The sequence below is a fragment of the Hevea brasiliensis genome, chromosome 7 (genome assembly GCF_030052815.1).
Source record: "Hevea brasiliensis isolate MT/VB/25A 57/8 chromosome 7, ASM3005281v1, whole genome shotgun sequence".
Taxonomy (NCBI): domain Eukaryota; kingdom Viridiplantae; phylum Streptophyta; class Magnoliopsida; order Malpighiales; family Euphorbiaceae; genus Hevea; species Hevea brasiliensis.
In genome coordinates this window covers 100,955,373-101,014,678 of record NC_079499.1, presented here as the reverse complement: position 1 = coordinate 101,014,678, position 59,306 = coordinate 100,955,373, and the positions used below count along the sequence as shown (strand labels likewise).

Here is a 59,306-nt window from a genome sequence, read left to right as displayed (position 1 = left end):
GAAAAAATAAAAAAATCCCACCCACCCACAACTCAATTATCTCCATGTAGCATTGACCATCCAATCGCCAACTTCGATTGTTTGCCCTGCGCTTGGATTGATCTCATTGTAGTGCTGAGAATGATGAATGCCATTACACAATAATCGCTATTATTTCGCATGAATTTCTTGTTTTCTTGTGCTTGATTTAATAAAATTATGCTCTCATGCTCTGTTTTAGTCGAATGATGCCCTTCTGCTCTTATTTTTTTTTATTATTTTTTAATCTTTTACTAGTTATGTTTGCATTGTGCTTAGTGATCACATATGAAATTAATCCTATATAAATAATAATATTTTATTTTCCCAAATAGAAATTATTAGAAAACTTATAATTTGAATAAAAATTTAAATTAGAAGGTTGGTTTGCAATATTCTTCTCTTATTATTATTATTATTATTATTATTTGGAGTTTGTTATTGCCATAAATGGCAATTTAGCATTTGATCAGTAGACAGTGGGTTATTATTATTAATATTGTTATTATTACTTTTTTTTTTTTTTTTGTTTTAATGAACAACAAAGAACACTTGTATCTGTCTACGTAATTTTTTTTAACATGCTAATTGCATTAAAAGCTCGTGGGACAAAGACACAAATGGGGCATAAAACCTGCATAGAAAAGGAAGCTCGCAAAGAATTAGGGCAACCCACCCAACAAAACACTCAATTCAACCCAACCAAGTTGCAACCCAAGCTCACAACATCAGTCCCAAACCTAGAACCCTATGTGAAATAGGATGAGCTAGGAACATGGAGAAGCACTGACCACTACCACCTACAGTTACCATCTTCCAAAAACGTAGAACAGACCGAAGCTGAACACCATTCAGCAATGCAAAGAGCACAGATTACCCATCCACTCACGACACTTTAACGGAAAAAACATGTGCTTCCCAAATTCTGCAAACAGGACATTCAAATCACTATACATGGAAGAGAGGTGCCGCCGCAGAGCTCTGGCACATCATGCCAACGGGATGACCTTCCCAGCTGTATTGTAGAAGCAAATCCCAAAGATGCTGAAGACAAAAGTAAAGGAACCTCCTCACATGAATAGCAACACACAAAAGACAAAGAAGAAGATAGAGACCCTACAAACAGGAAACAAAGCTTCCTCTAAGGGACCGTCCTCCAAATTCTCTTCATCTAACACCAACACAACAGCTTATACACTACAGGTCCCAAAAGAAACCCTTGTACTAAAACTATAACTGTATGCAGAGAGAAGAAAGACCAACACATAAAACCATATACAGTCAAACCCAATGATAGAAGAGCGATCTTCTTCAATAGGCTAGGAAACCAACCAAAAAGAGAAGTCTCCCCTGCTAGGGAAAGTCGATGGGGAGACGATCGGAGCTCAATGGACCCGACAGAAAATAACGTCGATGAAATTAAATTTGAGAGAAATTTCTCCCTTAAACAAAGAGAAATCAATGTGTCTTTGTAATTGCATGCATGGAGTTTGTGCATTGATAATATTTTCACCAAAATCATCAAATTACGGTTTAATTTGTCTTATGGTGAAAATAATTTTATGATTTTTAAGTCCATCGAGTTAATTATTATTGTTTTAAAATATTAATTTTTATATTAATATTTTAAATTTCAAAGATTTTTATCGTAAATATAATATAAAAATCAGGGCAGACCACCAAGCATGTACCAAGGCCCTTTTTTCCAAAAAAGAAAAATGATAATATTATAAACATTGATAACATTGTAAAATAAATATAAATTTATTATCTCTAATATTGCCCTTGGCTACTCCATTTTTTAAAAAAAAATTAGATATATTTTAATTATAATAGACTAACTCTAAATAATAATATTGATAATACAAAATTTATGAAGTTGAGATATTATTATGCTAAAAATTTTTTTAAAATTAATAACAAAAATAATAATAATAAACAAAGTAAAGTGTAAATATCTATTTATAATATTCTAACAATAAAATATAAAAAAAAAATAAAAAATGATAAAAAAAACGATATATATTTTAAAATTTATGTAGGTCTCAATATTCATTTATTTCCATCATTGATTTAGTAAGTTAAAAAATCGAATTTGCTAGTCTTTTTTATATCAAGCCTTTAATGTGATTAGGTGACAAATTAATAAGCTTGTTTATGCCTTAGCAAATGTGGCTTTGTAACATGTTAATCTCATATTTTGGCTCTTTGAGTTCCTTACATCTTGTTTTATATTATCTTGTCTTTGTAATAGGTTTTTTCAACTAATATTTTAGATTCTAAGTTGGATGTATAGATCGGTCTATCAACTTAATATGGATCTTTTTTAAAAAATTTCTTAATTATTTAATAATTAATAAAATATATAATTTTTTAAAAATTAAATAATAATTATTATTTAATAATAATTAATTTATAAATTTTTAATAATTATAATAATTATATGTTTGACCTCCATATCTCTCTCTATTTAATCTGCATCCGCTGATAGAAAATAATTATTTAAAATTTGTTTTGTAATTTTATTTATATGTAAGTTGCAGATCATATTATAAAAACTCATCAATTATAATTAAAATATAAATAACTAATAAAATTTAACATTCACTTTATCACACTTTTATAAAATTTATTTTCCACTTTATCAAGAACGCCATTTGATTTTATTAATAATTATAAAATTTTTTATTTTTAATTATTGATTCAATTACCCTTAATTTATAACCGGAATAGCTAAATTTTTATTAATATATTAATTATAATTTTACTAATAATATATTATTTATAATTATTATTTTTTTATTAATATTATGTTATATTTATTATTTTTTATAAATAAAAAAGATTATTTTTTATATTTTTATTAATAATTAATTAATTAATAACATAAAAAATATATATTTTTCAATTCATTCGATTATAATCAACTATCGATCGAATATTTTAACTTTAAGTCTTTTTTAATTTTAATTGTATTAATAATTTTAAAATTGATTAATAATATAATTAATTAAAAATTTGATTTGGTTAATAAAATGTTCAGCCTTTTTTATTTATTATTTTATCATTTATAATTTAAATATCAATTATTTTTGAAATTTAAACAGTTATTATTGGAGTTGAAGTCATGTAAAGAGAACGGATGAGTTGGACTTCAAGCTGAGTTAGACCTGAGAAGATTTAAACAGAGCTCACTTTTTTTTTTTTTTTTTTCTGTTGATTAGTTAGAGCACGGGTAATTATAAAAGCAAGTTTGTTTCTTGTGGAACAGAATTAGTTAGCTTTTCTGCTTAACTGTGTAGACTTGTATATAAATAGCTTTTCTGCTAATCTATAAAAATATAAGAGAGTTTCATTTTTCCTTCTAATTTTGTTATGATATGAGAGCAAGTTCTTGCTTCCTTTTTTTAATCTTGTGATCTTCCTTTGAAGTTTTTGTTTTTGTCAATCATGGCTGCTGAGTGTTCTACACCAGATCACCTTACAAATCCTTCGAATCCCTATTTTTTGCATCCTAACAAAAATCCTGCTTTGGTTCTTGTTTCTCCAGTTTTATCTGGATCAAATTACCACTCTTGGGTAAGAGCAATGACAATGGCTCTTCAATCCAAGAACAAGAACAAGTTTGTTGATGGAACTTTAAGAGTGCCTCCTATTACCGATCCTATTTACTCTGTATGGGAAAGGTGCAATACCATGGTTCTTTCATGGATCACACATTTGTTGTCTCAATCAATTGAGCAAAGTGTTTTATGGATCGATCGAGCTTCAGATGCATGGAAGGATCTCAGAGATAGGTTCTCTTAAGGAGATATATTTCGTATTTCAAATTTGCAAGAAGAGATATATGCATTTAAATAAGGTGAATTGTCTGTCACTGATTACTTTACACATTTGAAGATTCTATGGGATGAGCTGGATAATTTTCGTCCAATTCCTCAATGTGTGTGTGCAAATCCGTGTAGTTGTGAAGCCTTAACTACTGTAAAAAAGTATAGGGAGAATGACTATGTAATTCGATTCTTTAAAGGTTTATCTGATCAATATAGTCATGTGAGGTCCCAGATTATGTTGATTGAACCTTTGCCTTCCATTAATAAAGTATTTTCTTTAGTTATACAGCAAGAAAGACCAATGAATCTTGGAATTACAGCTGAGCCTATGGTGTTTGTTAGTAAGTCTAACTCAGGTGGTTTTCAGAAGCCTTTTTCTAATAATGGATATGGTGGGAACAATACAAAGGTTTGTAATTATTGTCGTAGACAATGGCATACATAGGAAACATGTTATTGTAAACATGGCTTTCCACCAGTGTACAAGTTTCATAATACTGGTGCCAAGATTAATAATGTGTGTACTGAAGATGTTGACCGGGCAGTTGATTCTGACACAACACAAGAAGTTCATGAGTCTTCGAGTTTTACTTTTACTGCAGAACAATATCAGAAAATCTTGGCTTTGATACAACAACCTTATGCTGACACACATCTAGTCAACCAAGTAAGCCTTCCCTCAACCACTACATCAAGTGGTGGACCCTCAGTGCCTTCTGTCATTTCAGGTACTGTTCAGAATAATGTTTGGCTTTTGGACACTGAAGCAACGAATCATATATCCTATTCACTTTCATTTTTTACTAATTATAAGAAGATAAAACTCATTCATGTTAGCCTTCCAAATGGTAGTAAAGTTACTACAAATACTTCTAGCACAGTATATTTCTCTCTCTCTTTTGTTCTTACAGATGTTCTGTTCATACCTCAGTTTCATTTCAATCTTATTTCAGTTCATAAACTTGCTATCTCTCTTACTTGTTATCTAACTTTTCATCATGATCAGTGTTTCATACAGGACCTGAGTACCTTGAAGAAGATTGGTACAGTTAGAGCTATAGATGGCTTATATGCTTTGGTAGATCCAGTCTAGTCACCTTCCTCACCTACACTTCCTTCATCAACTTTTATTAATTATGCTACAACAAATTCTCCAGACTTTAATCTTTGGCATTTTAGACTAGGTCATCCTTCTTTTGATAGATTACTTTCAATAAAAAACAAAAATCCTCTTGTTTCTATCATTTCTAATAAAGTGTGTGATATTTGTCACTTTGCCAAACAAAAAAGGCTTCCATTTTCAAATAGTGTTACTCGTACAACTAAGATCTTTGAACTTAAACATATCAATGTTTGGGGTCCAATTTCTGTAATTGGTGTGCATGGACATCGATTTTTTCTCACTGTGGTGCATGATTTTTCAAGACATACTTGGCTATATTTGTTAAAACATAAATATGAAGTTTCTTCTATACTGCCATCATTTGTTAATCTTGTGGAGAATCAATTTTCTGTCATAATTAAAGCAATACAAAGTGATAATGGTTTGGACTTTCGAATTCCTCATTTTTACTCCTCTAAAGGAATAATTCATCAAATGAGTTGTGTTGAAACTCCCCAACAGAATTCAATTGTTGAACGCAAGCATCAGCACTTGTTGAATGTAACATGAGCTCTTTTATTTCAAGCTAATCTTCCCAAGTTTTTCTGGACATATGCAGTCATTCGTGCAGCATACCTGATCAACAGGTTACCTACTCCATTGTTGCAAAACAAGTCTCCATATGAGATGCTTTATAATGCTGCTCCCAATCTTAGTAATTTGAAGGTGTTTGGTGCATTGGGTTTTGCTTCTACCTTGACTGTTAATAGAACGAAGTTTGATCCATGAGCAAGGAAATGTGTGTTTCTTGGATACAAGGCTGGCACCAAGGGGTATATTCTTTTTGATTTATCAACAAGGGAGATTTTTGTATCCATAAATGTTATCTTTTATGGATATATTTTTCCATACAAATCCACTCAGCATTCTCATTCCTCTTCTCTTCCTATTTCTCTTCCCCTAAATTCTACTCTTTCTGATTAAGATTTTTTGCTTCCGTGTTCCCCAAATACTTATTCCTCTTCACCATCCTCTTTTGTTCTTTCACCTCTAGTTTCATCTCTTCCTCGAAAATCCTTACGTACTTAATGTCCTCCTTCATATCTTAAGGACTACCACTGCAATCTTCTGTCAATAACAACTAAGCCATCTGCAGCGTGCTCAGGTCCAGGTATACTCTATCCCTTATCTCATGTTCTTTCTTATGATTCACTCACACCTTCCTATAAAAATTTTGTTCTTCATGTCTCCTCTATGGAAGAACCTAAATCCTATGCACAGGCTGTTAAGCATGAATGTTGGCGGAAGGCTATGCAATGTGAAATTGAGGCTTTGCAGTAGAATAATACTTGGGAGCTTACAGAATTACCACCTGGAAAAATTCTATTGGCTGTAAATGGGTATATCGAATCAAGTTCAAGGCAGATGGGTCTATAGAATGGTACAAAGCCAGATTTGTGGCTAAAGGCTACACCCAAACTGAAGGTATCGACTACTTCAACACTTTTTCACCTGTGGCAAAAATGACCACTGTTCATTTGTTGCTTGCTTTAGCCTCTGCCAAATAGTGGTAGCTTCAACAACTCAATGTTAATAATGCGTTTTTGCATGGAGATCTTCATGAAGAAGTGTACATGGTGTTACCACAAGGGTTCAAAACCACTAAATCGAATCAAGTTTGCAGGCTTTTTAAGTTTTTATATGGCTTAAACAAGCTAGTAGACAGTGGTTTTCTAAACTGTCTATTGCCTTGCTTTTTATTGGATATTTTCAATCTAAGTCCGACTATTCCCTCTTCATTAAGTCCACATGCACCTCTTTTATTGCTTTGCTTATTTGCGTGGATGATGTTATCCTAGCTGGTGATTCTATGGCAGAAATCAATTACATCAAGCAATTTCTTGATCAGTCTTTCAAAATTAAAGACTTGGGCACATTGCGATTTTTCTTGGGCTTAGAAATTGCAAGAACTAGCAAGGGTATTTTGTTGAATCAAAGGAAGTATGCTCTTGAAATTTTATCTGATATTGGTTTTTTAGCTTCTAAACCAGTAAAGACGCTCGTGGATCATTCTCTTAAGTTGCAACAGCAAGGAGGTGAGCCCTTTTCTGATATTTCTGCTTATCGCAGACTTGTTAGCCGTCTTGTTTATTTGACAACTACACGACCGGATCTTAGTTTCGTGGTGCAACAATTGAGTCAATACTTGGCTCATCCAACCAGTCTTCCTTGCTCCGCTATATCAAAGCAACTCTTGGTCTTGGTTTGTTTTTCCCATCGACATTAGATTTGCAACTGAAGGGATTCAGTGATTTTGACTGGGCAGGGTGTATTGATACCATACGTTTTATCACTGGTTTTTGTATCTTCTTGGGCAATTCTTTGATTTCGTGGAAATCTAAGAAGCAGCAAACTGTCTCCCGTTCTTCTAATGAAGCTGAATATCGTGCTTTAGCCTCGGTTACCTATGAAATATAGTGGCTTCATTATCTCCTTCCTGATTTATAAGTTTTTTTCAAGCAGCCAGCTCTCCTTTATTGTGATAATTAATCTGCTCTTTACATTGCAGCAAATCCCGCTTTCCATGAACGCACTAAACATATCAACCTTAATTATCATATTGTTCGTGAAAAGCTCAATAAGGCTTGATCAAGCTGCTACCTATTTCCACTTCTGCTCAGCTTGCCGACATCTGTACCAAACCACTTTCTTCTGGTCCTTTTACTGCACTTCAATTCAAGCTGGGATTGTTCAACGTACATGCTCCAGCTTGCAGGGGGTATTGGAGTTGATGTCATGCAAAGAGAACGGATGAATTGGACTTCAAGCTGAGCTGGACTTGAGAAGATTTAAACAGAGCTAACTTATTTTTTTTCTGTTGATTAGTTAGAGCACGGGTAATTGTAAAAGCAAGTTTGTTTCTTGTGTAACAGAATGAGTTAGCTTTCCTGCTTAACTGTGTAGACTTGTATATAAATAGATTTTCTGCTAATCAATAAAAATATAAGAGAGTTTCATTTTTCCTTCTAATTTTGTTAGTTATTTTGATTCGACTCTCAAAAAACAATGGCTCAAAATTTTTTTCAAAAGATGAAGATTCGATGAAACCAAATAAATGATAATCGAATAATTGAAAAATCAAACCCAAAAATTCGACTTTGTTCTGAAACCGGACTTGCACCCCACTTGCCTTTGGTATCCCAGAGCTCACGTGAGTTAATTTTTTTTGGCAGTCCCTTAATTTTAGAATTTATTACACTTTTATCTCTCATATTTATTTTATTTCATAAAATTCTTCAATTTATAAAAAAGTCCCTCAACTTAAAAAAATGATATAAAAGTCCTTTATATTAGAATCTCATCATATTTTTAATTAATTTGATGTATGATAGTGTCACATTGTAAAATAAAAAGAAATTAGACAAATTAAAGTACCATATACAAAATTCATATTCATCTTTCTGGTGCAATTTCTACTTCATATCTATTAATTTTACTGAAAAATTCAAAAATTATATTACTTATTAGGGATTGAATCATCATACCACTTAAAATATTTATAGCAATTAAAATTCTATAACTCATATCAAAATACATATAAATGAGATATATTTAATATAATAAATCGTTCAAAAAAATTTTTTTGTTTTACCGTTAGAAAACCGATTTATCATACTTATTTCATATTTTTTGCACTAAAAAAGAAATCTTTAAATCTATTTGACACTAACTTTCAGAGGTGAAAAATCACTTTTTTTTTTAATTATTTTTATTTTAATATTTTTATAATAAAATATATTAAATTTATTTTTAAATTAAATTTTAATATTCTATAATTAATATATTTATTTTCCTCAACAGCCACATTGATTAGACTCGACTTTTTTTTATATTAAATTAGTTAGAAAAATGATGAATTTTTGGCATGAAAGACGGGGATTTTATATAACAAAATGAGGATGAGAGTGTAACGAATCTAAAATGAGGGAGGGTTGGTAAAAATTAGCCGCTCAGGTCAAAGTAGACTCGTTTCTTGACAAAATCTCGTTTCTTGACAAAATCCGCTATCTTCCCCTTGTCTAAAATTCTAGTTGAGCTGCTCTCTCTGACTCACTGCCCTTCCAAAACTGTCGCAAAATATCTCAAATCCCTCACTCACCGAGACGGATACAGTGAAGAGGAAGAAGACGAGGAGGAGGAGTTCATGGCAGAGGCTAGGCGCTACCCTCTTGGTAACCAGCTAGGTAAATTCATTTGTCTTGGAGTAGAATTTCTGGTCCTTGATCCTTTTGTCTTTTTCCATTTTCGTCCAAGAAGATGATCTGCCATTGGCTATTCTTGTACTCTTGTCTCTGTGCAAGTTTTAATTGATGTGAAGTTACTGGAATGCAGATATTCAACAAATTCTCGTAGAAGCAAAGCATAGATGGCTACGACCTGCGGAAATTTGTGAAATTCTTCGAAATTATAAGAAATTCCGAATTGCTCCGGAACCTCAACATATGCCATCGAGTAAGTGTTTTTTTGCTTTTGATTTCTTGGGTTGCTATGCTTGATAAGCATTGTATCATCATCCAATATACATATATTTTTTTTTCAGGTGGTTCACTTTTCCTTTTTGACCGCAAGGTGCTGAGATACTTCAGAAAAGATGGGCATAACTGGAGGAAGAAAAAAGATGGGAAGACAGTTAAAGAAGCTCATGAGAGGCTCAAGGTAAAGCATAAGCAATGATAATTGGGTTTTTCATTTGATCGAGATAAGTTCTAGATATTTGAATTATGTAGATTTTAGTTATTTTATTTTGCTATGGTATAATATAGGGCATTGTTTTTGTTGAAAATATATACGCTTCCAAATCATACTTGTGTTACTGAAAATTTATACTTCCTTTCAGTCTGGAAGTGTTGATGTGCTACATTGTTATTATGCCCATGGAGAAGGAAATGAAAATTTTCAAAGACGGAGTTATTGGATGCTTGAAGAGTGAGTTTGTTAATCTTTACATGCCTGGTTTTTTGCCTTTTTCCCCTCTAAAATAATCATGTTATCGTCTGTGCATGTGCATATTTTCGAAAATTTGTAAGTGACTACCTTTATTGTTATTTGTCTCTTTGATAGGGATAAAGTATCATAGATTGGTCAGAATTAGAAGATCTGTTGATTTGACCACGTGCTTATAGGCATGTTTTTTGTTAGATTTTTGTACTGCTTCAGTAGCTGTCATTTTAATTATTTGTGGTTCTTATTGTGCATGAATTTGGGAATTTTTGTGCACAGCAAGAATAAAGCTTGAACTGTAAGCATGAGCATTTGAACATTGCAGCAGATAGATCAAGGAAATAGGATTTATTCTATTTGGCAATTGCTTGACACACTAATTGAGCTGCAATTTCGGGTTTGTTTAATGCTCAACTTTTGAGTGCCAATCAATGGCTTGATTGCCGAATGAGGGACAAAAGAATTAAGACTCAGTTTTTCTTTTGGGTAAAATTATAAAAAAAGGCCCTGACACATGTAAAATTTACACATGAATCCTTGTTTTTTCGAAAATAAATTAAATGGTCTTTAACCTTTTAATTTCATTATACTTTAGTCCTTTAAAATATCAGATACTTTTGTCTCTAAGATTTTACTTTGAACAGCATTTTAGTTCTTTAATTTTCCAATCAAACAATTTTTTAATCCCTAAGAAGTGAAAAGGTGATGGATTAAAATGTTGTTTATCACATTCTTGTGTAATTATCTCTCTTGCTTAAAATATCTGTATTACTGCGAGTCTGGGAATTGTTGAACTAGAAACATTGTAAGCTGCAGCAATCACTTATGTCCTGTTTGCAGCTGATATTATTTGGTTTAGAATGCCATTGAACTTGCATGAAATAATTGGTGGTTTCTTTCTTCTAGATTTCACTTTTGAAGTTTGTTGCCTTCTGCTTCTTATGAAGTTGCCTGTGATGCAGGGAACTTTCTCACATAGTGCTTGTCCACTATAGGGATGTAAAGGTTATATTTTAATTCCATTCTTTTTTTATTTATTTTTCCATTTAGTTATCTGGTCTGCATTCGAAAATGTTTCTTTTCTCTAAGCAAATTAATAAATCTACTGTAAGGCACCAAAGGGGTGCTACTTATATGCTCTGCGAACATAATCGATTAAAAAATCCACAAAAGAAAACTGTCCACAATATTTTCAAAAGCAATATGATTAAATAAAAGTTTCAATCCATCTAAATTGGAAGATTGTGGGCATGCCCTTTGATCCTTTTGGAGAAAATATACTGTTACCTTAAATTACTCAGTTTTTTGTTTAACCTGTGCACTAAAAATTTTGTAATAGGAAAGAATTACCTAGAACAAGCAATTATCTTGTGTTTGTGGTATAGAACTTGATGTGCCTTGGTTAGGGAAGTAATAACTCAATTGAATTGAACAAAAAGGGAATTTGAATTAAGAGAAAGAAAACAAGTAAACTAAACTGAAACAAGTATGGAACTAAGTAGAATCAAGCAAGAACACTCAAATCACAAAAATGAAATTTTGTTAGATTGTAATTCTTTTGGTATTTTCTGGTTTAACGTGCAACAAAGTAAAAAGAAAGGATAAAAGAAAATCTTTTTATAGTTTTGATGTTTATGAATTGAAATTAAGAACAAAACAAGAAAGATAAAATGATAAGTAGAAGAGAGAAATTCTTTGATAAGTTCAGAATGCCACAAAAAACCCAATCTTCAAACGTAGACGCCACACAAGGAACTTTGTGACAAGTCAAGTAATTCGTCACAAGCATAACTAATTGATAAGAAATAAAATTGATAGCACTTTGCTAAATTTTCTCTTCATTCTCTAAATTTTGTAAAACATTACATATGTAAGCCTATTTATAGGCAAAGATAAGAAATTAAAGAAGCAAATTATAAAGAAACTAATTAGGAACTAAAAGAAATACATGTCTGAAAAAAAAATCCTTATAGAAATAAGAAAAAAAAAGTTTAAAGATTGCTAATTAATAAAGTGCTAGCAAAAATCTCTCAAGATAGTAGTAATTTTCCAAAATTGTATTTGGAGTTGACTAGTCAAAATTCGTCCATATTGTTGCTGGTCACAATCCTCGATGATCTTGGAGAATATTTGGTATTTAAAGATGCCAAATTGACTGCTAACCCATATAGGAACATAAAAGGTATTAAAAAAAATGCTAAAAACTTCTCAATATGGGCTTACAGAGGTAAATAAATAATAGGATATTATGGACCCACGAATTTTGAAGAATAAAGGCCTAACTTTCATGCATTAAAAGGCCCACCACAAGACAACCCAATGCGTGCTCCAATAGTGTGCTCCATTTGGGTATAATTTTCTTAACTTCAAAAAGGTTTAGTTCTTTTGCTTTTGTCAAGCCCATGTAACCACAATGAAAGACTTTCTCATGTTCTTTCTACCTTACATGCTTGTGATGAACATGCTTCAAGGTTCTAAAATTAATGAAAATTCTTGACCCCATTGTAGGCAAATCAGAACTTAATGGGGTAATTGGTGAAAATGATCCAACTTTGTGATGCATAAATATGAGTAGATCTACCATTGTTATTATAGGCTTAGAGAAGAATTGGGGAAAAAAAAAAAAAAAGCTCAATGAGACACCTTGACTGAGGGATTTACAATGTTTCTTCATCCATGATATTTAAAAGAGTCCAACTGTTTCAACAGGAAGCTGTACAGAGTAACTCCTGAATAATTATTGAAAGCTTGAATAATTGAATTAGATCTTTGAAATGCTGAAAAACCAAGGCCTTGAAACTGTGATCAGTAAATATGAACATCTGTGCACTTATTTCTGGACTTCATTTTTTTTTCCCATGAATGCGGCTTTAATTTTCTTATGTTCTTTAATTGTTTTGTTATTTTAATAGGTGCAATTGCTTTTCTTATCACTGCTGTTCTTTTAGGGTGCTGCTTAAAATGGTTGTCTTTATGACTTTGGATTTTCTCTTGGTTCTAGAAACAAAGATGCTTTCTCATAATGATGCCTTTTTCAGTTTTGTAAGGGCTAATGATCCCTCAAACCATAGACTTTGTGACCATTTCTTTTAATGTAATCAATTCATACCATATGCTTTAGAATTGTTACCAATTATATCCCAATGGGTGACAATCATGGCTAAAGTGTATCTATACCAACATTGCACTGAATTATCATGCTGGCACGGAGAGTTGGGTTAATATAACTCATAACTAATGATACTTACCATGCACTGCTATTTTGAAACTTGTGAGTCCACTCAGTAGTTGTAATCTTAATGAGCCCTATAGGTGGATTTGTTACTTAGCAGCCCTAACTGTTCAGTTACAGCAGGAATTTAGGAATAATTAAGAGAAAGAATGAGAGAAAGACATAGAACAGAGGAGAAATTAGAGAGAATGAGAGAGAAGAGAATAGGTATTTTATTGATTAGATCTGGAATGAATCACAGAGAGTTCTTCTAGCCCTTTTATACATCATTTCCTGCCAATATTCCCAGCTGGAATATTCAATAACTGCTTCTGTAACTAACTACTATCCCTAACAATTTTTCCCTCCAATTCTTCTAGTTGACTTTCTACGACTTTTGACCTATTTTTCCTGACCTATTCTCACTTAGTTCAAAACCTATTCCTGTATGTGAAAATTTGAGAGTATTATGTGGGTCTCACTTATTAGTTATAATCCCAGTCGGTCAATCCTTCCATGTCAGCATGCAAATTAATCTCCAAATCAGCATAGGATTACTCTTTGAATACAACTGTTTCAAATTTTGAAATGCATTGCTTAAATTGATAAAACTAAAACAATTAAATGGAATGAGAAGTTGTTGCAAATTTTAGGATTTGGGATCATTAACCCACTTTCTTGTAACTCAGTTGTGATAATTATTTGTTTAAGATAAATATTTTCACATGTTGAGTTTGACCTGCTTTGGATTTAATATTTCAGCAGGGCAACAAGGCAAATTTTAACCACGTTAAAGAGCATGAAGAAGCTATTCCATATCCCCATGAGATTGAAGACACTATACCCCATTCTGAGATGGAAACTTCTGTTTCTTCCAATTTTCATCATGATAATTACCAGGTGCCTGCTCAAACTACAGATACAATGAGCATGAATAGTGCTCAGGCATCAGAATATGAAGATGCTGAATCAGGTGCATTTACATACATTTTGTGTATCAGTTCCTAATATCAGAAATTGCTAGTTTATTTTGTTTGGAGGACATATAACTCTGAGCATGATGGACGGCTTTTCTTTCCCCACTTTCATTAGTGAATATGATATTTGATGCAGGATATAATCACCAAGCAAGTTCTGGATTACACTCTTTTATTGAGGTACAGCAGCCTGCAAGAGAGAAGATTGATGCTGGCCTGCTTGGTCATCATGATCCCGTTTCATTTTCAAGTAAAGTGGCTCTTTTGCATCATGTTATCTGGCTTTCAGGCTTGTTTCATGTAAATGTGCTATACGGTAGTTATTTCTCATTATAAAGAAAAATAACAACTTGCATAATACTATTTAAACTGTTAATAGGTAGTTATCAAGGGAAGCTGTCAGCTGTTCCTGGGAGGGACTTCTTCTCACTGCCCCATGCTGATAAAGCTGAAGACACTAAGGGTGCTGGGTTAACATATCAGCCACTGAAACATTTCAACCTACCCTCTTGGGAGAATGTCTTAGAAAATTATGCTCCTGGAATTGAAGCTGCATCTTTACAGCCCCCATTTTCATCACCAGTCGATACTGCTGGAATCCTTCCTAAACAAGAAGATGAAATACTGAAGCAGCTTCTTGTCAACAGCTTACCACTCCAGAAAGAATGGCAGGTATAGAGTGATGTTTGGCTGTTTATTGTGCACTAAAACTTGTTGCGATCATATCGTTAGTTCAGATAAAAAATAAGATTTCTGAAATCACGAACTCTTCAATGCAATAGTTTTCAACAATTGTTTAATTTTGGTAATCTTTTTGCTTCATACATTTTTTATTTTAGAAGGCCTATTAGAATGGCTTTCAGTGTTTTTCTTCATATTATTCTAGAACATGTCAGATTACTTAATGCATTAATTATTATTATCTAGAATAGATGAATAGCAAAACCCATTTTCAAGTCCTTGAATTTTTCAGTTTTGTTTATTGAGTCCCTATTTTCTTACGATGCGTTACATCGGAGCCCAGGTGTAGTGAGAAATATGCAAGGGTGTAGGGCATTCACCGAAAGCGACGCGCCATACCGAAAGCCCATGTGTGGTGTTAAGTGAGCAAGGGTTCCCACATCATGGACGGTTGTGGTTAAAGAAGTTAGTCCATAGGACAGATAGTGGAACAGAACATAAGATAGACATGGAAAATAATAAAAGATATTATAGAAGGAGACCAATTAGGAAGGAACATGATAGGAAGGAGGATCAGGGTTGGTACTTGGAATGTTGGATCACTTACAGGAAAATTAATGGAGCTTGTGGATACCTTGGAAAGGAGAAGGGTGAATATTGCTTGCATTCAGGAGACTAAATGGGTAGGAGAGAAAAACAAGGAAGTGGGTAATTCAGGGTACAAATTGTGGTTTACCGGAAATGAGAGAAACAAGAACGGAGTAGGCATAATTATAGACAGGATATTGAAAGACATTGTAATAGCTGTGAAAAGAGTAGGAGATAGAATTATACTAGTAAAGCTAGTACTAGAAGGAGAAACAATAAATGTAGGTAGTGCTTATGCCCCACAAATAGAACTAGATAATGAAAGTAAATAAAGGTTTTGGGAAGGTATGGATGATTTAATGTAAAACATACCGAATGAAGAGAATGTTTTCATTGGTGGAGATTTGAATGGATATGTAGGAAGTGATAGATAAGGTTATGAGAATGTTAATGGAGGTTTTGGTTTTAACAGTTGAAATGAGGAGGGAAAAAGTATTCTGGATTTTGCTATGGCATACGACCTAATACTAACAAATACCTACTTTATAAAAAGAGAGTCACATTTAGTGACTTTCAAAAGTGGGAAACATAGAAGCCAAATCGATTTCCTCTTAACCAAGAAGACAATTAGAGCTCTATGTAAGGATTGCAAAGTCATTCCAGGAGAGGCTTTAACAAGTCAACATCGGTTAGTAGTCTTGGATGTCAAGTTTGGGAACAATTCAAGTAAGGTCAGAAGAAACAGTGTAGCTCGAACAAAGTGGTGGCAGTTCAAAGGAGTAAAGTAAGTGAAGTTCAAAAATGAGCTTTTCAAGTTCGAAGCATGGAAGCTGGATATGGAGGCCAATGATATGTGGATACAGATGGCATCAAAGATTAGAGAAGTAGCTAGAAAAGTACTTGGAGAGTCTAAAGGACATAGACCACCCTCAAAAGAGAGATTGTGGTGGAATGAGGAAGTACAAAAGGCAGTGAAGAGAAAAAGGGAATGGTATAAGAAATTACCTAAATGCGATAATAATGAGGCATATGAACAGTACAAGATAGCAAAGAAAGAGGCAAAAAAGGCAGTTAGTCAAGTAAGAGCACAAGTTTTTGAAAAGTTATATGAGAAATTTAGAACTAAAGAAGGGGAGAAAGATATTTATAGATTAGCAAGGAGGAGAGAAAGGAAATGTCAAGATCTCAATCAAGTTAGGTGCACTAAGGATAAAGAAGGAAAAGTGTTGGTGAAAGATGAGGACATTAAAAAAAGATGGAGAAATTATTTTAATGATCTCTTTAATAATAGTCAAAATGGTAATAGCGTGAATATATACTATAGAACAATAGAAAATAATGTGAATTATACTAGAAGATTAGATCTTTAGAAGTAAAGGAAGCACTTAAGATAATGAAAGTGGGTAAAGCCGGTGGACTCGATGGAATACCAATTGAAGTGTGGAAGTGTTTGGGAGATATGGGAGTGGCATAGATAACTAAATTATTTAATAAGATTCTAAACTAAAAGAAAATACCTGATGAATGGAGAAGGAGTATTTTAGTACTTATTTTTAAAAATAAGGGAGACATACAGAGTTGTTCAAACTATAGGAAAATTAAACGCATCAGTCATACTATGAAGTTGTAGGAGAGAGTTGTGGAGCATCGACTATGTCATGATACTTCTATCTCTCTCAATCAATTTGGCTTCATGCCCGATCATTCAACTATGGAAGTGATCTTTCTCATTATAAGCTTGATGGAGAAATATAGAGATGTGAGGAAAGATCTACATATGGTTTTTATTGATTTAGAGAAGGCTTATGATAGTATTCCAAGAGATGTCTTATGGAGTGTGTTAGAACAAAATAGGGTATCTATTAGGTACATACAAGTGTTGAAAGATATGTATGAAGGAGCAACTACTATTATGTGCACAGTGAGAGGAGACACAAGAGATTTTCCGATCTCAGTTGGATTACACCAAGGATCAGCTATAAGCTCTTACCTTTTTACATTAGTTTTAGATGAATTGAAGAAACATATACGAGAGAGTATTCCTTGGTGCATGATGTTTGCGGATGATATTGTTCTGATAGATGAGACGCGAGAAGGAGTTAATAGAAAGCTAGAGCTTTGGAGAAGTACTCTAGAGTCAAAGGGCTTTAAGTTAAGTAGAACAAAGACAGAACACATGCATTGCAAGTTCAGTGAAGGCCAAACTGGTGATAGGGAAGGAGTTGGTTTGGATGGAGTGGTACTGTCCTAAAGTAATCACTTTAAATATCTTGGCTCAGTCCTTCAAGTAGATGGAGGATGTGATGAGGATGTTAGTCATAGGATTAAAGCCGGATGGTTGAAGTGAAGACGTGCCATGGGAGTTTTATGCGATCGCAAGATTCCCAATAAGTTGAAAGGAAAATTTTACCGTACAGCCATACGATCGGCTATGTTATATGGTAATGAGTGTTGAGCACTGAAGGAGTCGTATGCGTCTAAGATAAGAGTTGCAGAGATGAGAATGTTAAGGTGGATGAGTGGCCATACTAGACTAGATAAAGTCCGTAATGAGAGTATTAGAGAAAAGGTAGGAGTGGTGCCAATTGAGGATAAGTTGAGAGAAGGGAGATTGAGGTGGTTTGGTTATGTGAAACGTAGACATACGGATGCTCCAGTTAGACAAGTAGAGCAAATTAAGTTAGAGGATAGAAAGAAAAAAAAGGGGCATACCTAAATTGACTTGGAGGAGAGTAGTACAACATGACCTAGAAGCATTACACATTTATGAGGATTTAACCCAAAATCGTTTAGAGTGGAGAAAGCGAATCCATATAACCGACCCCAAATTTTTGGGATAAATGCTTAGTTGAGTTGAGTTGAGTTGAGTCTATTGAGTCCCTATTTTCAATTGTCCTATTGAGGCCATGAACTTTCTAATTGAAGGACATTAAGGACTTATTCAATGGCATAATTAAAGAGAGAGAGAGAGAGAGATTTGTTAATGTTGATTTAAAAAACATTTAAAAAATTGCATTGCTTTTCACTGTGAAAATTATTCAGATTGGAGAGAAGAAAAAAACCCTTTTCCAAGCTCTTGGACTTTTTGTGTTTTGTCCATTAAGTAGGGCAACTTTTTTGAAAACTATTATATATATATATATATATATATATATATATATATATATATATATATATATATAACTTCCGTTAACAAATTTATCTCTTAATTATTCTTGCCATTAGATAATTCCTCAATGTCCTTCAATTGAAATAACACAATTGAAGAATAGGGACACTTAATAGACAAATCTCAAAAAGGACTCAAAAATGGCCCTTTTTTCCCCATATTTTAGTTGTAAGAGTGCCAGTTCTTGTTGCATTTATTTTTTGAATTGCTGAATTTTTTTATTATAGTTTAACTTAAACAGTGTATACTACCAAACTACTCCCTAACAGAATCCATTACATTGTCCTCTTGCAATTCATTTATTTATATTCAGGCTATAATTTACCTTATAAACAGAATTTTGAAGACGCTTCTTCGCATCTTTCAAAGTGGGCCATGGATCAGAAGTTGCATCCAAATTCAACAGCTGATCTCACTACTAGTTTTCACGAACAAGAACTTGTCAGTGGTGATTTAACTAATGCACTTGAGCTTTTTTGGACACATGGAACTGGTCATCCTGCACAAAATGATGTTCAGATACAGTGGAATACAGAGCAAAGTATAACCCCGGAAGGAAAATCCATCTACTCTTCTTCTGTGAAGCAGCGCTTATTAGATCGTTCTTTATCTGAAGAAGGTCTAAAGAAGCTTGATAGTTTCAACCGATGGATGAGTAAGGAACTTGGAGATGTAAATGAGTCACATATGCAAACCAGTTCTGGGCCGTACTGGGATACAGTTGAAAATGAAAATGGGATTGATGATCCCAAAATCCCTTCTCAAGCACACTTGGATACATATGTGCTGGGTCCTTCCCTTTCACAGGACCAATTCTTTAGCATCATTGATTTTTCACCCAACTGGGCATATGTAGGCTCTGAGATTAAGGTACTCTTAATTTTGTTTGCCATCCTTTTCCAGTAGACAGGATGAATGAGGGACAGTCTAATCTGTTATCTCTTGCTCATAATAATATATAATTCTCTGTTTCTCACTTTATAATTTTCTTTTATAATTAATTCTGCAATTTATGCAGGTTCTTATTACGGGTAGATTCTTGAAGAGTCGAGAAGAAGCAGAAAATTGTAAATGGTCATGTATGTTTGGGGAAGTTGAAGTTCAAGCAGAGGTTATAGCTGATGGTGTTCTTCGTTGCCAGACTCCTTTAAACAAGGCTGGCATGGTTCCTTTTTATGTTACCTGTTCAGATAGAGTAGCATGTAGTGAAGTGCGTGAATTTGAATACCGAGTCAGCCACATCCAAGATGTGAATATTACTGATTGTTTTAGCAGCAGATCTTTCATAATGCGGTTTGGAAAATTATTGTCTCTTAACTCTTTCTCCCTTCCAAAATGCAACACAAGCAATATAGTTGAAAATACTCAATTAAGCAATAAAATTAGTTCACTTCTGGAGGAAGATAATGAAGAATGGGATCAAATGTTAAAGCGTAGTTCAGAAGCGGGAGTTTCCTTGGAGAAAGTGAAGGAGGAGCTTCTTCAAAAACTACTTAAAGACAGGTTACATGCTTGGCTTTTGCAAAAGGCAGCTGAAGGTGGAAAAGGCCCTAGTGTGTTAGATGAAGGTGGGCAGGGAGTGCTACATTTTGCAGCTGCTTTGGGATATGATTGGGCCCTTGAACCCACAATAATTGCCGGTGTAAGTGTTAATTTCCGTGACATGAATGGATGGACTGCACTTCATTGGGCAGCATCTTGTGGCAGGTAAGCAAAATAAAATAACATTACGATTCTTTTCCTGTTGTCTTAGATCACTGCACAACACATTTCACATTGCAGGTTGGGGTTTAGCATTGTGTATGATATTGTATTAGCATAAGAAATATTTGATGAAAGGAAAGAGGATGCTGCAAACCAAGAGGAAAGCCAAAAAAAGCTGCTTGAAAAATGTTTAGCTTGGTAGTGAACCTCATAGGGGAGAAAGGGGATTTTGTTTTTTCTTGATATTATGATACTGCATTAAGAAAAAAAGACATGCGGTGTGCTAATAGCAATTTTGAAGTTTATAATCTTTTTTATAGAATTACAGTATTAAAGAGGACAGGAAAACATATTTGTGTGAATTCGTACGCCTTTGTGACATCATGTTCTAACTTTACTTGTGGGGATCAAACTACTTTAGCAAAGTGGCAGTCCCCAGAATTTTCTTGTTGATTATTCCTTTTAAAAATGCTCATTCAATTTGTACATTTCTTTTTCTTTTGTTTTGGCTTGAATATCAGCGAGCGCACAGTTGTGTCCCTTGTCATTCTTGGTGCAGCTCCTGGAGCATTAACTGATCCAACTCCCAAATATCCTACAGGCAGAACACCTGCTGATCTAGCTTCTGCTAATGGACACAAAGGAATTGCTGGTTATCTAGCAGAATCTGCTTTGAGCGCCCACCTTTCTTCTCTTAATCTGGATAAGCAGGATGGTGATGTTGCAGGAGTTTCTGGGGCAAAAACAGTGCAGATAGTTCCAGAGCATGGTACATTTGTAACTAGTGATGGGGACTTATCATATGGACTTCCCCTAAAGGACTCGTTAGCTGCTGTCTGTAATGCTACTCAAGCTGTTGCTCGTATTCACGAAGTCTTCAGGGTACAGTCCTTTCAAAAGAAGCAGTTAAAAGAGTTGGGGGATGATAAATATGGAATGTCAAATGAGTGTGCTCTTTCATTTATTGCGGTTAAGGCACTCAAGCCAGGACAACATGATGAGCCAGTGCATGCTGCTGCAATAAGGATTCAAAACAAGTTCCGTAGTTGGAAGGGTAGAAAGGAATTTTTGATAATCCGGCAGCGAATTGTTAAAATTCAGGTGCATTACCTTCATTGCTACTCGCATAATCTTAGTGCTACTGCTTTTTCTTTACATTTATATGTTCTCCAAAAAAATTTTTTCTTGATCAAGGCCAATGTTTGAATTCTAACCTTCAGCTTCTCTGGTGAAAAGGCCCATGTAAGAGGCCACCAGGTTAGGAAAAACTATAGAAAGATAGTATGGTCTGTGGGAATTGTGGAGAAAGTTATCTTGCGTTGGAGACGAAAACGAAGTGGTTTGCGTGGATTCAAATCAGAAGCACCTATTGAGGGTCCCAGTAAACAGGATACATTATCAAAGGAGGATGACTATGATTTCTTTAAAGAAGGCAGAAAGCAAACAGAAGCAAGATCACAGATAGCCCTTGCAAGGGTGAAATCCATGCATCAGTATCCTGAGGCAAGAGATCAATACCGCCGGCTGCTAAATGCGGTTACTGAGATCCAGGAGAATAAGGTAATAGAAATATTACTTTATTCCTTTTCTTTCCCTGCTGGTTGTTTTTGTTGTATGGATGACAATGAGATGCTTGCTTAGATAATTTTTTGCATAGATTCATTTGGGTTGCTGCTAGGCGCTTGCTGATAGCCGTTCTCTTCATTTTTGCCTGCCATATTGTGTTTTGGATCATTGACATTCTTTCTTTCTTTCTTTCTTTTTTTTATTTTTTTTTATTTTTTTCATTTGTTTCTTTATTTGGCCATGCATATAAAATTCAAATGGACCATGGACGTCCAAATGAACCTGAGAGATATTGTTGCCTAAATCCTAAATCTGTGAACTTGCCGTTAGTTACTACGGATTTTTCCTCAACTTCATTTCTAGCTGCTTTGATCAAATGGTGGCTGATGGAATTGATATTGTTAGACTAGGAATATGTTCGATCACTTGCACAAAGAAGTTGAGGTCTAGCTGCCTAATAACTTATTTTGTTGTAGGATTTAGATTCTTGGCGTATGTGGAATACAACACAATCAATTTGAATGACTGCATGGCTTAGAAATTAGTTCAACATACTAAATTAATTATAATGATTTAATAATTTATGAATCCCCAAAATTTTGTTTGATGACACTGTATGGGTGATGCAGAACAAATAAAGAAGAATAAAGAACTAGGAGAAATTAAATATCGATCCTTGAAAGAGAGAACTAATTCTCAAAATATTATTGATCTTATAAAATTGTCATAGCAAAGCTTGTCTAAACAATAGAAACCCTAAGTCTTGTTTATAGAATTAGGAATTCCAATTACATTAAGATTTTACAAGCTTAATTCAATTCTAATTACGAATATTAAACTAAACCAAAATAAATTAGGAAATAATAGAATTCCTACGACCTAAAAAGAATAAAATTTCTAAAAAATAAAGCTCTTAAATTTCCTAATTTTACATAGAATATGATTCCTAAATATATTAGGAATATCATATTCCTATTCTGCACTAATGGGTCCAAATGATTTCATCATTTTAAAAATTTGTTTATCATTTTCTCTATTTATTGATTTTGCAGACTCTGTATGATCGCATTAATAATTCTGAAGCAACAGCAGAGTTTGATGACTTGATTGATCTTGAAGCATTATTGGATGATGACGCTGTCATGCCTACAGCTTCTTGAAGCCAAATTCTCATAAATATTACTGCCAAAGCAGTTTAGGACTTTTTCCCAATCTGTTGTCAGCGTCATGTGTTATTATTGTACCATAGTTAACATTGCACCTTCAGAACTTCATACAAATGTACAAATTAATAATTAATTTAGGCTTCATTTTGTTAATTTGCTTTTTTCCCTTTAAAGAAAAAAACAAAAGAGAGAAGTGGGAGACAAAACTTCAAGGCTAATTAATCACCACTAGCCTAGCCTTGCAGGTAATTATTGGTTCTTCTTATCATCTTAAGCAAGAGCCTTGAGTTGGGCTAGCTTGTGTGGTGTTAGTCAACTACTGGTGTCATCATCTTGAACTTGCTTGGCTTTACTAGCCATGCCACATATTTCAATGGCTTACAGAGCTTGGAAATGGGAATTCAGGTGCCAACTTTGCTCGAGACCTTGTAAAAATGCAGGTTGATAGCTTATGGAGAAATGGGATATTTTACTTAACATGCATAATTTGCTTCTGAATACCAAAATATCTCAATACTCAAGATACCAGACAGATTCAAATAGAATTCAGTCGTACGAGGATAGCTCCAAGCAATTCCAATTGGATTTCATTTCTAATGTTTGATTAAACATTCTCAACCATGAAGAATACAAGCGTCTGTGGATTTCTCTCACACCATATACACTGATCTTCTTTCTTCTTATTCTGAAAAAACAAAAGGACTGTGTGCTTCCACCATCCACTGTACATGGAAACAACCCAAGTATACATTTTTCACAACCCATATCATCTCAGATGTCCAAGTTTGAGAGCTATTCCCAGTGGTTGAAGGACAAAAGAAAAAGAAAAACAATAATAACAGAAAATAAGAAAAAGATAAGCCAGTCCAAATGATTAAAATGCCTACTTGTAAAACCAAAGCTCCCTCTTCTCAACTCTTGCTACTAGCGCCAAGGCTCTCGTAAAACAAGATGTACCCGTGATCTGTATTACTTGAATACTCCTGCGCAGACCCAAAAAATGTCTGCACAGCAGACTCATCAATCATCTCCACATTTTCGTCATCAAAAAATAGCCAGTGATTGTGGCTTTTCACAAGGCTGACATAATGTCCATGATTTGGCCCACTTCCAACGTGAACAACTACTGCAAATAATGAGTATTCAATATCTGCATCTTCCATTGTGTTACTCAGCTTCAGCTCAAGTGGGAAGACAACTCGATAAGATAGCTTCTTGTATCGACCCAGCTGCTCAATGTATTTGAACCTCTTCAGATGGATGACCAAGATGTGAGGGGGTTTCTTTATCTTCATCCTCTTCTGGGCTTCTTGCAAACTGCAAGGGAAACAGAAAGATTTAGCCCTTAGTTATAGAACACGATATGCATGCTCAGACACATTGGAGATGGAAATATTACAATCACTGCAATTAATAGTTCAGGTTCCAATAATCATTTAAAGATACAATCATTTTCAAAATGACCTAGTACAACCAACTACAACAAGTACCATGTAGAATACAATTAGATTGTTCCATTCTAGGGTTATTTTTATGTTGTAAATTTAAAAGGCCAACAGTGCGTTATGTCAAAAATTATATTTTTCATATTTAGAAGATGCACACAACAGAGCTGAGTACTAACAGTGGTAACCTGTTAGTCGTCTTACATTTAATAGCAGTTACACCCTCCCCTTAAAAATTTTTCAATGTACCAAAGAAAAAGGAAAAAGAAAGAGAGAGAGAAACAGGATCTCATATGGTTTGTGCTAATTCAACCCCTCAAGGAATCATATCCATATATAACTTAGGAATGTTAAAGTGAAACACCAATTATTTCAAGATTATCTCATTTGCTAGTTTCCAAAGAAATCAATAAAGGGTCCCAGAGAATGAAACCAAAGCTTAAATAATTCCTGGCAAAACACTGAGTATATTACATAACAGCAATAAAACGTTCATTTCATACAACTAACAAATATATATATATATATATATATATATATATATATATATATATATAACAACAAACAGAAGCCAATTAAACAAAAAATACCTACCTGCAGCACTTGTCACAGAAAAACTTATCCTCTGCGTTCAAAGTCTCTGTGGAACTAAAATTTTTCAAACAACTTGTTATTGAACTATTCTGTTCAATATCAAGGCTCAAGTCGAAAAATGTTTCATCTCTTGCTGTAACTGTCTCACACTGCAGACATCTTGTCTCATTGGTGAGAATCCCCTGATCCAAGTATGAATGAGAAATCATGAGATGCTGGCTTTTTATTTATTTATTTGGCTGGTTAGAGAGAGGGGAAAGGGGAAGGCAAGGTGGTGGTGCCCCATAAGTAAATTATCACCACTATCCATATGTATATGCAAGGAACTAACACTACACAGATAATTTACACAAGAAAAATATTAAATGAGAATATATAAATTGCCGATGAAAGTCACCTGAAAATTTTTGTGCACCCAAGTCACCAAAGGCTCCTTTGAAACACCATTTGCTTGAGCATTATTTGGCCCATTTGCAATCTTTTCAGGTGGGGATGAAGTTTCTGGATCACTTTTTGCAGCTTGAGCCTCCTTCTCCAGTATGTCAACAAGTTCATTTAGCAAAAAATTTAAAAATTCATGAGCATCCTGCATGAAGAATATGCATGAAAAATATATAGATAAATATTTACTGATCTATAAAGTTTTGTTACTGTAGTGTAAATGTATATGTCAAACTGATCTCTCTATTCATCAATCAGTTACAAATGAACATGTACCTGGTGCATATAGCTACGGAAAAGCTCATTTTGTTTTTTCAATCTCTGTACGAAACGCTTTGGAGCAATTACACCTGTTTTCTTCTTCTGCGAACTTATCTAAACACAAGAATAACCAACAGTTGGCTCCAGCACCACAACTGAAATAATAAACAACTACTATATACATGTTCTGTGACAGGAAAATCTTTTTTGCTCCCTTCTCCAGTGAGTAGGTGAAAGGCACATAGTTGCACAGCACTAAACATGCAAATTAAACACCACGTAAGCAGTTACTTTTTCATAAAAATTATGAAAATTCAACTATGAACATAATAATAATGTTTAATAACTGAAAGAGAGTGCTTTAAATGAAATTAACTTAGGAAATTATACACATTCCCATAATACATTACTTTGTTGTACAAAAGTACAACAGTAACATCCAATAACATTATCAAATCCATTGGCAGTAAATACCAAGGATAAGTGACTAAAATAATATTGATAAACACCTTGCATTGGCTTGTTCAATTCAATGTCTTAAGGAGACAACATTTAATTTAATGCTAAGTGGAGGTAGATCTAACAAAAAGGAAAACCCATATTTATTGTTATCTGATGCTATCTATGCAAGAAAGAAAACCTCAAAAAGCACATGATAGGAAACAGCATTTAATTACATGTATTCCATGAAACAGAAAATACTAAGAGAGTACACAAATACCAGGAATTCAAACACAGCACATTGTCTTAGATTTTTTTTTTTTTGCCTCTTTTTTCTGCACAACAAATATGAAGGATGGACAAAGGATTTGTCACTAAAAATGGTTCAAAGGAAAAATACTAAAGTCCTAGTATTTATGTCCTAATAAGAATCACTCTTAATCCTTGTACATGAGTCTCTATCCCATCTTTTGAGATAAAGAGTTAAATGAATCATTTATGAAAATGTCATTTCATAGAAGCACATCACTCCAACAATCCGGAAAAAAAAAACATGAAAAATAAATAAGTAAAGGCATGTGCAGATAGAGGTAATAAGAAAGAAATTAAATACATTAAACATTTACAAATAAAAAGAATTCTAACTGTTCACATATCCATATTGCAACAGAATTATATAGCAAAAGAACTTATGGAAACCTGAAGCAGAAAGTTATGAGCAATACGGGAAAAAAAATTACACAGTGAATCTCGCTTGATTTGATACCCAAAGTATCATTCAAACATTTACCTGTGGAGTTATTACCTGCGTAAATAGGTCTGCTAAACATGTCAAGAGATTCTCTTCGGCATCCCCAGTATTTTTATTAGTAGCATAATATTCTAGTAATTGTTCTCGAAATGGTACACAAAAGTAAAGTGCCTGCATAATAATGGTAAAAAGAAAAGTTAAGGCTTGATGAAGTGAATACAATTTCAAAAGTGAATGCGATTTCAACATAGTTGACGAGAATCCTTTCAACATTCACAGTGAAATAAAATCCAGTGACTTCAAATCACATTGAAAGACCATCTTCAAGCACGTGATATGTACCTAAATAATGACGATAATATTGGAGTATATTTGAGAAACTGACAATATTGATTATTAATAACATGCCAAAATTTTTAACAGAACATTGAGAACTGAGAGAATAATAAATCTTTCAATGTAAAAACAAAATCAAGAATTTGAAAAAACATGCACCAGCAAGTACACAGAGTTCAATGAACAAGATAACATCTTTATGCACTACCCAGAGTAAATACATATGATTTGTAACTAAGAGCTCTAAATCTAATTCAACCAATTCAATTGCTAATATCACACTGGAAAAACTTGATGTCCATTTACAAAATTTTAAAATCTAAGTCAACCAATTTAACAGCTAAAACCAATTACAAGAATCCCTAAATACTTTTACTGCACACTTAACTTTAATCCGTTATACATAGCTTAAGCTTAAAATAAACACACTTACCAAGTTTAAACGTCCATTAATAAACTACCAAGAATCCCAAACTAAAAAAACGTTTGTAAATGAAAATCTTCCTTGCTGTATCAAGTTGAATCATAATTCTTTGTAATTAATGTTACATAACAATCAATTCAAAAGGTCAACATTTCACAAACAAGCTCAAAAAGATCAGATAAAACTAACAGATACAATAAGCAAAAAGAATAATAAACATAATGATAAGTATAACAATAAAATCAAGGGATTGAAATCGAAATAAGAAGATGAACCTGCAAGACGCTATTACAGTAGCAAGTGTTGCCAAAATTCTCAAGGCCAAAGTATCGCTCGCCCTCAGGGAACTGGTCGCCAAGAGCTTTCTCGAGTTTGGAGCCTGCAGCACCCATTAGTGCATCTATTGACTAGACTCAGATCTCTGTCTGTCCCTGGTCCGATTCAACTCAGCGATTCAATAATTTCCATAAACAACTCCTCTCGGCCAGACCGTATCAGTGTCTCTGCAACGGCTATGTGTTGGATTGCTGTTAGCGTTTTGCTCTGAGAATTTTGCAGGTAATGGAAGGAGACGAGGGTTTGTTTTGCTTTGAGAGAGCCAAACCAAGAAAATGAAAAATGAACAAGGGAAAGAATTTTCTGTCTTTGCTTTTTTTAATATATACATATAAGGAATGATATTAATTATTTAAAATAAAATAAGGAACACCATAGTTTTTGCTGTTACCACTCCGCGGTCACGTGCACCAACCACCAAATTGATATCATAAACTGTTGGTTAATTAATGAAACAAAAAGTGTGAGCTATTAGTTTCTTATTTTTTATTTTTTTAATAAAAAATTCTTACTTTTTATTTTTTTTATTTTCATAAATTTTTTTTATTACATATCAATTATAAATAAATGATAAAAATAAAAAGAAATATTAGAATCATGAAAAAAGAATTTCTACTACTGATTAAATATTAGAGTAACTTATTAGGAGCGTTTGATTTAGTTATATATTTTTTATTTTTAATTTAAAATATATTTATTAATTTATATATTAATATATAAATAATTAATTAATTATCTAATATAATAATATAAAAATAATTTTTAAGTAATTTAAATATTTAGTTGAAAAATATTTTAAAATAATTTAATTTATTAAATTGATATATGATATATAATCGAGTATTATAATTATTAAAATAAGAAATTATTGATTTTTTTAAAAAATTACTAGGATAATAAGTGGATAAACTATCATTACAATATATCATTTTATAATTTATGATTTATTTTAAGAAATTTTTTAAATTATAAGTTAAATTAATTATTAATTTATTTATGACTTTTTATTTATAAATTATTTATAATTTTCTATATATAAATAAGTGTGATTGGCTTATTAGTTAAATTAAATAATCTATTTTTTTTATTTTTTAGGTATATTAATGAAAAAGCTTTGAATTTAAATTTTTTAATATTAATTTTAAAATTAATTATTTTTAGAATAAAAAAAATTATCTCTTATCTTATAACTCATTAATTATTATTTAATTTATTAAGTTTACATTGAACGAGAAAATAGAGTTTTGTTCCTCAAAATTTGAAATTAATTATTTGTATAGAAGTCAAAATTTTTGCATAATAGCATTTATAATTAGCTTTAATTGTAATTTAATTAGCCTTTTTCACTGATAAAAGTTGGGGAAAATTTGAAGGGTTGGCAATCCTATGCTGTTTTATGTTTTTTTTTTTTTTCTTGTCATTCTAAATTTGAGGAAAAATAAATTGACTTTAATAAAAAATAATATTTTTAAAATAATAAATGTATAGAACCTTATTTTTATGGGATAGTAATTTTATAATACAAGAAATAAAAAAAAATTAAATTTTAATAATTCTTTAGAAATCTTTGTCAAGTATTCTTCGTTATCTACTTCGGCTGGAGATGTTGAACATTTTCGCACAGAGAAAGCCAGGGATGTTGAACATTTTCGCCACAACTGTCCCCCCAAAGCCCTTATCTACATTCCCCAAATCCAATTTCTCCAGCATCCAAATACGCCACCTATGTTACCTTCCGATTCGGGTACCTGCCGAAATGACGCGGTAGTTTTCTGGAAACTCACTTCCCTCTGTAGTAATGATGGCGAAGAGGGAAGAAGAAATGAAGGAAATCAGGGCTATGTCCACCGAGCAAATTAATGAAGATATGGTTGAACTTAAAAGTGAACTTTCATTCTTCGGCATCAGAAATCGGCACGCAATGAGTTCAAGTCTAGCGAGTTTCGCCGCATGTACAAAAGGGTATGTTTCCGCTTTTCCCATTTGTATGTTTCCTTGCTTTTGTCATTTAAAATTTGTTAAATGGAAAAAATCTGTTCTGGGTTTAATTTTCTCTGAGACATCTCTAAGATCATTAATGGCAGCAAGAGTGGTTGTTGACAAAGAGAGAGAAGGAAGTAGGAATTGATGGGCTCTTCCATAAAATTTCAATTTTTTTTTTTCCTTTTGTATGTGTGTGGAAGGTCTAGGCAACTGCATTGCGTGGTGCCATTTTTGAAATGATTTCCATTGGACTGATAATCATAGTAATGTGAACACTTCTTGCAATTTATGTACAGGGGATTGGTAATTTAGGTGGGAGATGCTTTTTGGCTTTTGATGGTGTGTTTTGCCATTTTGGTGTTTTGAGCTTTAGTTGAGTTTCTATACGGTTAGTTGTCAAATTTTGATGTTGATTTTGTTGAACTTGAGAGAAAAGGAGGCATCAACCATTGAATGTTGATTTTGTTGGTAACAGATTGCTCGTATGATTACCGTTAAACGGGAAAGAGAGATTGATGAGGGGATCAACAAGAGGTAGTCAAGAAAGTTTGATCGGCAATGAAAGAAAAGCATTGTTGTGTGAAAATTCATATCTATTTATTATTTTTTATTGTTTTATTTTAATTAGCTAACAATAATTTAATATATTTATAAAAAATATATATATTTTATTAGATAGTCTACTTATTTATTTTTAGAGATATATATATATATTATTTTTAAAACTTAATATATATCTGTAATCTGAACAACCCCAGTTCAATAATAACTCTTATTTCATTCTACACCTAATAGGATTCTTAAAATATATATATACCCTAATAATCTCTTTTCTAAACTTTGCTCTCAAAACCTATTTGTCACCTCCTTTTCCTACCAAATACTCTCAATAGGTATTTTCATAATCTTTTATTTATTGTTATACGTATGTATATAAATAATCTGATGTGCGCAGATAATTCCTAAATTTTTATTTCTCAATTCATCACCTTTGATTATGTTTTTAATTTTTTCTCCTTAAACCGTTACAACTACTCTATAAATTTAATTTTCTTTTCTTTGACTATCGGTACTGAATTTGGTTGATCATAATTACTGTGAGACGATATCTTTAAATTTAGATTATATATATATATATATATATATATATATATATATATATATATATATATAAAAGTTATTTTATTTTATTATTATTTAATATTTTTCTTTTATATTTTGGGTATGTAGGAGATTCAAATATTTAATTAGTCAGTTGAAATTGTCTCTCTTCCATTGAAAATAACTATTGTCTTGGAAGTTCCAAGTGAGTGGTAATTATAGTACATGACACTATTTTACTCCATTCTAAAATTTCTTAGCATTAAGTTTGTTATTAAATGAAATTTTAAATCAATATTTCAATAATTATTTTACATGTGATTTCCTGAAGTTTTGTTTTATTATTGAATTCTATTTCGACTTTGATTAAATAATTGATTTTGTCAACTATCTCTGCATTAGACCCATTAGAATTCTGGGAACAGGCTTTTAATGTATTTATATTAATTGATATTTGACTATAAGATTTACCGATGTGTTACTGAATTGATTTGAGATTGATTTGATTTTATTGACTCTCTGAAACTATTGAAATACACTATTGGAATCATACTATCAGTTATTATTTGTTATCTGAAAATTTTTATTGATTTTGATTGATTTGTACAAATTGATTTTCTATTTTGAATTGGTACCGCCCGATTCTGCTTTACATTATCCGGCCCGTGTGGACTATCACGGTATTAGGTTGCATTGTCGAGTTATGCATCATTGCAGTTTATGGTTTGCATTAGTATCATATGCATTGATATCTGTGAAGGAGAAGGAAGGTATCTGATATCTGGTAGCGTGCTTACCATCTGAATTTGGTGATGTGGGGTATCATCACCCTGGTGCACTGTACCATAAAATTTTTATCGAATGAATTTCTTTTATATTTATGTTTTTATGAAGTTATTTTATTAATGATTTTTGACAGCATGAGCATGATTTTATTGAATAAAAAAAATTATTGTGAAATTAATCAAGCGCCTGTCTGTTCCTATTCTGTTGTGTGCTATAATTATCATTCACTGAGCATCTAGCTCAAACCACGTTTTCTCTGTCTGTTATCTGTTTTAGATCGGTAGAATTCTGCAGCTAATCCAAATATTCAGTCCATTTTCTGAAGAGGGACAACTTTGATTTGTTCTCATGGTATGCCCGAATTTATATTTTCTCGGGCTAATAATTAGTTTAGTTTATTGAACAGTTTAAGTTTTTATTGAAATCTGTAGAGACTCCGCAGTTTACCTATGAGATATTTATGATGTTTATTCAGTATTTTGTTTATTTGGATTTTGTCTATTTTTGGGATTAGTAAGTGACAATATATTCATTCAAGATACTCTGATAAGGCTTGCATAATTTAAGAATACTTAAATTATGCGCCGGTCACGATTCAGAATTTTGGGTCGTGACAAAGTTGGTATCAGAGCACCTAGTTGAGGTCTAATAAACTTGTGGAGCATAGGATCCTTAACGTCTTTTCAGTTTATCATTGCTTCAGATATCTGTGTCCTTCGTACTTTTTCGCCTGTCTTAATTTGGCTCACATTTTCAAATTTAATGCTTGTTTATTAAAATGAATAGGTGCCTGGGTCTATTAGACGTAAGAGGAGAACTAAGGCCAAGGGTCTTAATGGTGCAAACCTTGATCCAATAGGGGAGGTACCACCTCAAACTATTAATCAGACATCTGAACAGATGCCTATGGCTAAGACTGGGGCACAACCATTCCAATTAGCTACTGCAGCTCAAGCACCTAGGGCTGGTCAAGTTACTGTGGTAGATCTGGTAGTGGGATTGCATGCAGTGAATCGTGCTGTTAATACTGTATCTGAGTACCTTACAACTCAACCACAACAACCAGTGGTTGGCTCTACTTCAGCATCAGCTCAGGATAGGGCTCGATTCCTTGACTCTACAGATTTTCTCAAGCTAAAACCAAAGGAGTTCACTGGAGAGGATGCATTAGCTGATCCCTTAGATTTTCTAGATGACATGGAGAGATGTTATGACACTATGGGTTGCAGTAGTGCTAGGATGGTGATGTTGGTAGGAAATCAGCTTAAGGGAGTTACTCGTGAGTGGTATATCTCTAAGAAGAATGGGCGACTCGAAGGTTCTATCCTCTGGCCTGAGTTTCACTCTCTCTTCTTAGAGCGATTTCTCCCTCCTAGTGTTCAAGAGGCTAAGGCTTTGGAGTTTGAAACCTTGAAGCAAGGTAAAATGACAGTTACAGAGTATGAGATGAAGTTTACCAAATTATCCCGTTTTGGTAAACACTTGATTCCAAATGAGAAGAAGAAGGCTCGCAGGTTTGAAAGGGGCTTACGAGACAGGCTAATTGATCGTGTAGCTCCTTTACGACTACCTAAATATGAGGAGGTGGTTGATCGGGCTAGACAGATGTAGATGTATGATGATAAACGTTGGGCTCATGAGCAGTGCAAGCGATTTAAGAAAGATAGTCAAGGTAATCAATTTAACAGAGGACAGAGTCATCAGGGTTCTTATCAGGATAATAAACAGGGTTCTCGCCACTGATTGGCAATAGGGCACATCAATCTGGAGTTGGTCAGGGACGTGAGCAGAGGACACATGCAGGGAATGCTCGGTATAACTAGATTAGCACTGAGCCTATTACCACTCTTTGTCATATTGTGGTAAGCCACATAAGGGCACTTGTCATTGGGTCACTGGAGCATGCTTTGGTTGTGGACAGCTGGGACACCATAGACAGGACTGTCCTACTCTGATCAAGCAACACATTCTGCTCCCTCTCAGGTTCAACCAGTTTCACAGTATAGTGGTAGAAATCAGGGTTTTGGTGGTCGTGGACAGGGTGGTAGAGGTTCTGGTGGTAGAGGATTTGCTCAAACTCAGGGACAGACATCTGGTGGTAGAGGTCAAGCTAGAGTTTTTGCTTTGACTCAGTAGGATGCTCAAGCATCTAATGCAGTAGTGACAGGTACACTTCCTATTTGCTCATTTGATGCTAGAGTACTGTTTGATCCTGGTTCCAGTCACTCCTTTGTTTCTCCATACTTTTCCATGAGATTTAGTACACCACCTACTTTGTTAGAATATCCTTTATCTGTATCAACACCTATGGGGGATGCAATAGACACTGATATGGTGTATAAGGGATGTATAGTTCACATTGGAGATAGGGAATTAGCTGTAGATCTTGTTTCTTTGGATATGTTTGAGTTTGATGTGATTTTAGGCATGGATTGGTTAGCCACTTATCACGTTTCATTGGATAGTCATAATAAAGTTGTACTCTTTAAAATTCCTGGGGAGGCAGAATTTCAATTTCAAGGAGATCACAGTATGGCCTCTAGGAATCTTATCTCTGTAGTGAGTGCTAGACGATTATTGCGAAAGAGGTGTAAAGGGTATCTAGTTTATGTTAGAGATGTTCAGGTAGAAGGTGCAGGTTTGGATAATGTTGCAGTGGTTAAGGACTTTCCTGATGTGTTTCCAGAAGATTTATCAGGTTTACCCCCGGAGCGAGAGGTAGAGTTTGGCATAGACTTAGTTCCTGGAACTGAGCCCATATCTATGCCACCTTATCGTAAGGCACCCGCAGAACTTAAGGAGTTGAAGGAGCAACTACAGGACCTACTAGATAAGGGATTTATTAGCCCTAGTGTTTCTCCATGGGGTGCTCCTGTGTTATTTGTACGAAAGAATGATGGGTCTTTGAGAATGTGCATTGATTATAGGCAATTGAATAAGGTAACTGTGCGTAATAAGTATCCTCTTCCACGCATAGATGACCTGTTTGACCAACTTCAAGGTGCAAAGTATTTTTCCAAGATTGATCTTCGATCTGGGTATCATCAATTGAGGGTCAAGAAAGAAGACATACTCAAGACAGCCTTTAGGACTAGGTATGGACACTATGAATTTCTTGTAATGTCTTTTGGTCTTACCAATGCTTTGGCCGCTTTTATGGATCTCATGAACAGAGTTTTCAAGCCTTTCTTAGATCAATTTGTTATAGTGTTCATCGATGACATTCTAGTGTACTCAAAGAGTAAGGAGGAGCATGAGTAGCATTTGAGAATTGTCCTTCAGACCTTACGAGAACACAAGCTATATGCCAAGTTCTCAAAATGTGAGTTTTGGCTAGATAGTGTGGCCTTCCTAGGCCATACAGTATCTAAGGATGGGGTGTGCATTGATAAGAAGAAAGTTGAGGCAGTGCTTCATTGGCCTAGACCCACAACTGTGTCAGAGATTCGTAGTTTCTTGGGTTTAGCATGGTATTATAGACGGTTTGTTCAAGACTTCTCTCGTATTGCAGCACCTTTAACTAAGTTGACACAGAAGAATATGAAATTTCAGTGGTCTGAGGCTTGTGAAAAAAGTTTTCAGGAGCTTAAGACTCGTTTAACTCTGACAAAGATGTTAGCCCTTCCATCTGGATCAGGGGGTTATGTAGTATATTGTGATGCTTCTAGGATTGGTTTAGGATGTGTTTTGATGCAGCATGGACGGGTTATTGCATATGCTTCTCGTCAGTTGAAAAGGCACGAGCAGAATTATCCAACTCATGATTTGGAAATGGCTGCAGTAATTTTTTCTTTGAAAATCTGGAGGCACTATCTGTATGGTGAGACTTGTGAAATTTTCACTGACCACAAAAGTCTCAAATACATATTTGACCAACATGAACTTAATCTTAGGCAAAGGAGATGGGTAGAATTGCTGAAGGATTATGATTGCACCATACAGTATCACCCTGGAAAAGCTAATGTGGTGGCTGATGCTCTAAGCAGGAAGTCTTCTGGTAGTTTAGCCCATATATCTACCAAGATGAGGCCTTTGATTGGTGAATTACATGAGTTGCTAGATCAGGGATTAGAGTTTGAAATCATAACTAGATCATTCTTAGCACATTTTCGAGTTAGGCCTATCTTGATTGATCGAATTAAGGTGGCTCAAAAGAGGAATTCTCAGCTGTGTGAGATTATAGATAATATTCATCAAGGCCAAGCTCAAGGATTCATGTTGAATGATGATGGAGTTCTTCATTATGGCACTAGACTTTGTGTCCCCAATGTTGATGAGTTGAGAAGAGAAATCATGGAGGAGGCACACCATTCTGCTTACACAGTACACTTAGGTTCAACTAAGATGTACAGTGATTTAAGGGAGCATTATTGGTGGGGTGGCATGAAGAAAGATATTGCAGACTTTGTTGCTAAATGTTTGACTTGTCAGCAGGTTAAGGCAAAACATCAGAGACCATCTGGGTTACTTCAGCCATTGCCTATTCCCGAGTGGAAGTGGGAGCATATTGCCATGGACTTTGTTGTGGGTTTACCTAGTACACGAGGTGGTTACAATGCAATATGGGTGATAGTGGACAGATTAACAAAATCTGCTCATTTCCTTCCTGTGAAGACTACATATGACTTTGCTAAACTTGCACAGTTGTATATAAACAAGATTGTTAGTCTTCATGGAGTTCCAGTTTCCATTGTCTCTGATGGTGGTACTCAGTTTACTTCTCGATTTTGGAAGAAATTCCAATAAGCTTTAGGAACACGAGTAGACTTTAGTACTGCTTTTCACGCTTAGACGGATGGACAGTCAGAAAGGACCATACAGATATTAGAGGACATGCTTCGTGCATGCGTTATGGATTTTGGTGGCTGTTGGGATCATCATTTGCCTTTAGTATAGTTTGCTTATAATAACAGTTATCAGGCGAGTATAGAGATGGCTCCATATGAGGCATTATATGGTCGAAAGTGTAGGTCACTGGTTTGTTGGGATGAAGTTGGAGAAAGAAGGCTTACTAGACCAGAGTTGATACAATTAACTTCAGAGAAGGTTCGACTAATTCGTGATCGACTTTTGACTACTCAAAGTCGACAGAGAAGTTATGCTGACCCTAAGCGTAAAGATGTAGAATTTATGATTGGTGATCATGTATTTCTGAGAGTTTTCCCTATGAAAGGAATCATGAGGTTTGGGAAGAAAGGGAAGCTTAGCCCTCGTTTTGTTGGTCCATTTGAAATTTTGGAGAGAATTGGAGCAGTTGCTTACCGTTTAGCCCTTCCATCTGGTTTTGCACATGTACATCCAGTTTTCCATATTTCTATGCTTAGAAAGTATGTACCAGATCCATCTCATGTTTTACAACCTCAAACCATGCAATTTAGGGATGATATGTCATATGAGGAACAACCAGTAAAGATTTTAGATCGACAAATTAGGAAACTCCGGTCTAAGGAAGTGGCTTTGGTCAAAGTCTTGTGGCATAATCACTCAAGTAGTGAGGCCACATAGGAGGCAGAATCTGAAATGTGAGCCAAATATTCTCACTTATTTGATTCTTCAGGTTAGAATTTTGTCTATTCAAATTCGGGGACCGAATTTTTTTTAAGGGGGAAAGTATGTGAAAATCCATATACATTTATTATTTATTATTATTTTATTTTAATTAGCTAACAATAATTTAATATATTTATAAAAAAATATATATTTTTTATTAGATGGTCTACTTATTTATTTTTAGATATATATATATATTATTTTTGAAACTTAATATATATCTGCAATCTGAACAACCCAGTTCAATAATAACTCTTATCCCATTCTACACCTAATAGGACTCTTGAAATATATATATACCCTAATCATCTCTTCTGCTAAACTTTGCTCTCAAAACCTGTTTGTCACCTCCTTTTCCTACCAAATACTCTCAACAGGTATTTTCATAATCTTTTCTTTATTGTTATATGTATATATATAAATAATCTGATGTGCACAGATAATTCCTAAATTTTTATTTTTCAATTAATCACCTTTGATTATGTTTTTAAAATAAAAATTCTCGTTCTTCGTTCAATAACAGGTGAATTTGATTTTATTTTCTCTCCTTAAACCGTTACAACTACTCTATAAATTTATTTTTCTTCTCTTTGACTATCGGTACTGAATTTGGTTGATCATAATTACTGTGAGACGATATCTTTAAATTTAGATTATATATATATATATATATAAGTTATTTTATTTTATTATTATTTAATATTTTTCTTTTATATTTTGGGTATGTAGGAGATTCAAATATTCAATCAGTCAGTTGAAATTGTCTCTCTTCCATTGAAAATAACTATTGTCTTGGAAGTTCCAGGTGAGTGGTAATTATAGTACATGACACCGTTTTACTCCCTTTTAAAATTTCTTAGCATTAAGTTTGTTATTAAATGAAATTTTAAATCAATATTTCAATAATTATTTTACATGTGATTTCCTGAAGTTTTGTTTTATTATTGAATTCTATTTCGATTTTGATTAAATAATTAATTTTGTCAATTATCTCTGCATTAGACCCATTAGAATTCTGGGAACAGGCCTTTAATGTATTTATATTAATTGATATTTGACTATAAAATTTACCGATGTGTTACTGAATTGATTTGAGATTGATTTGATTTTATTGACTCTCTGAAACTATTGAAATACACTATTGAAATTATGCTATCAGTTATTATTTGCTATCTGAAAATTTTTATTGATTTTGATTGATTTGTACAAATTGATTTTCTATTTTGAATTGGTACCTGTGCCCAGTATCTGTTTCTGTTATCTGGCCCCGCCGTATGGACTATCACGGTATTAGGTTGCATTGTCGAGTCATGCATCATTGCAGTTTATGGTTTGCATTAGTATCATATGCATTGATATCTGTGAAGGAGGAGGAAGGTATCTGATATCTGGTAGCGTGCTTACCATCTGGCCTTTGGTGATGTGGGGTATCATCACCCTGGTGCACTGTACCATAAAATTTTTATGGAATGAATTTCTTTTATATTTATGTTTTTATGAAGTTATTTTATTAATGATTTTTGACAGCATGAGCATGATTTTATTGAATAGAAAAAATTATTGTGAAATTAATCAAGCGTCTGCCTGTTCCTATTCTGTTGTGTGCTATAATTATCATTCATTGAGCATTTAGCTCAAACCACGTTTTCTCTGTCTGTTATCTGTTTCAAATCGGTAGAATTCTGCAGCTGATCTAAATATTCAGTCCATTTTCTGAAGAGGGACAACTTTGATTTGTTCTCATGGTATACCCGAATTCATGTTTTCTCGGGCTAATAATTAGTTTAGTTTATTGAACAGTTTAAGTTTTTATTGAAATCTGTAAAGACTCCGCAGTTTACCTATGGGATATTTATGATATTTATTCAGCATTTTATTTATTTGGATTTTGTCTATTTTTGGGATTAGTAAGTGACAATATATTCATTCAAGATACTCTGATAAAACTTGCATAATTTAAGAATACTTAAATTATGCGCCGGTCACGATTCAGAATTTTGGGTCGTGACATGTTGTTAAGCCACCTCCATCTTTGAAGAAGTGGCAAGAGGAAGAGGCAGCTGCAGAAACTGAGAAATCTGCATAAGCCATATGCATATCTCAATGGACATATTGGAGTTTCATAACGTGACTGCTTCTTAGATCATTGATTAGGGTATGTTTGGCTGTTGAAACTACTACTGTCGTTGAGAAAATCACTTTTTTAAATATACTAGTCAGAAAGTGTTAAAAAATAATTAAAAATTAAATTTAATCAGTTTTAATTATAAAAATACTAAAATAACAAAACTGTTTTTTTCAACAGCATCTAAAATGATGCTTTTATTCAGAAAAGCAGTTTTCAAACTGTTTTTCTCAACAATATTAAAAATATTACTTTTATTCAGAAAAGTAATTTCAGACTCTGAAATTCAATACCAAATAGGACCTTAATTTTTGTGTTAACCATTATAGGGGGTGAGAAGATATATATTGATAAAATTTGAGTCCTAGCTTGCAGCAGTGTGCATTTTTGATATGATTTAGGGTTCGTCTAGAAAATGAAATCGAATTGAAATTTTGATATATTCTTGATTTGGTTTCTTATTATTTCGATTTCAATTCGATATGATTTTTCGTTTTTTTGTTTCAGTTTGGTTCCGATAATAATTTATATAATTATTTTCTTAAAAAAATCATATTTGATTAGTGTTTTAATTTTAAATTATACATAATATATTATATAATATGTCTTTAAGTTATTATAAATCATATAATTTTCAACTATAATGTACATATATAATTTAAGATTAAGTATACTATATAATATAGTAATATAAGAATATCATATAATATACATTTTAATTATTTATTAATTATGTAATATTTAACTATATGATACAAATATAATTATGAATTAATATATATAGTATAATAATATTTTTATAATTAAGAATTATAAGGTAATTTAATATATTTATAATTAAAATTATTAAAATATATAAAAATAAAATATAAAATTAGATTATATTTAATTTAATATAATTATATTAAAAATATATAATATATCTGAAAAAAATATAAAAAAAATATATGTACAAGTTTAGTTTTCAGTTCGATTCCAGTTTGATTTCGATATGATTTTAATTCGATTCTGGGTGAAGAATTAAAATCGAATCAAAACATCAAAATAATTTCAATTCGATATAATTTCTATCGGTTTGGTATGATTCTTTGGTTCGATTCAGAACCTTGAGAACTATGCATAGCCTTACTAGCTTCCACATATTTTTGCATATAATTAGATTGAATAAAAATATTAAAATCATGTTAAAATAATTTTTATGATTTTTTATTTACTAAAAATAAAATAATTTGTGTTACAAAATTATAGATTATAATATAAAAAATATAAAAATTTAATCAAACTTTATTTGTTATTAACTAATTAGCTATGTTTTAGCTTTTATATTCAAATAATTATAATTATAATTATAAAAAAAATTAAATATATAATTATTTAAATATAAAATATAAATATAGAAATTATTTTGTTAAAAAGATAAATTTTAAAAATTAAATTATTTTAAAATAAAAAAATAATAAATTAGCGGTCAATTTAATTAATCAGACTTAAATTGATATTAGTGATTAATCTATATTCTCAACATACTTAAGGACTAATTTGTAATTTAGGATTTTACGCTTCCTTTGCCCGATAGATTTGTCATTCCCTCACATAAGCTCCCGCCCAGCTGGTGACTGCTGCGGTCATACGAACAGCCAGCAATGGAAGGAGAAACGGCGACATCACCATCAACAGATCTCTCCAACCCAACCAAACCCCTAGACCACTCCCTTCAAAAAAGGCACCAAGCAATGCTCGATCGCCTCTCTAACCGCCATCAAACCCTCAGCAAATCATCCTCCTCCTCCTCTGCTACTGAATCCACCGCTGCTTTCCTTTCCAAATTCTCCGATTCCAGACTCTCAATTGAGTTCCAACTTTCCGAATCATCGAAACTCGCCGCCACCGATATCACACGCCTAAAATCTCATCTCGTCGATATTTCCTCCTCCATTTCGGCTCTTGAACAACTTGTCGCCGAAAACTCCTACTTACTTCCCTCCTACGAACTTCGTTCCTCTCTCAAAGCCGTCTCGGAACTTAAGCAGTCTCTCGATAGTCTGAACGCCGAGCTTGTCCCCAAGAAGAAATTCTCCTTCAAAAACAAATCTACAAGCAAATCTTCACTCTCTGAACCTAAAGAAACCGAAATCATAAAACCCGAAGTACCAAAACCAGCGTTTGCAATTAGGGATTTGCCAGGAATTAGAAACAAAGAAAATGAGATATTAACAAAAAATTTCAGAAGCTCAGAGACCGGTGAATTTGGCTTATCGGATCTGGATTCATGTGAAGTGAGGTTGATAGGTTGCGTTAATGCATTTTTCATTAATCGATTAAGGAATTGCAGAGTTTATACGGGGCCAGTTATGGGTTCAATTTTGATTGAGGAAGTTGAGAACTGCGTGTTTGTGTTGGCTTCACATCAGATAAGGATACATTACGCGAAAGGAAGTGATTTTTATCTGAGAGTGAGGAGTAGGCCTATAATTGAGGATTGTGAAGGCGTTAGATTCGCGCCTTACTGTTTGAGCTATGAAGGGATTGAGGACGATATGAGGAAGGCAGGCTTGGCGGAGGACACTGGGAATTGGAGCAACGTGGACGATTTCAAGTGGCTGAGGGCTGTGCAGTCGCCCAATTGGTCTGTTTTGCCGGAAAGTGAGAGGGTCGGGGTAATTGAGCTCAAGGATTTGGGAAGCATGAGTGGAGCGAGTTAGGGTTTATGGGACCGTGAATTCTTGTTTAGATATGCGAATTCCAGTGCAGGTAATTTCATTTTTTCTCCATTTTAATTATTATGCTACTGATCTTTTGTGGATGTAACGAGTTTTGATCATTGTGTTGTTAGATTTTGAATGACGGTGGAGAAGGTATTTTGTGGTTATGTATTAGCCTTTGATGGTGGATGGAATACCAATTTCAAATTTGCAATATCTTATTTTCTGGTTGCTCGCCTGAACTTGATTTTTGGCAAATGGAATGAATGACGACATGCTTATGAAATGTCCGCTTTTGCACATTGATTCTTGTCTCTCATTTTGCTATTCATATTTGGTTCATGCTTTAGGTTTGTGTGATAGTTTTGAACCTATACAAATGTTGGTGAAATGAACAATAATGGCTGGCAGTGTTGGATGGCCTCCGAGGCATGGACCTTCTCTCTCCCCTCAATCGTCAGTCTTTGCAAATTATCTTTATCCCAATCTGACGGTAGATAGTTATAGAGCCACCTAGGCTGATATTCTTCGCTTTTATTTATTTTTATTTTTTTTAGGGTGGAGGCCTGACTTTTCCTTCAGTGGATGTGTTTGGAGCTGTATTTGTGTGAATTTTACTTTAAGGAGGTGTTTAGTATGAGGTTAATAAGGGGGCAAATATTACCTTTGGATGTTTTAAAGAGAATAGATTAACTTTTCAAAATTAAATGTTAACCTTGGGGTCTAGATTAATAGTTACTCTCTCTAAGGTAAAAACTTATAACGGTAACATTTTAACCCTTAATTTTTTAACCTTCTACCAAAACACATACTAAAGGTTACAAGTTTTAAGGGAAGTTTGTATGGAAGAGGCATGCCGTGAGTGATATACAAAGAAGCTTGTGGGCATCTTTGTGCATTTTTTAAATTTCTGAAAACAGCTTCTGCGTTTGCTTAAATGCTTTTAGATGCGGCAACACTGACTATTAGCTATTCATGTTGGAGATGTTGACTGTTTGTTTGAAAAGATTGCAATTTGTCATGTAAACCTTGTGGCCAGTGGGATGTTAAACTGCAGAGAGATGAAATTAATAATGCATTTTTAAATTAATGAAGCTGTTTGGATCCTTATAGATTGTTGTGAATCAAATGTTAGTACTAGAATTGAATTTTTTTCTATTTGGGTCCAGCTAGGTTTTGAACTGGTAAACCCAAGTAATCTACTGTTATTTTCCTGGAAGTGAGTTAATCCACAATGCATACATAAGAACAAGAACCACAAAATCCCCATTGGTATTCTAACAACAAACTTCTTGACTTCCATAAGAGTTAAAATCTGTTAAGTGGTTGTTCCTATGCTGTTAAGTAGGCCATAATGGGGTATAGTGGAATTTAGTTTCTGTTCATTTTTCAATTTGATTTTCATTTGACTACATTCAATTGCATTCAACTGCTAAGTGATGAAATTGGTTTTGTTGGTATTGGTTTCCTTTGTGATTAAATCTAGATTTTAGCCAGAAGAACTCCAAAATAGTTAATCATTATTGTCAAACTACTTTTTTCCAACATCTAAAGGGTGTTTTTTCCAAAAATATAGGTTTTAACGTCAATTCCAAATGGGTTTGTGGTTTGTTATACGACATGAATACACATTAATTTTATGATTTTTTTTATCTATCCAATGTTGTTTTTTCCATTGTGGTTGCAAATTCAAATTTCAGTTTTGACGCTAGATCAATACCGTGACATTTATAGTTCATAGAGCTACAGAAAAGTCATCACAAATACAAAAGCTGCCAAGCTAGATATTCTCTCTGTTTCTGTCCCTCTCTATCTCTCTCTCTCTCTCTCTCTCTCTCTCTCTCTCTCTCTCTCTCTCTCTCTCTGTGTCACACACACGCGTGCGCACACTCTTACACCTTTACACATGTGCTTGCATGCTTGTGTGTGTTTGTGTGAGGCTCTGAACCTATAGCTGCAGTACCGTACCGTGCCAATTGTGAAGCTAGACTCTTGATCGTACTACAGTTTCTGGATTTTGCATAGAACAACTTGGGTAGGAGTTTTTTACGATCTTGCAATAAGATGACCAAGACGCCTAAGTGAGAAAATTATGGTTATTTGTTTTTTTAAAGCCTGAGATGTATGGGTTCTATAAACGCACCATTGGTTTGGTTCTAGGGAAGCCTCTCACGTTAGGTTGTTTTGCACAAGTTGTAGAATTGTTGAAGGAGAAGATTTTTTTTTTTTGTGAAACTATCCCCAGATTGACAAATTTGGTAGTTCATGCTTTTGTGTAAGATAATAAGTGAAACCAAATTCATGGAATGCAAAATTCAATTTTTATGTTTAATGACTTTATGAGGTTGATCCCTGGTTGTAGAACACCGGTAGCAGGCAATGTAAATTGTAGCCTCCAATTTTTCTTGAACAACTATTTGTTTTTATCTCCATGCTGTTGTGGTAAACATGTGGAACTCGTTCACCAGAGTTGGAAGATAATCGAGTATGCATCTTTCTTTTGCAGGGAAATTCTTTTATAAGCATCCTACAAATCTTAGTAAGATTTACTCTGAAGATAGGCATTTTGTCTGTTCTTGAGCGCATGCATCTCTTCTGCCTTATTTTCTAACTGTTCTGGTGCTTGCTAGACTGTTGATTTTATTTTATGGACAAAATATGGAACCTTAAGTTGGTAATCACATGCGTAGTAGTTCAGACCCATTGACCGTTTGAGGACACCTCTTCTGACTTTATTGTCGGCCGTTGATCAATTGGATGGAATCTTGCCAGTTTTACCACAATCATTCCAACTAAAAAATTGTAGTCAGAAGGTGGGTAATTTCCTTTGTTAGTTAAGATTATATCCAAATTCAGTCTTATTTAGGGCAAAATCAAAGATTCGTTTGAAGGTTTCAACTTAGCACCTAATGGAATTTAGTGCAAAGTGGTTTATTAATATATTGTATCATATTGTATGGTGTAATACATGATGATTTTGTCTAGATGGTATGGTATGGTAAATAAATATAAAGATTATTAAAATACCTTTTACTACTATTTTAAATATATAAATGATTTAAAAATATTTATTTAAATAAACTATTAATTTATAAATAATGTTATTATAATAATAATCGAAGACACATTTTTTTTAATTTATAACTTAATGTACCTTGTAAATATATACATTTCCATGAAAGAATGAATTTTGTGAGAATAAAATGGGAGTGCAAAAATTTTAAACCATTCTAAATCTCCAATTTAGGGATAAAAGCTGTGGTAAAATGATAGTTTGTAAATTATTATTTTATCACTCAAGACTATCATTTTTTATAAATAATCTTTCCGAACATATAGAGTAATTATATCATACATGTTATGGAAAGTCAATCACTATATTATTTCTCTGTATATTTTGTATTCTGTATTCCTATTTAGGATTTCTTATTTAGGATTTCTTCCTAATTAGTAGAACACAATTATAGGAATCTTCCTAATTAGTAGAACACAATTATAGGAATCAATTGTATATATATACCCATGTACAGATTAATTGAAATCAATGAGAATCATCTCTTTCTACATGGTATCAGAGCAGGTCATCAATCTAGGGTGACTATTTGTTCTCACTACCCAGCTCAGGAGAAACCTTGGCAGCCGACCGGCCATTTCAACCCCGATCAACATTGTCGGCGTCGCCTGAACCCCCTCATTCCACCACTGTGTGCTGTTGCCTGATCCAGTATACCATTAAAGGACTTCTGAGGTTTGGCTCTCAGATCTTATTTCGGTATTTGCTTGATTTATGATTTTGGGTTATTTTGCTGCTATAAGCTCTTTGGATTAGCGTTTCGGTTAGTTTTCTTTGTCTCAACAAATGGCAGGCAATAAGAATGTTATTTCTGATGTAATTCCGGTGATGACTAAGATCACGGAACACAAACTTAATGGTTCGAATTACCTTGAGTAGAGTAAGACTGTTAGGTTCTATTTGCGTAGCATTGATAAGGATGATCACCTTACTAAAGATCCACCCATTGATGATTCACGACAAACTTGGCTAAGGGAGGATGCTCGGTTGTTTTTACAGCTTCGGAACTCGATTCATAGTGAGGTAATTAGTTTAATTAATCACTGTGAATTTGTTAAGGAATTGATGGATTACTTAGATTTTCTATATTCTGGTAAAGAGAATATCTCCCGTATTTATGATGTTTGTAAGGCATTCTACCGTGCTGAGAAAGAGGATAAGTCTCTCACGGCTTATTTTATGGATTTTAAACGGGTATATGAGAAACTTAATGTATTGTTGCCTTTTAGTCCTGATGTGAAAGTTCAGCAGGCCCAACGGGAGCAAGTGGCTGTTATGAGTTTTCTTGCAGGCCTTTCTTCAGAGTATAAGACTGCTAAATCTCAGATTCTCTCCAGTTCTGAGATTTCCTCTTTGCATGAAATGTTCACACGGGTCCTTCGTACAGAGAGTACTCAATCTTCACAGCCTGCCAGTAGTGCTCTTATTAGCCGTAATCCAAATGGACAATAGAGTAATAGAAGAGGAAGTAGAGGAGGAATTACAGGCAACAGAAGTAATCAGCATAATGGAGAGGGTAGTTCTAATCAGGACTCAAGAGGAGTCATTTGTTATTATTGCCATGAGCCTGACCATACAAAATATAATTGTCTGCAACTTCAGAGGAAAAATCAGCGATCACAGATGGCAAATATGGCAGCAGAGAATTCTACAGTATCTTCCTCTGAGAAAACTATTTTGGTATCTGCAGAGGATTTTGCACAATTTTTCTAGTATCAGGCATCTCTAAAGCCTACCAGTTCCCTTGTCACTACGATTGCTGAGTCAGATAAATCCACTACATGCCTTGTGTCTTCTTCATCCAAATGGGTTATTGATTCTGGTGCGATAGATCACATGACAGGTAATTCTAGTCTTCTATCTGCTTTTCAGTCTAATCTCACTTCCTCTACTGTTACTTTAGCTGATGGTTCTACTTCTTGTGACATGGGTTCTGGAACTGCGAACCCGACTTTATCAATTTCTTTGTCTTCTGTTTTGTGTCTACTAAAATTCTTTTTTAATCTACTTTCTGTTAGTAAACTTACTCGTCCCTTAAATTGTTCTGTTTCCTTTTTTCCTGACCAGTGTTTGTTTCAGGATCTTACGACGAAGCAGATTATTGGTAGAGGATGCGAGTCAGGTGGTCTCTACATTCTGAAAAATCATGTACCGCGGTCGCTTGTTTGCTCCAGTACCTTAACACCTCTTGAAGCTCATTGTAGATTGGGTCATCCTTCTTTATCTACCATGAAGAAGCTGTGTCCTCAATTTCAGTCTTTATCAGTACTAGAATGTGAGTCGTGTCAGTTTGCAAAACATCATCGTTTGCCTTCTGTGTCTAGAGTTAATAAATGGGCTTCATCCCCTTTTGAGTTAGTTCATTCTGATGTTTGGGGTCCTTGTTCTGTTACATCTAAAACTGGATTTCGTTATTTTGTTACTTTTGTTGATGATTACTCTCGTGTTACCTGGTTATATTTAATGAAGAATCGTTCTGAGTTGTTTTCTATCTTTTGTGCCTTTTGTAATGAAATCAAAACTCAATTTAATATTTTTGTACGCATATTAAGAATTGACAATGCCAAAGAATATTTTTCAGCACAATTTCAGCCTTATATGACACAAAATTACATTCTTCATCAGTCTTCCTGTGTGGATATTCCATCCCAAAATGGCGTGGCCGAAAGAAAAAATCATCATCTTCTTGAGGTAACTCGTGCTCTTCTTTTTCAGATGAAAGTACCTAAACACTTTTGGGCGGATGCAGTTTCTACGGCATATTTTTTTATCAATCGTATGCTGTCTTTTGTCCTTAATGGGGATATTCCTTATACTACTTTGTTTCCTACAAAATCTTTGTTCCCTATTGAACCCCGTATTTTTTGTTGTACCTGTTTTGTGCGTGATGTTCGTCCACAGGTTACTAAATTGGATCCAAAATCTCTCAAATGTGTCTTCCTTGGGTACTCGCGGCTCCAAAAAGGGTACCGTTGTTTCTCTCCTACTCTTAATCGTTATCTTGTTTCTGCAGATGTCACATTTTTTGAGTCCTCTCCATTTTTTCCTCCATCATCTATGTATGAGAGTCAGGGGGAGGAGGATGATCTCTTAATATATACTGTCCAACCAATGTCTAGTCCTCTCCCACAGCCTGTTCCTTCTGTCTCTAGACCTACTCGACCTCCCGTTGTTCATGTTTATTCCAGGAGATTGGAGATTTCTGACTCGGATCCTCCACCAGCTACTTCGTTGGGAGATCCTGTACCTCATACTGACCATGATTCTGATCTAGACTTACCCATGATCTCTTAATATATACTGTCCAACCAATGTCTAGTCCTCTCCCACAGCCTGTTCCTTCTGTCTCTAGACCTACTCGACCTCCCGTTGTTCATGTTTATTCCAGGAGATTGGAGATTTCTGACTCGGATCCTCCACCAGCTACTTCGTTGGGAGATCCTGTACCTCATACTGACCATGATTCTGATCTAGACTTACCCATTGCTCTTCGTAAAGGTAAACGTTCATGTACTTACCCTATCTCTTCTTTTGTTTCTTATAATCAATTGTCTTCTTGTTCTCGGTATTTTGTTACTTCTTTAGACTCTATTCCTATCCCTAATATTGTTGATGGGGCACTGTCTTATCCTGGCTGGTGTGATACTATGAAAGAGGAAATGGAGGCTTTAGATGCTAATGGTACATGGGAACTATTGCCTTTGCCCACTGGTAAGAAAGCTATTGGTTGCAAATGGGTATTTTCAGTAAAGGTAAATCCTGATGGTTCTGTGGCTAGGTTAAAAGCACGCCTTGTAGCAAAAGGATATGCTCAGACATATAGGGTTGATTACTCTGATACTTTTTCTCCTGTAGTTAAACTTACTTCTATTCGCTTGTTTATCTCTTTAGCAGCTACATATGATTGGCCCCTGCATCAATTGGATATCAATAATGCTTTCCTTCATGGTGATCTTCAGGAAGAGGTATATATGGAGCAACCACCTGGGTTTGTTGCTCAGGGGGAGTTGGATAAAGTTTGTAGGCTTTGTAAGTCTCTTTATGGCTTGAAACAAAGTCCTAGGGCATGGTTTGGGAGATTCAGTGAAGCAGTACAGGAATTTGGTATGCAAAAGAGTAAGTGTGATCACTCAGTATTTTTTAGGCAATCTGAGGCTGGTCTAATTCTCTTGGTAGTCTATGTGAATGACATTGTCATCACTGGGAGTGACTCTGCGTGTATTTCATCTCTTAAAACCTTCCTCCAAACTCAGTTTCAGACTAAAAACTTAGGATTGTTAAAGTATTTCTTGGGTATCGAAGTTATGAGAAGTAAGAAGGGTATTTTCTTGTTTCAAAGAAAATATGTCCTCTGTCTATTAACAGAGACAGGAAAATTAGATGCTAAGCCTTGTAGCGCACTAATGACTCCAACTTTACAACTGTTAGCAGGGGATAGTGAGTTGTTTGAAGATCCAGAGAGATACAGGAGATTGGTAGGAAAATTGAACTACCTTACAGTCACTCGTCCTGACATTGCTTATGCCGTTAGTGTGGTAAGTCAGTTTATGTCTTCCCCAACTGTTGCTCATTGGGAAGCCTTGGAACAAATCTTGTGTTATCTGAAGGGCGCTCCAGGAAGAGGTTTGCTATATGGTAATCATGGGCATTTGAATGTTGAATGTTTTTCAGATGCCGACTGGGCTGGATCTAAGGTTGACAGGAGGTCAACTACTGGATATTGCGTTTTTATTGGAGGAAATTTGGTGTCTTGGAGAAGCAAGAAGCAGAGTGTAGTTTCTCGATCTAGTGCTGAATCCGAATACAGAGCCATGGCACAATCAGTATGTGAGGTAATGTGGATACTTCAATTACTAGATGAGACAGGTTTTAAGACCTCCCTGCCTGCGAAATTGTGGTGTGATAATCAAGCTGCTCTTCATATTGCTTCTAATCCGGTGTTTCATGAGCGGACCAAACATATTGAGATTGATTGTCACTTTATTCGTGAAAAGATTCAACAACAGGACACATCAAAACTGGAGAGCAGTTAGGAGATATTTTCACAAAAGCTCTGAATGGAGCTAGAATTGACTACATTTGTAACAAGTTGGGCATGATTAACATCTATGCTCCAACTTGAGGGGGAGTGTTATGGAAAGTCAATCACTATATTATTTCTCTGTATATTCTGTATTCTGTATTCCTATTTAGGATTTCTTATTTAGGATTTCTTCCTAATTAGTAGAACACAATTATAGTAATCTTCCTAATTAGTAGAATACAATCATAGGAATCAATTGTATATATATAACCATGTACAAATTAATTGAAATCAATGAGAATCATCTCTTTCTACAATACAATATGAAACCATCATAAATCATGATCCAAACATAGTGGTGGGAGATCGTCTCATTCGGATTTGGCAAGTGTTATTGCTCTATCAATATTGTAAAAGTTGGGTTGGCATTGGAGCATTTTCAGCAATTCTCAGTCATAAAAGGTTGTTGTTTTTATTTCTTTATTTTTTTTCCCCTTCCATCTAGCACCTATTAAATTTAAAAGTCGTGCCATGGAATCCTGCACAGATTTTTCCAACTTGCCAGCTGTTGTGTGTTCGTTATGAACTTTCACTTAAAAATCTACATATTGACTCATTTTTCAATATTGCAGTTTGGATTTCTGTGAATGTATTCATCAAATTTCTGCCGCACGTTACATTCACACTGAAGTAATATTTTACATACTCCTGGTATTACACTCATCATACTTCACTGAATAAAAGTTTAGTGGGTTTGTTTAGGAGTTAGGACCCACAATTTGATCTTCAATTTTATGTTAGGGAGGCAAGATTTCGTCATTTCACATTTGCATGGCAACTCTGAGCAAATTTTATATTTAAATTTAGAGAAATTTTTAGATAAAAATCTGTATATTTTGGTGTGAGAGCATGAAACAGTTGAGATTGTGTTGAAATCTTTGGCAATTTCTCCTCGTTGCAGAAAAGTTTGTGGTTCTATTTATACTTACCAACTCCCATTACTGATCTACAGTTTTGCACACAGCATTCTTTTTCAAGCTTTGACTTGATTCTCTTTGATTAGGTCTAATCAGTTTATATGCTTAATTAATTGTGATTTGTGAACAGATCTTGATGATATAATACTTTCATCTCCATCTCTAACCATGTGAACTACTTTGCCTGTTCCATTATTTGAAATTTTGACTTGATTCTCTTACTCTTCACCCCACATTGAAAATATTTATCCACAGGCGTGGATTTGCCCCTCTCAAAATTGGTTCTCTTCAGGAAACGCAATCTCGTCTTTTGGTTATAAATGTTTTTATTGATAAATTTTTGCCCGTATTCTCTTCTGATATCCAATTGAGTGGTACAGAGAGCAAGATACTTGCCAAGGTATGTATTTGCTGTCATTTCATTGGTGTTAGTCATTCAGTGCCTGTAAATTAGTATTTTGATAATGGAAATGCTGCAAGATTCAAGTGATGGACAATTTTCTTACTTTCTTTTCCAAGTTTATTTCCTATATGCACGGTTGTTCTACATTTTATTTACGTTGATTATTATTTTGACATCAAGCAGATTAGCTTGTTTCCACACAAGCAATTGAATCTATGTTTTTCTCCTTGGATGAGTAATACATAGAGTCTGAGAAGTTTGAACTCCTTTTTCCTTTCCGTAAGCCTTCATGCTAGTCTATGGGATTGGGGATTGGGGATTGAGAACTTGAGAGATAAAGATCCAAATAGTCGCACTCGGATGGTAAGGTACTGAGGATTTTTGGCAGCTAAGCAATTGGGCCCTCATATGAACATCTGTCTTGATTCTGAGCTGGGTTTCGATAGACCCTACTAAGGATTCTGGCCCATAAAGAGTCCTTTTGTTAATTTATATCTGGGAGGGTTTGGGTACTTGGGTTCAGGATTTGATATTTTAGTTGGTTTTTGGATTCTAAGATAGTGAGGTTGAAACCAGAAACTAGACCGCCATCAAATACGCCTTAGTTTTTGCAAATTTCGAATTTTTTTATCCATGTATAAGCTAATGAAGATGGATTTTGTTCATTCCCAACTTTTTTTTTTTTTTGGAGTTGGTGATTTAAAAAAACACCTGTCTTTAATCCAATTTGAAGTCCTGGCAAATCTTCTTAATTTTTCTATATATATTCAAACGGCACATACTTAAAAACTCTAGATTTCCTTCTTCCTACGCTTTATTTTCTTGTGCCATCTGTTTCGATCTCCTAACGATGCTGGGTTGAAAATAAAGTCTCATCCTATTGTCATTTGTAAAAATGAAGAACCTTTAATTTTCTCTGATTATCAGTAGTGATTTTCAACTATTGTCTTAGTTGGGTGCTGTTCTGATTGAGGGAAATGCAAGGTGATAATGGGACTACATGATTGGAATCTGAACTATTAAAGCAAATTTGGTTAGGGAATATGATGAAATTGGATTTTGGTCAATTTTTGTTGGCAGGCTACTCTTACCAGTTAATTGGTTTGGGTAGAATTCAACATTAAATTTGGCCCTTATCAATAAAAGTTGAAGTGCACTCAAAATCTATGCACGTTAGGTGTATGTCCTACGCTCAGCTTAAATCAGTGTGAAGAGAATATAAACCTGCATGATTAAAATATTAAATGATATTGAATCATTTTCAGAGGCATAAATACAGTTTGAGTTTCAATCAAAGCTAAATAAATTAAAAATTATATATATATTAAATGGTATAAGGGAGCTGCAGGCTAAACAGTATGTGATATAGATGAGTCGACATTGGTAGAATGCAATACTTGTGGTGAGATAAAGGTGTATACTTAAATTATTTTGTGATGACTTTGACCATTGCTCTCCTTATGTTGAGTAATGAAGGTAGCAATTCTTGTAGGTGAAGGTCTATAGATTTTTTTTTTTTAATATTACTATTACTTTATCTTCTTTTTTAATGGAAATATTTTGATGAGAAATATTTTTTGGTATGAGAAAAAGGTACTATAACCCGATCGCTAACATATAATTAATTAAGTGAATGATAGCTAAGCATATCTAATGTTACTGTTAATGGGTGCAGTACTTAACTAAGCAAGAAGCATAGCACGTGCTGTAGAGCTGGGCTTTTTGTTATCTTTTACAAGCCTAGAATGTCAATTTGATCAATCTTCTTTTTGTTTTGATTTAAGTATGAGTTGATTCCAGTTTTTGCAACCCAAAATAATTGGATTATTTGTAATACAAATTTTTTTTTTTTTGGAATGCCTCAATTAATATACAATATTGTTTTTGTTTTTTAAAAAAGCGTCTTAAAAGTTTTTATTTTTAGTGCCTGAAATTTATTTCATGTGAATTTTTAGGGATTTTACCCTTAATTTTATGTACTATATCTGAGACATTTGTTTTTAATTAGTAGGAAACTATTGTTTTAACTCAAAGAGTTATATATGCTTTTTAGATTTTATATACTTTATAGTCCATAAAGTTCTAATTTTACAACTAATACATAGAAACACTTCAATTTTTTTTTTCATTATTTGCATTTGAAGTTTGAAAAGTTAAATATTTATATATTCTTGAAAGTATATATTTAAATTTATCAAACTTTGATTTTCACCATTGAATTCTAATTATTTAGAAAAGAGAAAGTAATAAAATAACTTGAGAACTAAAACCAAATGATCAAACTGGCTGAATTTCAAATTGTCCAAAATAATATGTTAAATGTTTCTATATGAAATCATTTTTGGTCAAAATATTTGGGTGAAAGATCAAACATAGCTATAAATAGTTTTCGTAGCATTATTGTTTTCCTCACAGATTTCTAAGATCTTTTCTATTTTCTTTTCAAGGACTCTTTGGTGATCAAACATATAAGGAGAGAGAGAGAGAAATCTTTAATCGTTTTGCTACCAGCAATGATGTAACTCTATGGTATTATATACGAGTTTTTGGACGTCAATGAGAAAGACCATTATCTTTTTATCAACAAAAATCTGTCATGATTTTCTGTTCCTTGACATATTACCTCAACGATGATCCAACTTGTTAATTAATTAGGGTGCTCTGATAGAGTGCTTCTGTATTGCTTGAATGATATGATCTTTCTAGGTTAGCTGTAGTTTAAGCTTTGCCAAAGCCGTGGCTTATAGAGCTTTGCCAAAGCCGTGGCTTATAGAGTATGGATTTCTGTTCACCTGCTTAAAAATTTGTCAGTTCATGTTTTTGTGTTCAGAAACAGAACCAAATGGGTCATAACACGGTTTGAGCTACACTTAAAAAGTAGCTTTCCCCTTTTCATAACTCTATAAATTCTCCCTATGTTGGTTATGTTGGGATGGATATAGTGTTATTCAATAAAAATTTAATAAAAGAAAAAAATTAAAAATTTATTACATCCATCACGGTTTGCGGATGGAGATCGTCTGGGTATGCTTTAGGGTTGAATAGAAATCAATTATAATAAAAAAAAAATAAAATTTAATCTTTTAATTTGATTTTTTTGTTTTTATTTTTTAAGAAAATTTAATTTTAGTTCGATTGAGTTTGATTATTTTTTTAAAAATAAAAAATGAACTAAACTGATTGAATTTTTATATACTACATCGTTCTAGTTGTTTTGCATTAATGCTCTTTTTCATTTTCATTTTTCTCTGTTCAGTTTGTTTACAAAGACCCTAACCCTCAAATCATTTCCCTCACTCATTCTTTCATTTCACTTTTCCGTCTTACTCTGTCTCTGGTCTCTTCTCTGCCTCCTTTGCGTTGCAGAGCCTAGCCCTTCTCCTTTTTTGTTTCCTTTGAATCACAGCTCTGGTCTTTTCACTCACTCCCCTTCCTCCTCGTCCTTGGGTCTGGGTTGACTGAGTCTCATTCTTAATGGTTATTGGTGTTTTGTGAATATTCTTTTGGTATGTAGTTGCTGAATTTGTTAAGTATTGTGTTAATTTTTTAGAATTTGCAGCATTATTTTTTATGATAAGCATTAATTTTTCAGAATTTGCTGCATTATTTGTTTATTGTTTATTTTATTGTGTAATTTGCAATGGATATTGGAAATATGAATTTGATGAAATTAATTAAATTTTTTTTTGCTTTTGGTTATTGCTTCTTTGTGCTTTTGGGTATTGAAAATTTGAATTACCCAATCAAATCATAATAATCAGTTTGGTTTGAATTAATTTTATTTATATTTTTTATTTGATTCTTATATTTTAAGTTTTTTATTATTTATTTTAATTTAGATCAATTTGTAACCGAATTGACGAATTGTAAAGCTGGCTCTAGTGTGTTCAGTGTATGCCATAGGAGCATCAGATGAAAAGTTGATGGAAATGTGAGAATAAGACTAATAGCTAAACGTACAAGAAGATTGCCCAAAGTACAATATTTTAGTTGATATATCTAATGTTAAGAGAGTACATGATATGTGGTATTCAACTGTCACTTTCATTTTCTTTCACTATCCTTAGCTGTAAACTATGATGTCATTGCCTATTGAATTTAAGCTAATAAATAAGACAAGTTAGTTGATGGCTAAGACAATGATATAGAGAGTTACAATTGCTCCATTAAAATACTAATTAATTAAATAAAAAAAAAATCTTCTATTGCATGATAATATCATTATTTATAGATAAATCCATAATATATTCCTTAACCCCTAGCGTTGGTAGTAACGGTTGAGAAAACTAGTCAGGTCCCATATGATGATAATGCAATTAAGAAGATTCGAGCAAGGTTTGATCATAAATTAATATTAATCATCATATATTAATATAATAGAGTGCCTTGCTAATCAGGTGATGAAGACCATGAAATGAGACCAATAGGGTACCTCAATAGAGCAACAGAAGAGAAAAATGAACCGTTGTACACGTAATTATCATTGAAATGGTAAAGATATGATGAAACTAGCATAGATTTTGCATACCCCACCATGAATTGTTTTCGTTTTGTGTATTATAATTAGGGTTTGTTAGGCCATTAACAGTTGAAAAATGGTGAAGTAGTTGTTTGATCTATGTTTTTATTTTTTTATCATTAGATAGACACACACATATGGCTTAGTGACGTAATTGTTTAATCTGTCTTAAATACGCTTCACATGTATTAGACATGATACAAGTATTTCTTCTCTCCTCCCTTTTATTTATTTATTTTTTTTTTCTGTTTCTGTAATCAACTGCTTAACGATGCTTAGAGTTAACTGTCACTGTCACTACTTGGAGAAATATTAACCTCACTAGTCCAAGCCACCCTTTGCTTAATTATATTTTTAATCTAGTTTCTAACATATATAGACAAAGACCAACCTCAAACCCACAAAGAAATACTTCATTTTGTTCCAATTTTTTTCTCCTTTAAACTAAATTGATTAGGGCTAAAACAATATATAATTCTAGTTGAGCTGCAAGTGGCTATTCGAGTCAACCCATCTGGTAGAGCTAAATTTATTGATTCAAGAAGCTAGATGCCTAGATCCAATTCAAAAAATTGCATACTTGACAAGTTTATCATTACCCGATTGGGTTTCGAGTCAAATTTCCATTTTCTTAAGCAAAATTATAGCCCTTGAAGTTTGATCCTCTCCTTGTTGATTTGCTAAGCAAATCAATGCGTGAAAGGAAAGAATTTCGATCTTCTTCCTTGTCTGGATATTCCAAGAATTTCCATATAATATATTATTTTTTTTTGGGTATTATAAAAATTGTCAAATATATATGATTGAAACAGTTGAAAATTGATTTTGTTTTCTTTGTGCATGGAAATGTAAAGACACAAAAACATATACGTGGTATGAGGAAGCATAGAAAGTCCAAGTTTAGACGTATTGGTTGGAAACTTAAGAGGGCAAGCAAAAACTATTATATTTTCTAATCATAAAAACGCTACACTCATTACATCACTGGCCCCCTTCATTTTCTTTATTAAATTATATGACATACCTGCTTCATTTTGATGTGAGAAAAAGGTGGTCATCCGGCAAGGAACCCTAGTTGAAGAAGCAATCCCAATATCATTTCTGTGGAAAAAAAAAATTTAAGGTTAATTATAAGTTAATCTTCATTTCTTTATTTTCAATTTAAAATTTTGCTATAAATTATAAAAAGTTACATTAAAATTATTTTAATCATTTTAATTTTAATATCTTTTTGGTATAATATTTAAACTCAAGACTCATAATTCTAAAAACAATTTCAGCATAATTGAGTTATAGTTCATTGATATATATATATATATATATATATATATATATAAAGAAATATTGAATTAAAAGTATTTTAGTTATTTTTATAATCAATAATAGTAAATAATTAAATTTACATAAAAAAAAGTAATTTATTAAAATAATAAAACATAAAAAATTAAAAATAGAACGCATCAAAAAATAAAAATAGAAAATTAAATTGTAAATTTTAATAAATCTAAGAAATTAACTTATAGTTTACTTTTTAGAAAAAGAATTGAAAAGAACTTATAATTTACCTAATCTTTAGCTGGCTAGCTTTCGTGAGGGAGGGGTTAATAGGTTTTTTTATTTTTTCCTCTTTATATATGAATTCCAAGGTTTTTATTTCTAGTAGCAAAACTTGAGCCGACAGCTCAGCTATTTGAGGTAAACGAAGGTAAAGAAAAGAGGGGAAAGCAAACGGGATTCTCTCTCTTCCCGTCGCTTATTGCTTTGACTCTATGCGGCCGCTGATGTATGCTTTAATGTGTTTAGGTTTGAATTAAGCTATATATAGCTTATGAAGGAAGTCCTAATATTATAACCAGCAATTTTGCTACTATAAATGTCTTTTTTTTCTCAAATTATTAAATGTATTAATCATTATTTAATTTCACTGAGCATGAAGCCCAATTAAAAGTTATTATTATAAGAATTTTTTTTTTATTTAAACCCAATTCAATATGAATTTAAAATATAAAATATATACTAAAATTTACCTATTAAATATATAAATTTCATAAATTTATGTTATGGGTTCAACGTCGAGTTTCAGTAGTTGAGAAGAAATACTTAAAATGATTGATTATTTTTTCTACTTGTATGTTTAAGTAATAATGTTTAAATATTAAAAATGGGAGTTTTGTAGGTTTAAAAAGGGGGTGGAAATTCAGTGTTTGCTAGACCTTCTTCTCTCCCTCAATGATAAAATGAAAAACTTACACATTAATACATTTTAATGTGAGCATATATAAGTTATTGGGTTATTTACACATCAAAATATTAACCATTTTAATGTTGTAATTCAATTATTTATATAACCACATAGTTATTACTTGACAATTAATTAGTAATAAGTCAATAAAATCTCATTTATGCAGCTTTATAATACAGCTTTATAAACAGTTGAACTTACAATCTAAACCAAGACGCAGGCAAAGATAAATAGAGTAAATGAAAATGAGTGAAGTATTATTCTCATTCATTTTCATTTATTCTGTTTGCCTCTATTTTTCTGGAGTAAGTTTTGTGATTAAATCCAAGTATATTTTGACAAACATTTTGTGAATGTTGAATTTTTTTTTCTTTTGGGACCTATGAAATTTAAAGGTTCTAGAGAATAATATTTATCAATTCTATATCTGCATTTACTAATAATTTTAACCTAACAATATAATATATATATATATATATATATATATATATATATATATATATATATATATATATATATACACGTGAACATCTAGCTAATATTCCTTTTTTCTGGTTACAATTGAAATTAAATTATTTCTTTCAAACCCTAATGGCAGTATCTATATATAATAGAGAGAGATTTGCATAATTATGATAATAGAGGTGGGGAGATGGAGAGAGAAAGGTGGCCCATTAGAGATATGGTTGGTTAGAATGCAAAAACATTGTGCACACTTGGAAAAAGACTCCAATTTTTAGAATAGGGCGCAGGATATCTATCCATACCCAACTCAAA

The 59,306-nt window shown here is 33.3% G+C and overlaps 4 protein-coding genes and 1 pseudogene across 12 annotated transcripts; 4 read left to right on the top strand and 1 right to left on the bottom strand.

Annotated features, from left to right (window-relative positions):
- Positions 1 to 6,823: 6,823 nt before the first annotated feature.
- LOC131181421 (uncharacterized mitochondrial protein AtMg00810-like) lies at positions 6,824 to 7,768 on the top strand. The gene is made up of 3 exons (XM_058149479.1): positions 6,824 to 7,210; positions 7,255 to 7,413; positions 7,523 to 7,768. The coding sequence occupies exons 1-3, from the start codon at positions 6,824 to 6,826 to the stop codon at positions 7,766 to 7,768; spliced, it is 792 nt and encodes a 263-aa protein (XP_058005462.1).
- Positions 7,769 to 8,930: 1,162 nt separating this feature from the next.
- Positions 8,931 to 23,169, top strand: LOC110670380 (calmodulin-binding transcription activator 3). Of its 3 annotated transcripts, none has more exons than XM_021832413.2 (13): positions 8,931 to 9,197; positions 9,346 to 9,465; positions 9,554 to 9,669; positions 9,851 to 9,939; positions 10,917 to 10,959; positions 13,931 to 14,138; positions 14,279 to 14,392; positions 14,522 to 14,814; positions 18,917 to 19,450; positions 19,599 to 20,287; positions 20,806 to 21,385; positions 21,521 to 21,844; positions 22,903 to 23,169. In XM_021832413.2, exons 1-13 carry the CDS (start codon positions 9,158 to 9,160, stop codon positions 23,008 to 23,010), a joined length of 3,258 nt encoding a protein of 1,085 aa, XP_021688105.2. In that variant the 5' UTR covers positions 8,931 to 9,157; the 3' UTR covers positions 23,011 to 23,169. The 3 variants fall into 3 exon arrangements, with proteins under 3 accessions (XP_021688105.2, XP_021688104.2, XP_021688106.2); XM_021832412.2 differs by having other exon boundaries at positions 13,928 to 14,138; XM_021832414.2 differs by lacking the exons at positions 8,931 to 9,197; positions 9,346 to 9,465; positions 9,554 to 9,669; positions 10,917 to 10,959 and having other exon boundaries at positions 9,870 to 9,939; positions 13,928 to 14,138.
- A 408-nt stretch (positions 23,170 to 23,577) lies between these two features.
- On the bottom strand, positions 23,578 to 28,365 carry LOC110670381 (ubiquitin carboxyl-terminal hydrolase 4). 4 transcript variants are annotated; one of them, XM_021832416.2, is made up of 6 exons: positions 27,985 to 28,365; positions 27,004 to 27,120; positions 25,773 to 25,871; positions 25,453 to 25,641; positions 25,056 to 25,237; positions 23,578 to 24,333 (listed from the first exon to the last, which is right to left on the bottom strand). In XM_021832416.2, the coding sequence occupies exons 1-6, from the start codon at positions 28,099 to 28,101 to the stop codon at positions 23,928 to 23,930; spliced, it is 1,110 nt and encodes a 369-aa protein (XP_021688108.1). In that variant the 5' UTR covers positions 28,102 to 28,365; the 3' UTR covers positions 23,578 to 23,927. The 4 variants fall into 4 exon arrangements, with proteins under 4 accessions (XP_021688108.1, XP_021688109.2, XP_021688107.2 ...); XM_021832417.2 differs by having other exon boundaries at positions 25,453 to 25,584; positions 26,989 to 27,120; positions 27,985 to 28,363; XM_021832415.2 differs by having other exon boundaries at positions 26,989 to 27,120; positions 27,985 to 28,362.
- Positions 28,366 to 29,648: 1,283 nt separating this feature from the next.
- On the top strand, positions 29,649 to 39,702 carry LOC110670376 (50S ribosomal protein L29, chloroplastic-like; annotated as a pseudogene).
- A 1,478-nt stretch (positions 39,703 to 41,180) lies between these two features.
- LOC110656143 (tubulin-folding cofactor C) lies at positions 41,181 to 51,981 on the top strand. Of its 4 annotated transcripts, XR_002495077.2 has the most exons (3): positions 41,181 to 42,341; positions 51,621 to 51,765; positions 51,952 to 51,981. XR_002495077.2 is itself a non-coding variant. In XM_058150321.1 (2 exons), the coding sequence occupies exon 1, from the start codon at positions 41,234 to 41,236 to the stop codon at positions 42,290 to 42,292; it is 1,059 nt and encodes a 352-aa protein (XP_058006304.1). In that variant the 5' UTR covers positions 41,181 to 41,233; the 3' UTR covers positions 42,293 to 42,341; positions 51,658 to 51,883. The 4 variants fall into 4 exon arrangements, 3 of the variants coding, with proteins under 3 accessions (XP_058006304.1, XP_021668443.2, XP_021668444.2); XM_058150321.1 differs by lacking the exon at positions 51,952 to 51,981 and having other exon boundaries at positions 51,658 to 51,883; XM_021812751.2 differs by lacking the exon at positions 51,952 to 51,981 and having other exon boundaries at positions 51,621 to 51,883.
- The last annotated feature ends 7,325 nt before the right edge of the window (positions 51,982 to 59,306 follow it).

Bases quoted from the DNA above. Each gene is read 5' to 3' on its own strand.
- LOC110656143 (XM_058150321.1), top strand. From the start codon at position 41,234: ATGGAAGGAGAAACGGCGACATCACCATCAACAGATCTCTCCAACCCA.
- LOC110670381 (XM_021832415.2), bottom strand. From the start codon at position 28,101: ATGGGTGCTGCAGGCTCCAAACTCGAGAAAGCTCTTGGCGACCAGTTC. The intron at 25,642-25,772 runs GTACATGTTCAT...TTCTTCATGCAG, and splicing joins TCCGTAGCTATATGCACCAG to GATGCTCATGAATTTTTAAA. The intron at 24,334-25,055 runs GTAGGTATTTTT...TTTCCCTTGCAG, and splicing joins TTCTGTGACAAGTGCTGCAG to TTTGCAAGAAGCCCAGAAGA.
- LOC131181421 (XM_058149479.1), top strand. From the start codon at position 6,824: ATGGCAGAAATCAATTACATCAAGCAATTTCTTGATCAGTCTTTCAAA. The intron at 7,211-7,254 runs GTCTTGGTTTGT...TTGCAACTGAAG, and splicing joins CTATATCAAAGCAACTCTTG to GGATTCAGTGATTTTGACTG. The intron at 7,414-7,522 runs GTTACCTATGAA...TTTACATTGCAG, and splicing joins AATATCGTGCTTTAGCCTCG to CAAATCCCGCTTTCCATGAA.
- LOC110670380 (XM_021832412.2), top strand. From the start codon at position 9,158: ATGGCAGAGGCTAGGCGCTACCCTCTTGGTAACCAGCTAG. The intron at 19,451-19,598 runs GTACTCTTAATT...CAATTTATGCAG, and splicing joins ATGTAGGCTCTGAGATTAAG to GTTCTTATTACGGGTAGATT. The intron at 21,845-22,902 runs GTAATAGAAATA...TTGATTTTGCAG, and splicing joins CTGAGATCCAGGAGAATAAG to ACTCTGTATGATCGCATTAA.